This window comes from Benincasa hispida, chromosome 11 (genome assembly GCF_009727055.1).
Source record: "Benincasa hispida cultivar B227 chromosome 11, ASM972705v1, whole genome shotgun sequence".
Classification (NCBI taxonomy): Eukaryota; Viridiplantae; Streptophyta; class Magnoliopsida; order Cucurbitales; family Cucurbitaceae; genus Benincasa; species Benincasa hispida.
This window is the reverse complement of record NC_052359.1, coordinates 55,219,141-55,291,229: the sequence shown is the minus strand read 5'-3', so window position 1 is coordinate 55,291,229 and position 72,089 is coordinate 55,219,141. Positions and strand designations below refer to the sequence as shown.

Sequence of the window (72,089 nt, the reverse complement as noted above, 5' to 3'; positions counted from 1 at the left end):
AGAGAAGCAATTGGGTTAGTCATAATCTCAAAGGGGAAAAAAAGAAAAAACCAAACCAGAGTGAAGAAAGATCTCAAGTCTCCTCCATGGATTGCAACCCTAGGTTTAGCAGCAACAGCAGAAGGAAAGAACTCATGGCCATTGAAAACTTGTTTATTATTACTATAAAAAACACACATCTTCATGCTTTGAGTGAAGGAATCAAGAACATCTCCTATCACTCTCCCAACAACAAGAGGCTCTGATGACATTATTGATCTTGCCATTTCTTAATTTTTCAAACACAACACACAAATTAAAGGAAAAAGAAGAGCTTTTTGATTTAGAAAAAACACTGTTTTTCAGATCCTAATTAGGGTTTTTTTTTCCTTTTTTTTTTTCTCTTTGTGCTTTAGAAAGCTCAAGCTTTGGTGTTGGTATTTATAGTGTTTATGAAAGGCTCATTTAATAGCTATAGATGTTGCTTGGTGTTTCTTGGCAATAAAGTGAATGTTTCTAGAGGCACTACTTAAAAAAAAAAAAAAAAAAAAAAAACTCTCACATATCTGTCACATCAAGATAGTTTGTTTTATTAAATTTGAGAGCACATCTCTCTCAAAAATAAGGTTATAAGCATTGACTGCCCTTTTGGAACTTGTTCTTGATTGGTTGTAATTATTCATTTTAAAGCATAAATTGAGTTATTCTTTATGTAGGAGAAAAAAAATCATGTAGCACTGTTACAATTTCAGCTCACCTATTTATTTATATATTATTATATTTTTTATTTAGTGTCAATACTTTTGAGACTTGTGGCCTGTCACTGAATTTTAGGTTTGTGTTACGTTTATTTGGTCTATGAATTAATATTTTTAGTATCCAAAAAAATTCTGAACTTTAAAAAGTATTTAAAATGGGCTTTCTTCTTTCAATATTGTATATATCTAATACATCTCTTAATTTTTTATTTGTACTTTGAAAGATTTTATATTTTAAAAATCCTCATATATAATAGCTAGATAAAAAAAATTAAAAATTTAAGGTCCTATGTAAATAAAAATTAATTTAATATTAAATAGATTAGTTAATTTTTAAGAACTTTAAATATTTAATATTAAATAGATAAGTCTATTAATATGTCATAGATCTTTCAATACAAGGTTAAAAGTGAATTTGGTAGACAGAAAATTAAAAGTTTAAAAACTCATTAGATTTTTAAGTTAATTTTTTATTTGTACTTGAAGGATTTTATATTTTAAAAATTTAAGGTTTTATTAGACATAAAATTTAATTTAATATTAAATAGATTAGTTAACTTCTAAGAATTTTGAGTATGTCATAGACCTTTTGATACAAGACTGAAAGTAGATCTGTAGACACAAAATTGAAAGTTTAAAAATATGTTATATGTATTTTTTAACTTTAGAAAATTATTAGACACAAATAATAACAAAAGTAATTTGGGGACTAAATTTGTAATTTAATATTTTCTGAAAAAATGCTTCTTAAAGAAAGTAAAAATGAAAATTTCTAAGAACTTGTTTGGATTGACTAGAGCAAAAAAAGTTTTTCAAAAAAGTCATTTTTATTTTATCTCTTTTGATTAAAATGTTTTAAAATACACTTTGAAATTGCTTCAAAATCTATTTTGAGTGATTGTCAAACACTTTAATTTTTTTCAAAATGACTTAAAATTAAACACTCGAAAAGTTTAACCAAATATACCCTAAATTAATGATTTAAAGTGTTTTTAGTATAGATTCTTGAGTGTGTTCTTAGATTAACAAAATTATCATTTTCATTGAAAATCTCAATAAATTAAAAGTACTTTAAAAAGCTGCCTTATAATAAATATTATTATTATTGAATAAAAGTTAGAGTGTTTGGCTCACCAACATGAGTTGATTTGAGTTTAAAAAATATACCAACTGGATTTGTAGTCCACCAGCTTTAAATGTTGGTGGAGTTGAATTGGTTTTACCAACTTATTCCAACTCACTTCAACTCTCCATTCTTTCAATGTTTCTATGGTTCTACCGTCCATCGACTACTATCGACGACTACCACTACCACACTCTTGGAACCAACTTCAAGCTCCAACAACCACCTCCAGTGACAACTCAGGTGACCAACTTCGACGACCAACTTTAAAAACTAATTTCGGGCTTTGGCAACCACCTTTGACAATAAAATCCGATACCAACTCTGACAACCTCCTTCGTGCAACCAACTCTAAGCTCTAACAACCATCTCTGACTACAAAATCCAGCGAAAATTAACTTCAACAATCAACATTGATGACTACCTTCACGCAACTAACTCCAACGACCAACTTGGGCTTCGACAACTACCTCGACGACGAACTTCAACGACCAGCTCCAATACCAACTTCGTACGACAAACTTTGAACTTCAACCAACCATCTCTGACTATAAACTCCTATAAAAATAAATTATCTTCGATAATTAACTTTTATAAACACCTCCGACCATTATAAAACCGATGATTGTTAAAGTATGTTGGTAGGGTGGTTGATTATATAAATAATAATATTTTGTCTACGTTAAGGGCAATGTTTATATGTAGAAAATTGTCAAATATATTTTTGTATTAAATTGAATTCACATATCAAATGAGTATTAAGAATATTTGGAAACGTATACTTGTAGTTAAAAAGTATGTAATAAATGGCAATAGATTTTTTTCCTAGAACATTTTTCGGCAAGGATTAGTGAAAAATGGAAATCTGTTCTTTGACAATTCTCCAAATTTGGAGGAAATGGAAGTGGAATTGTTGAAGAAATATGGTGGCATTCCATTGGCTGTTAAGATGATGAGGGAGATTCAATTAAAAAAGTTCATGTAAAGGAAAAATACAGAGCAACAGTAGGAAGAATATGAAAAAAAAATGATGATATCAAAATCATGGAAAAAATTATGGATTAAAACTTTTGATTTTTCTTCAATTTCCTATTAGGGTTAGCAAAAATCCAGAAATCCTTGATTTGATCGGGGATGGGGGTCAAATTGGGGATTAAAACCGGGTCCTCGATCGGGGACGTGGAGGGTATCCCCGCCCCGTCCCTGACCCCATCCCAAATTAACTTTTTTTTATTATTCTATATATTATATATATATAATATATATATATATATATATATGAGGATGGGTTTTCGTGGGGACGGGGGTGGGGAGTCCCTTCGCCCCGTCCTGTACCACGTTGCAACCTTATTTTCCATTTTAATTTAATCATATTACTAAATAAGAATTGTACCTGAGTTAGTTTTCTTCATTACAAAAATAAAATAAATAATAAAAGAAAAGAAGAAATAAATAAAGAAATAAAGACTTTAAAAATGGAAGGAAAAAATTGCCATGCATATTTTATTCAAATAAAAGATGGGTAGAATTACATAAAAAATTTTCAAAAAAAAAAAAAAAAAAATAGTAATCGTAAAAATTTTTTGGGTATCAAAAAGCTGAACTTGATACCTGTACATATAAATTCAACTTTACACCGAAAACATAGACATATGAACTCAGACAAAATAACTCTGTTCACAGATATATGAACTCTAGACATCATATCTCAACTCAACGTCCCAAACATCCTTTAAGGTCAATATGAATATAATTCAACTGACATGAACATGTACTATCAATCTCGAGTAGCCGAAAATATTCTAAGAAAAAAATTTCATATATGTTATTAATAGAATCATTTTCAAGAAAATACCTAAACTAGAAAGGAATTTTGAACACACCTCTTTAAGATGTACTTTAATCATTCTTGGATTTGTAATTTTTTTAAAACTTAGATCCAACTTTTTTATTCCCTTTTTGGTTACTTTTATGTATGGGTCATCTTATGACCCGTATGGATTGACTTGACAAAAAATATTTTTCAAAAAATCTATTTTTATTTAAACATTTTTTTTTTATAAAAACGGATTAAAATACACTTGAAAAATTGTTTTGAATGATTGCTAAATACTCCAATTTCTTCTAGAATGACTTGTTTTTTAAATTAAACACTTGAAAATATATTCCAAACACACCCTTAACTACCTTGAAAAAACACTTTTGAAATCTTGATCAATTTTTTCTAAAAACAACCATAGGTTATTTTTTAAATAATATATTAGGATGGGTGATCGAACTTCTAATCTCGACTCACCTCGAGTATAAGTTAAGCTATGCTCATTTATAACCATAGATAATTATTTTCTACTTTCACAAAATCTCCCACAATATATTTTTGAATTAATATACTTTTTAGGTCATAACATGCACTCTTAAGATTATTTTCCCCCTTAAAAAAGTTCATGAAAATGAGAAGGTACAAAGAAAAAAGTCAAAAGAAAAGTTCCATTTTTGGTTACTTTACCTTCCAAAATAGCTAAATGTGAGAGAGGGAAGTATTTTATGTGGGGAATTTTTTTGAGCATTAATTAACATAATCAGGTTTTTAAATTATTATTATTATTATTATTATTATTATTTTAAAGATGGCAACTTTTGCAATTAAGGTAGCAAATTGGAGAAGATAGTTGAATGGGGAATTTCATCGGAACCTTCCGAATTCATAATTTCCATAAGACACACACAAAGGAACTTGCCATATTAAGAGATGCTTTGAGGGCTCAAAGCATAAAGGAACTCCACCAAAGGCCTTAAGTGCTTAGTGGTCACTTCATTTGCAAAAAGGAGATTCAAAATTTTCCAAGTTTGGCAAATGCCAATCAATCTCCCTTCTTTTCCCTAACTAGAAAACTATTCTACCCCTCCTTTTCTTTTTAAATATTAAAGGTATCACCACATTATACCCATGTTTTCCCTTGAGCTTTTTGGTCATTTTCCAAACTTTTTAGAAAAATGTTAGGGGTCATTTTCCAAAAGAATTTTGGTTATGAATTGAACATCATTGGTAAAGATTTAGTCATGTTTTTAACGAGAGAATTGAAGTTAAATTTGTATGAAACTTTATAAACGATGCTGAAAGATTTGATTGTCGAGTTTGGATAACTTGTAGAGAGAAAATAAGGGGAGAGTTGCAAATATAGCAATTAGACCAAAATTATTTGTAAATATGTATATAGCACAATCTAACAGAATTTGCAAGTATAACAAAATTTAGATTTAGTTTTCGAGGTCTATCAATAATAGACCATATCGCTAGTAGCAGTCTATCAGTGATAGATCATATTACTGGTAAGAGTCTATTAGTGATAGAGTCTATCACTGATAAATTTTACTATATTTGTAATTATTAAAAAAGTTTGCTATATACTTAATTATTATCCCTAAAAGTTTCATCCAGTATAATTAGTTTATCATTTTAAATTATATCTAATATAAAATTTTTTATTTCAACAAAATATAGGGATAAGGATTCGAACTATTGATCTTTTGGTCGATAAAATATACATTAATTGGTTGAGTTATGCTGAGATTGTCAAATTCTCTATTTAATACGATGTCGTTTCAATGTCATGATTTATTGTACTCGATAGGTGGGTTAAGAATATTCACATACAAACACAAAGTAAGGCTTTTTTAAAAAAATAAGTATAAATAAAATATGAAAGTAGGGGACATCACAACTATCAATTGAAAGGAATGAAAACTTAATAAAATAATGGGAATGCTTTATAATTTTATTTTAGTACAAGACCCACATATAATAATATTCATTATCTATTACTTGATTAAAATTAGCAACAAATAAAAATGAAAAAAACATATGTATTCTCATTCCTTCATTTCCATTTCTCGTCAAGAAAGTACAAATATTACGAACTTGAAGTAAAATATTATAATTTAATAGCAACTAATAAGAATAAATGCATGACAAACTAAGGTTAGTGTACAAATAATTTAATAGATCTATTTTAATTTTTAGATTAGTAATAACCCATTTTATGCTAGTAAAGATAATAAAAATTGAATAGTTAAAATTTTTAATAACAATAAAAGCTTAAATTGAAATAGTGATAAAAATGAGTTTTTTTTTTTTTTTTTAGGAATTAGGAATGAAATTAAAGAATAACACATGACTCAAATAAATGCAAAGTATATGGGTCCATTTATTATGATTTTTCTATTTTCTATTATTATTTATACGTCAAATCAATATTTCTAATAGAGTAAAAATGGACTCGATATTTAAAGTTTCACTTGTCGTTTGTGGCCGAGCATGGTAGGTTATTCCATCTGCTAACTTTAGTATGTAGATCTTCTTGCAAATTTTCCATCTAAAGAATTGCTTAGCACAATTTTGATGAGTTGGTGACATCGACTTGCGAGTCGTCGATGCCACATTTTCACTCTCTAAGTCTACACACTTTTCAATGCAAATACTAATATTTGTCAACATGTAGATACATTCGTCAATATGGAAAATTTTTGGTATTAAAGAAGAAAATATGACTCAAATCATCTCCATACACACTAGTTCAACTATTAAGCTTAAAAAATTATTCAATGAAACTATCATACTATGAGTATCTTTTAATAATGGCTAGATGTGGACTGAAAAATCTATAACTCTGACAAAGTTAGTCTCCTCGAATAATTCCACTTGGCACAATTGTGATGAGTTGTGTCATCGACCTACAAGTCGATGCTATACTTTGACTCTTCAAGTTTACACTTTTTTCAATGAAAAGATTAACATTTGTTAATATGTAGATATATTTATTGATACATATTTGCAAATCGAATGATTCAACATAGATGTTAAATATATTGGATATACCTCCTTGCATAAAACATTAAAAAATCTCTTAAAAATATTTAAACAAATGTCACCTATTGACAATATAAATGCTAACAACAAGATTTTAAATAATTTTGTAACTTTCTTTATGTACAAGAATATCTATCAATATGGATGTATCTATCAATATTTCTATAAAGTTAAATTTTTTATATCGACATTAATATTCTAATCCTTCCCTCAATCGAAAACAAGAAACCTCAATTATCTGAAAAAAAATATCAAGAAAATTTTTGGTATTAAAGTAAAATGGTTAAATTATACAAAACATCCTTAAATTTTGTACTTTGTGTCAAAAATAATCTTGAACTTTTAAAAGTTTTGAAATTACCCTTAAACTTTCAAAAACAGTTTGAAAGTACCATTGCCGTTAGTTTTGGATGGAAACCGTCAGTGTTTGGTTTCAAAAATGCCCTTGAACTCTCAAAAAGTTTTAAAAAATATCCGTATTGTCAGTATATGATCGCAAACCACTAATACTCGTTTCAAATATTCTTGAACTTTTAAGTTGCATTAATACTTTTAGGGCATATATGACAGTGATTTAAAAATAGTTAAAATTACTTTTACGTTTTTAAAATAGCTATAAAACATGTTTCTAATATTGAAAACCAATATTGATGATATGAAAATTGCAATTGAAAGTGTAAAATTAAATAATTTATACTTTTAAGTGACTAAAGGTGTGCTATGGAGTGATTTTGAACTTGACAAAAATGATTTTAACAATTTTAAAATCACTCCCAAATATATACTTTGACTTGCAAAAAAAATAATAAATTAATGTTCATACCGTAAGTATAGTGATCAATTTGTTTAGAGTTTTCTTGAGTTCAAAAAGAACAAAATTTAAAACAAATTATAAATATATCATCTTTTTTCATATAGATGCTCTTATTTTGCTCTCATTTGTCTAATTCTTACACCAATTTTATCATAATAAAATATAAATCATAACTTCAAGTTAAAGCATAAAATCCCACAAAACTTCAAAAATAAAGATCTCCAAAATCTTACCAAAACTATAAATAGCGCCAAACACAAGAAGAACATATTTGATTACTAACACACATTCAACTACTAATATATAATCTAAAAGTAAGAGTAGATCAATGATGGTTGCATTTCTAACTTTTATTTATTTTTATTTATTATTTTTTAAGTAAAGGTGCTAATATAACTTTTGAAAGCCTATAGGTATTTATGCAACGAGGTATTAACGATTTCTGTTCATATATAAACAGTAAGGATAATTTTGAACTTTTCTTTTATTTTAAGGGTATTTTAAAATTTTTTAAAGTTCAAGGGTATTTTTGGAAAAAAAAAATACTAACTGTTTCTATCCAAAACTAACGACAAGGGTATTTTCGAATATTTTTTGAAAGTTTAAGAGTATTTTTGAAACTTCTGAAAATTCAAGGATATTTGTGACACAAAGTATAAAGTTTAAGGACATTTGTATAATTTAGCCAAGAAAAATTGACTGAAAGATCATCTTCCAACACACATGTTCAACTACTCTTGAGCTCAAATTCAATGAGAATGCTAAACTATGGCTATCTTTCAATAATGGTTATTAGATATAACTATATTATCTAATAGAGTAGTCTCCTCGAATAATTTCTCTTAATGGTTTTATTGATGTTTTTTTTTATAGAATATATAGGGAGGAGGATTTGTACATTTGGCTTGAAGGTTGATAGTAGCCAATTCAACTATACTCATTTGGGCGATTACATCGAGATTATTCAATTATGATTTATTATTTATCGACGTGTAAAATTTTACATGAGAATTTGTTAATAATTAGTGCAAACTCTTATTTTGCAAGTTATTAATTAAATCAATTTTTTCTTTAATTGAGGTTAATGACTTTTATTTATAGTACTGCCTCCTAAATTGGAGGATAGTGACGTAATGGTGTAGTGGATTAATTATGGAATCTTTTTTTAGGTTAGTGGTAGAAATTTAAGGATATTGCATTAGTATATTTCTTATTTTTCCTATAAATACTTGTATTGTATCCACTTAAATGAATGTAGAACTTAATTGAAACACTTGATCCTCTGTGCTATATTTTCTCTCTTGTTTCCACATTCCTTTCCCTTCGATTTGTTGTTTTTATGACATGGTACTATTAATAGCTCTTATTTAGGGCAATGCCTCCTAAATTGGAGGATAGTGGCATAATGGTTTAGTAGATTGATTGAAGGAGCTTTTCTAGGTTACCGGTAGATATTTAAGAATGATGCCCTAGTGGGTAGTTTCATATTTTTCCTATAAATATTTGTTTTGTTTCCACTTAAATGAATCTAAAACTTAATTGAAACAATTGATCCCCTATGCAATATTTTCTCTCTTGTTTACGTATTACATTTTCTTCCATTTTTTGTTTTCATTACATAGTATCAGAACGTTCAGGTTCTTTTTTTTTTTGTTTGAATTTAAATACTCGGTGAAGATGAATAGTGGAAACAACATTTGTGCAGACAAGGTTACCGATGATAATTATAGCTATTAGAGGCTATGTATGGATGCTTTTCTTCAAGAAAAAGATTTGTGGAATCTTGTTTTCGATGATGATTCAATTCAAAAAGATACACGGGAGAATGCTGAGGCATGAAGGAAGTGGAAGGTGAAATGTGGCAAAGCCTTACTTGCTTTGTGAACTACTATCAACAAGGAGTATATAGAGCCTTTCGTGATGAAAATTCTCCAAAGAAAGTGTGGAACACTTGAAAGATTATTCACTCAAAAGAACACAATGAGATTGGAGTATTTGGAGAACAAACTTGCTGAAACAACTCAAGGTAATTTTTCAGTTTCAGAATATTTTTTGAAAATTAAGATTTTATGTTATGAAATTTCATAATTGAACAAAGAAGAGCCTATTAGTGATGCTCATTTGCGTTGTTATCTTGTGGACTGTGAAAGAAGCTTATTCCATTGATTTCTTTGATACAAGGTTGGGTAAATCAATCTTCTATCGTTGAGTTAGAAAATTTGTTCTCAAATCAAGAAGCATCGATGAAACAAATGCTTGGCAACAACAAGCAATCTCATCCCGATGTGGAAGCTATTCTTTATCCAAAAGAAAAGGGAAGAGTCAATTATTCATCTAAACATTCTTCAAATGACAACAATGATTCCAAGGTTGAAGGACAGTCTAAAGGCAAATTGAAGGGATGTCTTAGGTGCGGCAAGCTAGGACACATCAAACGTAATTGTCGAGTGAAGGTGGTGTGTCATCGTTGTGGAAAATCAGGTCATATTAGACCAAACTTCGTGTGGGTCTCAAAGAAGCAGAGCAAATGTTGTCTAAGAAAGTAACAAATTTATGCAAATTAAATAGAAACAATGTGTATCAATTGAGCCTATTGATCAACCAATTAATTTACATGCTAATGTTTCTATAGATTACAATACAGATTGGATTGTTGATTCCTGTTGTTCTCATCATGCAACTGGAAATATTTCTCTTCTCTCTGATGTATGTGCTCACCAAGGAGGAAGTGTAATTATGACGACTGACAATTCTTTACATCCTGTTATTAAAGAAGGACATGTTAATTTGAGAACAGTGGCATTTCTCTTGCAGGAATCAAATTTTCGATGTGAAAGTGATTGATCGCCTTTGTCTCAATGAATTCATTTTTAGAACATAACTTAAAACAGAGAAACACAAAATTGAAAGGATAAAGACTACCATATAGCCTAAGTATGCTTCCTAATTAAATTACTAAAAGGAAGAGAAGAGTATACATACCCTTGAAGAAAACGTACTTCACGTGTTCCTCTTTCGGTGCTCACGGACACTAAACTTTTATTCCTCACAATCACAACAATGTCACAGGATCTCTTGAACATCACCATAAATGACTTCCTCGCTATTCTCAATGTGAGAATCAAGAAGGAGTTGTGGGCTCTTTTTGTTAATTTTGGTGAGAGAGAAGAGAGATCTTGAGAGAGTATTTTTCATAAGGAGGAAGAAGATGTAGAGAGTTTTCACGTATATCCATCCAACTGCATCTCCGTTTTCTGTATATGAAAGAGATGAGGGGAATTATTTTCATGGCTTCCTTCATCATGTAAAATAACTCCCAAGAGAGTTATTTTACATTTTAATTATATTAAAATAATATAATTATAATAACCTTATATTATATTCCATATAATATAACCTATAGTTTATATTATATCATATATAATATAAACCAACCTTATATTTTCTTATATAACCTATAGTTTTAATATGAACCATATTCATATAAATTTTAACCTACAGTTTTTATATGAATCTCATTCATATAATTAATATTTGAATTATAATTAAATATTTATCTCTCTCATTAAACTTTATATTATAATGTATCCATATACAATATATATTGATTGTATCTCAAATAACTAATTTTCTTTAATTAATTTGAATAATTCAAGTTAATCCAAAATTAATTTATTCTCATTTAACACCTATTGAGCTAGCTAGAGAACAATTCCTTTATTCCGATTAATAGATTGATTGGCAGTGGTTGGAGCAACAAACTCGGATTCAGCAAGAATCTCATTTTTTGGTAGTGCGAAGGGGGAATTGCCCCAAAAATTGGACCAGACCCAATCAACTGGATCTGTAGAATCCAATCGGATTTGATCATAGCTTCGAGTTCGAGTGTCGTATCGCGGTCGGGCTAAAAAGGAAGCGGGTTGCGAACCTCCTGCGAAGAGGCCAAGGTTGCTTGCTAACTCTTAGCCATTTGTTAGAAGAAAGTGGGCAGGCCTACTTTCCACTCTGTTACTATGGAGCCAGGTGACAAGCAAGTGAATGTGATCCCACCCTCCATCAGCCAGTGTGTGTGAGCTTCGCTCTAACTAGATCTAGAACTCCAATGATACGAGATTAATTAATTAAACTCTTTAATTAAATAAATAAACATTAATTAATTGTCAGTCACCCCACTAAAGACCGACAGCTGCATTTTTCGTATTGTAGATATATTTCTATATCTATTGGATATAACCAATCAACAATAAGTTGACCCTTTACAAATTAATCTTAAATATAGTTGGGTCAAAATTATTGTTTTACCCCTGTAGTTACATATAACCTTTTAAGTACCATTGATCCCTCTAATGAACGATTAATTATAGTCTAACTATAAATTAGACCATTTTTTGGCTAGTGGGAGGGTGATGCACCTCATCTGCAAAGACCCATATCTACTTACCCTAACAACGGGAAGGAGTGGATTCCATCTTGGGAGATGTGTTTCCAGCCCCCCATTTGGACGAATTCCTAAAATAATAGGCATATTGAGTCAGTGAATCTGACCACTATCACCTATACAAATCAAAGGACCGCCCTTACAGGCGGGAGTTCACAACTTACTTAGGATTAAGGTCAAGTCACCTATGGTCATCCTAGTGAAATGTAAGTCTCTTCAAGTAACGGTGTTATAAAGAGAGACCAATCATTTCGTGGTTCGGTCTTATACAAACTCTTTGTATAGGATACCCACGCTCACATGTCTCCATATGAACGATTAGGATCAGATCATTTGTAACAGTTTACAAAAATTGTAACAATTATAAAGTGGGTCGTATCCATAGTGCTATTAGAATAAGGTATCCAACCTTATCCATATACTACAGACTATTTAAGTTATAATAATTGGTATCAGAGAGTTCAGGTTCTTTGTTTTGCGTTTGAGTTTTAATACTTGGTGAAGATGAACAGTGGAAACAACAGTTGTGTAGACACGCTTATCAGTGATAATTATAGCTATAGAAGGCTATGTATGGATGTTTTTCTTCAAGGAAAAGATTTGTGGGATCTTGTTTTCGATGATGATTCAATTCCATAAGATACTATGGAGAATGCTAAGACATAAAGGAAGTGGAAGGTCAAGTGTGGCAAAACCTTATTTGCTCTGCGAACTACTATCAACAAGGATTATATAGAGCATTTTGTGATGAGAATTCTCCAAAGAAAGTGTGGGTCACACTTAAAGGTTTTTTCACTAAAAGAATACAACGAGATTGCAGGTTTTGGAGAATGAACTTGTTGGAACTACTCAAGGTAATTTTTTAGTTTTAGAATATTTTCTTAAAATTAAGACCTTACGTTCTGAAATTTCAGAATTGGACAAAGAGAAGCCTATTAGCGATGCTTGTTTGTGTCGTTATCATATTTTTGGATTGTGAAAGGAGTTTATGCCATTTATTTCTTCGATACAAGGTTGGATAAATCAACTTTCTATCGATGAGTTGGAAAATTTGCTCTCAAATCAAGAAACATTGATGAAACAAATACTTTGCAACAACAAGCAATCTCATCCCGAGGTGGAAGCTATTCTTTATACAAAATACAAGTGAAGAGTCAATTATTCTTCCATGCGCTCTTCAAATAACAATAATATTTCCATGTTTGAAGGGTAGTCCAAGGGAAAATTGAAGGGATGTTTTAGGTGTGGCAAGCCAGGACACATCAAATGTGATTTTCGGGTGAAGGTGGTGTGTCATCATTGTAGAAAATTAGGTCATACTAGACCAAATTGTCGTATGGATCTCAAAGAAGTAGAAACAAATTTTGTACAAAAAGGTAACATATCTGAGCAAATTAAATGGGAACAGTGCTTATTGATTAAGGCTATTGATCAACCCCTTAATTTTCTTGCTAATGTTCTAGATAACAATACATATCAGGTTGTTGATTTCGGTTGTTGTCATCATGCAACTGGAAATGTTTCTCTTCTCTTTGATGTGTGTGCTCACCAAGAAGGAAGAGTAATTATGACGACTGATAATTCTTTACATCCTATTATTGAAGAAAGACATGTTAATGTTGAGAACGGTGGTATTTCTTTTACAAATGTTTATCATATTCCTGGTTTTAAAAAGAATTTGGTTTTGGTATATTCTTTTTGGACCAAATGATGTGAAAATTATTTCTGATGTTAAGAAATTTGAAAGTGATGTCTTATTCCCTAGAAAGAGGAAAGATTCCCTCTATGTTTTGTCTGCGAGTGATGTGTATGTTGAAAAGACAGGTCAGAATGATGGTGCAGTACTTTGGCATGCTTGGCTGGGCCATGTTGGTTATTTGTTGTTGGAAATAATTTATATAAAGAAACTTCTTGATGGTGTTCCTCTCTTTAAAAAAAATATACCATGATGTGGTTTTCCCTAGCTGTCAATTTGGTAAGCCACATCGTCTTCCTTTCCCAAATTCAAATAACAGAACTATTGGTGCATTATAGTTAGTTCATTCAGATTTGATGGTATCAACCAAAACACCCAACTATTCTGGTTGTCGTTATGTTATGGTTATCCTAGACAATTTTTCTTGGTGACTTGGGTGTAATTTTGGAAGCTAAAAGTGAGACTTTTTCCAAGTTTATCTAGTTTAAGGAGCAAGTGGAGAAGGAATTTATGTTGCCAATAAAGTTTTCACACAGGTAATGGGAGAGAATATATATCTAATCAATTTTAGTATTACTGCAAAGAGCATAGGATTCATTGCCAAATGACGTGTCTTGACACTCCACAACAGAATGGAGTTGTTGGACGTAAATTAGCACATCTTACCTCCATGTGCTTGTCTTGGTTGCATACAAGAATTTTCTTTTTTCTCGAGATGTGGTTTAACGAAGTTTCGTCATACAAAATGGATGCAAATTCAAAGAAAGAAGACATTGTTGATGTGTCGTCTTTCTTTATCGATGATGTATCGAATGGAATGGTATGAATGTTAATTCTGGAAAAAAAATATTGAGGTAGAAGAATATACTGAAATTATTGTTCAAAGGTCTTCTAGACCGAGAACACGACCTAGTTATTTATATGATTATGAGGTATAGTTAAATAATTGTTCAGTTGTATCTTGTTTTTTAATGGGCGATATTTGTGAAGATGTACCCCAGTCTTATAATGAAGCTGAAGAAATTCTTGAATGGGAAGAAGCAATGAAGGAGGAAATCTTGGCTCTCAGCAAGAATAATATGTGGGAACTTGTTCCAAAGCCAAAGAATGTCGAGTTGTTACTTGTTAATGAGTTTATAAGTCAAAGGAAAAGCTTGATGGTACTATTGACTAGTATACAGATCGTCTTGTAGCTTGTGGTTCTTTTATAGCAATATGGACTAGATTATGAAGAGGGATTCAATCCTGTTGCTAAAATAGTGACCATCCAGACAATTACTTAATTAGCTACTTGTGAAGATTGGAAATTGTGGTAGTTAGATGTGAAGAATGCTTATGGCAATGTGGTATTTTGTTAAAGTCAAAACATAAATTTGAATGAATCTTAATTATCATTTAGAGGCAGTTGGAAGTATAGTAATCTAACCCAACGTATTTGTAGATATAGCACAATGCAAAGGAATTTGTAGATATAGAAAAATTTAGATTTTACTTTTGAAGTCTATCAAGATATTGCTAGTAGGGGTCTATTAGTGATAGACTATATCATTTGTAGGAGTCTAATAACGAGGAGTCTATCAACGATAAAGTCTATCTTTGATAGATTTTTCTATATTTGCAATTCCTTAAAAATGTTGCTAAACACTTAATTATTATCTCCAAAAATACTATCAAATGCAATTATTCTATCATTTTAAGTTCTATCTAAGATAATTTTTTTTAGTTCAACAAAACATAAAGGTAGAAATTCAAACTATTGATCTTTTAGTGGATGATATGCACATTGACTAGTCGAGTTGTGCTTAGATTGTCAAATTCTTTATTTAATATGTTGTTTCGATGTGATGAGTAATTGTACTCGATAAGTGGGTTAAGAATATTCACATAAAAAACCACATAATAAGGCTTTTTTTGTTTACTTTTTAAAAAAATTATACATAAATAAGCTATGAAAGTGGGGGACTTCACACCTACCAAATGAAAGGAATGAAAACTTAATAAAAAATGGGAATGATTTCTAATTTTATTTTAGTACGAGACCCACATATATTAAATATGCATAAAACATTTAAAAATGTCTTAAAAAATATTTTAAACAATTTCACCAATCTCACAATATAAATACTAACAACAAGATTTTAAATAATTTTTATAACTTTCTTTATTTACAAGAATATACATTAATATATCTAAAAAAATTTAAAAATTTGATATCGACATTAATATTCTAATCCTTGCTTCTACCGGACACAAGAAACTTCAATTATCTAAAAAAATATCAAGAAAATTTTGGGTATTCAAGAATAATGTCTAAATTATACAAAATATCCCTATTTTATACTTTGTGTCAAAAATATCCTTCAACTCTAAAAAGGTTTTAAAATTACCCTTAAACTTTAAATAATTGTTCAAAAATACCATTGTCCTTAGTTTTGGATGGAAACTATTAGTATTTGGTTTAAAAAATGCTCTTGCACTTTAAAAAGAAGTTTAAAAGTACACGTATTGTCAGTATATGAACACAAACCATTAATACTCGTTTAAAATATTTTTAAACTTTTAAAAGTTACATTAATGCGCTTACGGTATGAGAGTGATTTAAGTTAAAATTACTTTTATGTTTTTAGAATAGCTATAAAGCATATTTCTAATAATTCAAAACCAATATTGATGAAATGAAAATTACAATTAAAAGTGCAAAATAAAATAATTGATATTTTTTGAGTGACTAAAAATGTGTTATGGAGTGATTTTGAACTCGACCAAAATGATTTTAACAATTTAAAATCACTCCCAAGCATATACTTAGACTTGCGGAAAAAAAGTTTAAAAATGCTTCTACCGTTAATATAGTGATCAATTATTTAGAGTTTGCTTGAGTTTGAAAGAACAAAGTTTTAAAAAAATTATATAGATATCATCTTTTTATATATAGATACTCTTATTTTGCTTTCATTTGTCTAATTCTTACACCAATTTTGTCACAACAAAATATAAAGAAAATTATTTCAAATGGTAAAACTGTTGAAAATATTTACAATATTCAGTAAAATTTTATAACTATCAATGATAGATGTTGATAGACACGGACAGAAGTCTATTGGTTTCTATCAATGTCACTGATAGACACGAATAGAAACATCTATTATTGATAGTTCTAAAAATTTTGCTATATTTTGTAAATATTTTGGTTCATTTTTCTATATTTAAAAACAGCCCAAATATAAATCATAACTTCAAATTTAAAGCATAAAATCCCACGAAACTCCAAAAATAAAGTAAGACCAACAGATCTAAATTTGATTTTACTTTAAGAAATTAACTTCTTTCAATTTTATTAAAATTTACTTCTCAATTTGGAATGAGAATCTCTCCTAATTTTATATCATCCCTCAATAATCTAAAAAATAGATAATCAAAATATAATATTAATAAAAAAAATGGTTTTCCATAACATACTATTCATTCATCAAGAATAAGGCAAGCCAATAAACCAATATTCATGATTATATATCTCGAAAAGAAATTACCTTCTTTTGTATCACTTCATTCATTCAATCCGAGCTGATCCGTAATTTCAGATTTGAAGTTCCTCATCGACATCCAAAGTGACAGCTTCCCCTTCCAAAGAGTCCACATCCTTGAGCTTAATTATTAGCAAAAGCATGAAGATTAGCATCTTTAGCACGTATCTAATTTGCAATCTTCTGGTTAGTGTCTTGAATATTAAGAATTTCTTGAATCTCAGCAACAACTTTAAACAACTGGGTCTCAATCCTTGACATATTCGAGCCTCAATGAAATATACCCACTGCGAATCTCAATGAAAAACAATTACCCACGTTGATTTTGTCACTGAACCGCAGCCACACCATGGGTGCAATTCACTGACGAATACCCAAAATAATCTCTGCCACCGCTGTACAGAGACCCACAAAAATCAACTGCTCTAGCCTATGAAGTCGAGACCTACTGCCTGCATTCAAGCCTCCTATATCCAACCCACGACTACGATTTTCTTCGGTGGACATTTGGAAGAAAAAAAATAACCTCCTGCTTTCAAATTGTTGGAACCAAATGTTGATCATTTTTGTGGTATGGATAAACCCACTGTAACGACCCGACCCCCTAGAACTTAGGTAAGACCATTACTAAAATAAATGTTGCACAAAATTTAAAACGACGCTTAGTTATTTGAAATAAATACTAATTAAATAAGAGAAGTTCAAAAGACGTTTATTAAATACAATTGTTAAAACAATTAATAGGGTACCCAAAATTCTTAAAGACTAACAAAGGCATATAAGGGAAATAATCCTTAGTAATAAGTTTTAAACAGTAAAACTAAATATCAAATTTCAAGATTGCGGAAGCAAAAAGGTCTAGTCCCAGTGACAAGATCACGAATTCCGCTGCGCCATCGCCGGTATATCTTTATCTTTTCCTGAAAAATCAACATAAGAAAGGATGAGTATGAAATACTCAATAAGTAGCCCCACCACTGGGGTCAGGCTAGGCATCTATGTCCTCTAGATACCCGCATATGGCACATAAACACATGAAACAGACAAGAGACTGAGTCCTATCCTATTGTAGTTAAATATGCCCACAAAAACAGTGAATCCCAGAGGAAACACAAAACTTGGTGAATCCCGGAGGAAACAAAAAACTGGTGAATCCCGGAGGAAACACAAAGTGAATCCCGGGGAAACACAAACTGGTGAATCCCGAAGGAAACGCAAAACTGGTGAATCCCAAAGGAAACACAAAACTGGTGAATTCCGAAGGAAACACAAAACTGGTGAGTATCTAACTAATCAATGGGAATATTTCACACAGTCTCAACGTTCAAAGAATCAACACCGTATAATTCAAAAACATACATGAAATCCTTGGTACCATGGCTCCATCACATATACATAATTCCTCAACAACATATTATACAACATTCATGTAAACCTTACATCATAATTCTAACAACATATAAGTATGTCTCAGCACCAGCAGATTCAAACGTCACATATTGAAAACACATACCATCACATACTAACGATCAAGTGCTTAGGTGTGTATTTAAACAATTCAGAACTCGTGCCAGAACATACTTTTGATTCAGGTCATACTATCAATCAACAAGCTAACAATTTACCATAACATACAGTCACCATACTAGCATACAACTAAAGCTTGGCCCGTGGGCAGTTCCAGTGGAGATTACTTACCTCAAATTTGGTCCCAAATTAACCCAAGTAATTAACCTTCTTACAACTCTTAGAAGACTTTGAATCCACCCTATAACATACATTACAAATATTAATTTAGCACCCCTAGTCCAAAAAATAATAAATCCAAAGTTTTAAACCATCTTTGGGGTCTAAATCCAATTAACCAAATTAAATCAAATGACACAAATTTAACTTACCGAAGTCGCGCTTGGTTCGAGGCCAGTTCCAAAGTTCTATTTATTTGTCCAAACCTAAATCAAACCAAGTATAAATAACTAAATTTGCAACGATTTACCCTTAATCAAAAAGGGAACCAAAACCAACTACTCACCCAAACTTACCAAAATTGACGGAACTCATAATCTTGTCCGTAGTACCCAAAAAACTTTAAAAATGCCTTCAAACTTTGTATCTAAAATCCAAAATCACTTAGGCCCATAATTGGTTGGTTATTCAAAGCCTGAACCACAAATCCTCAAATTCCCAACAAAACTCACCCAAACTAGTAGATCCAGCGAGGTGGCGACGACATCCTGCTTGATGGTGGGTGTCAGAGTAGAGTTGCACAACCTAGGCAGTAGCGACTTCGTAACCAGAGCGGCAAGCTACAGATTCGTGGGTCCAAGAGAGAGAGAGGGGCGTTTGAAGCTCGCCTTTGAGCGACGCATCGCTGGTGGGAGTCACATCCAGCCGACTGAGAGAGGGGCGATCGGGGTCGCGAATGGCGAGGCGGCGCTTTAGATCTGGATTTTCCGGCAGAGTCGACACGAAGGTAGAAGGCAAGTGGCTAGATCTGGGACTGAGACAGCTAGGACGTGCATCTCAGATCTATGACTCGGTGTCAACTTCAGCGACTGGGAGGAAGCGCCGGCACGACGAGCAGTGCAAAGGAGGGCGAGCGGCGCGAGAGGCAAACAATGCGAAAGGCTGGGTCGACGGTGGACAGCGTGGAAAAGAAAAGTTGGGTGGGTCACCTTTGCGTGAGAAGAAGGGGAAGGGAAAAGAAAGGAAAATAATAAATAAAGAAATAAAATAAAATATTTTATTTTATTTCATTATATCTTATTTTACCTTATTTTATTCTCTCCCTTCCACTTTTAAATCTCTTGTTCCTTTAAAATTTTCAATTGAAAAAAAGAATTTAAACAACCTCCTCCCAAAATAAAATTAATTCCTGACATCAATTTTAAATTAAATTTGTGTGACATAAAAAGATCAATTTCCACAATTTCTCTCTGATTAAACAATTAAGACGAATCACCTCTTTCTTTGTGATCAAATCACAATAATTACACTTAAATTTTTAAAATTCCAAAAATTTCCTTTAATACTAGAAAATACTGAAATTACATTAATAACAAAATTCGAGGTGTTACACCCACTGCCTTGAAAGCAAGAATGGCACAACCTCGGTGCTATATCGCAAGAAGCCGGTTGCTCCCCAAGGTTCACAGAACACCTTGACTCTGACGTGCACTCATCGGAGAAAGGATTGGAATCAATAAAAAAATTAGCTTAGAAATGTCAATGGCAACCGAAAACAGAAAAGATCAAAAGATCTGAAAAACTAGGTTTTTCTGTGTGTCCCCAAGATGCTCATTTTTGTATGAAGAAGAAGAAAAAAATGTTTGGAATTAATTCTAATAATTAATTTAGATTTAACACATTTATTTTCGTAAATAAAAATGTTTAATGGTAATAAAACGGTAATCTTTTTTATTAAAATTAAAAAGGATAGGTGGTAGTAAAAGATTATTTCTTTTTCACATAGTTATCCAAACCCACCAAGCCTTTCCGAAAAAATGGTGGCAAAAATTAGTCTCCTCGAATGAAACCAACATACTATGACTATCTTTTAATAATTGTTAGATGTAGATTGAAAAATCTATATGCTCTAGAAAAGTTAGTCTCCTCGAATAATTCCACTTAGCTCAGTTGTGACGAGTTGTGTCATGGACCTACAAGTCGATGCTATACTTTGACTTTTCAAGTTTACAGTTTTTTCAATGAAAAGATTAGCATTTGTCAATATGTAGATATATTTGTTGATACATATTTGCAAATCGAATGATTCAACATAGATGTTAAATATATTGGATATACCTCCTTTTATAAATATGCATCAAACATTAAAAAATCTCTTTCAAAAATATTTAAAAAATTTCACCTATATTAATTATACAATATAAACACTAACAACAAGATTTATAACTTAATTTGAGAGTAAAATCTATCAATATATCCATGAATTGAAATAATTTTTAAATAAATACTAACAATATAAATACTGACAACAAGATTTTAAATAATTTTTACAACTTTCTTTATTTACAAGAATATCCATCAATATAGATATATCTAAAAAAATTTTGATATCGATATTAATATTTTAATCCTTGCTTCGACCAGACACAAGAAACTTCATAAATTTTTTGGTATTAAAGAAAAATAGTTAAACTATACAAAATATCCCTAAACTTTGTACATTGTGTAAAAAATAACCTAGTACTTTCAAAGTTTCATAATTACCCTTAAACTTTAAGAAATGGTTCAAAAGTTCCTTTGTCGTTTGTTTTAGATGGAAACCGTTAGTGTTTGGTTTCATAAATGCCCTTGAACTTTAAGTTTGAAAAGATATCCGTATAGTCAATATATGAACACAAACCATTAATACTCATTTCAAATATTCTAAAGTTTTTAAAGTTGCATTAATACTCTTAGAGCATATATGAAGAGAATTAAAAATAGCTAAAATTAATTTTATTTTTTTATAATAGCTATGAACATGTTTCCAATCATTCAAACTAATATTGATGAAATAGAAATTGCAATTGAAAGTGCAAAATTAAATAATTTATATTTTTGAGTGACTAAAAGTGTACTATAGAGTGATTTTGAACTTGACAAAAATAGTTTTAACAATTTTAAAATCATTCCCAAACATATACTTAGACGTGCAAAAAAAAAATTTTAAAATTTTGTCAGTATAGTAACCAATTTGTTTAAAGTTTTCTTGAGTTTGAAAAGAACAAAATTTAAAATAAATTATATAGATATCATTTTTAATTTTTTTTTTATATATAAATACTCTTATTTTGCTCTTATTTGTCTAATTCTTACACCAGTTTTGTCACGATAAAATATAAACCATAACTTCACAAGCCTCATTCCAAACAAATGCTGCTCTCTTCCGGGTCAACTAAGTCAATGGGGCGGCTATGTGAGAGAAGTCCTTTACAAATCGTCTATAGTAGCTTGCTAACCCCAAGAAACTGTGTACCTCACTAACTGTGGTTGGACGAGCCCAACTCGTAACTGCCTCAACCTTTGCAGGATCTACAGAGACATCTTCCTTCGATATTACATGCCCTAGGAAGGACACCTGCTTCAACCAAAATTCACATTTAGAAAACTTAGCATACAGCTTATTGGCCCTCAATGTCTCCAAAACTTTCCGCAAATGCTCCTCATGCTCGGCCTCGTCCTTGGAATAAACCAAGATGTCATCAATAAAAACAATAAAAAAGGTGTCGAGGAATTCCTTGAATACCCTATTCATCAAATCCATGAACACTGCTGGTGCATTCATTAGACCGAACAACATCACTATGAACTCGTCCATACCTCGAACGAAAAGCTGTCTTAGGTATGTCACTATCCTTTATTCTCAGTTGGTGGTATCCTGACTGGAGATCAATCTTAGAGAATATTGTAGCTTTCTGCAACTGGTCAAACAAATCATCAATCCTGGGAAAGGGATACTTGTTCTTGACGGTCACCTTGTTCAGCTCTCTGTAATCAATGCACAGATGTAACGATCCGTCCTTCGTTTTCATAAACAAAATAGGTGCACCCCATGGTGACACGCTAGGGCGTATGAAACCATTGTCCCACAACTCCTGCAATTGGACCTTTGGTTCCTTCAACTCTGCTGAGGCCATCCTGTATGGAGCCTTCGAAATAGGGGTTGTGCCTAGCTCCAACTCAATAGGAAAATCTACCTCCCGCTACGGGGGCAATCTGGGAAGATCTTCTGGAAAAATGTCTAGAAAATCCCTCACTACTGGCTCCGAAGTCAAGGTGACTTTAGTCTCTTTAGTGTCCACCACACTGGCCATAAAGCCCCAGGCTCCTTGGTCGACTAGTCTACCGGCTTTCAATGTGGAAATCACTTTGGGTAGGACTACGGTCCTAACCCCTCTAAACTTAAAACTGGCTCCTATAGGAGGGTTAAAGATGACCTCCTTATGGGAGCAATCTATGCTGGCATGATTAGCAGCTAACCAATCCATGCCCAATATCACATCAAAATCGCGCATATCTAAAATTATCAAGGTTACATCTAATGCGCAATTGGTTACCTCTACCTGACATGCTTTTATCTTTTTTGTAGCTAACATGATCTCTTATGATGGAATGGAAATGGACAATATAAATGGCAAAGGTTCTGAGTCTAACATGGCATGCCTCATAAATACAGCAGATATAAACGAATGCGAAGAGCCAGAGTCAAATAAAACTAAAGCATGATGTCCCAAAATGGGAATGTACCTATCACCACGGTGCCTGACTTCTCGGCCTCACGCCGAGTGGTAGAAAACACCCTACCCTGCTGTTGCTAATGACTCGGGCCTCCCTGAAACGAACTTACGAGCTGGCCCCTGTGTTCAGGCGTGTTCCTCCCCGGGCATCTATCATATATATGCCCCTTCTGGCCACATCGAAAACAGATCCCAGAGCCGGCTAGACAACGTCCCCAGCGTTGCTTACCACAAGTGGTATATATCGACCTATCCTCTCTGTCCTTGCTGCCTGGGTGGCTACTAGTACAAGAGAAAAGCGAAATTGCTTATCGAATTCTTGCTCCTATTCTTCCACTGACATAACTCCCTGCCTTAAGTTCAAGAATTTTTCCTGTTTGTTGTATCGGGTGTTGGTCGAAAAGTACTTCTCATAAAAGCACTCCTTAAACTGCTCCTAGGTTGCAAGTTCACTACCAGTATCAATCATCTTTTCTACTGAATGCCACCAGATTTTCATGTTACTAGTTAACATGAAAACTACGCATTGAAGCTTATGCTCTTCTGGGCACCTCATAAACGGAATATTGTCTCAATAGATGACAACCACATTTCTGCTTTGGTGGGGTTCCCCAACGATCCATCAAATGGGCGAGGGTCATACTTCTGGAAATCCCTCAGATGTTTAGCCTCAAGAGACAGGCTTTGCATGTCTTTATCTTGCGGTGGGTCTGTTGTAATGGCTCGGGTGGCACCGGTTCCTTCTGAGCCTGGGTCTGGGCAGTCTATCCTACCATCGTGCTACGAATCAGTTCCTGCAGCTTTCCCATTAGAGAGGATGCAATAGCTTCACTAATTCTAGCTTCCATCGCCTTTTCATCAATTTGGGTCACAGGTGGATTTGGAGCTGCCGGAACAGTTTGGCTACTCTCAGCTCTCTCTGCTTGCATTTCTTCTCTAACTGTCTTTCTTGTTCTAGGTTTAGGTGCCATGTCCTGTCATAAATTCGTACGTTAACTAGTTATTTTTGGGTCTTTCTCAGACATCATGCATTTAAAACACTACATCACTGTTCTCATATATGCATTGAAACTTTCATTAGTAGAACGTACTTGGCGATGACGAGGGATCCGTTACTGAGCCATAGGTACTATTTAGACTTACATAGTAAGTCAGTCTATAGAACCTAAAACATGGGCTCTGATACCAACTGTAACGACCCGACCCCCTAGGACTTAAGTTAGACTGTTACTAAATACATGCATGCATGGGACTCAAAACAACACTCGGTTATGGCAAAATAAATGCTAATTAAATAAGGTAAGTTCAAAAGACTTTCATTAAATTCAAATACTAAATCAATAGTAGGGTACCCATAAATCATAAAGGATATAAATAAGTCTGAAAAAACGATTTTTAAAAGTAAGTTTTAAACATCAAAACTAAAAATTAAGAGAAACATGAAAAGAACTCTAAATCTCATGATGCAGAAGCGTAAAAACTAGCCCCAGTGGCTCGAACACGAATTCCACTTGCCCATCACCGGTACATCTCTATCCTTACCTGAAACAACAACATGAGAAAGAATGAGTATAATATACTCAGTAAGTAACACCACTACTGGGGTCAGGCTGGGCATCTATGTCCTCTAGATACCCACCTCTGGTGAAACATATAAACTGCTCTAGTTCTCATGGGACACATATACACATGAAACAAGAAGAAGACTGAGTCCTATCCTACTGTAGTTAAGTATGTCCACTACCTCTGGTGAATCCCGAAGGAGACACAAACTAGTGAATCCCGAAAGAAACATAAACTGGTGAATCCCGAAGGAAACACAAAATCTAATGGGCATCTAACTAATCAGTAAGGACAATGGCACAGTCTCAACATCATAATCATCATTGTACGAATATATGACATATATATAAACCTCAACAACATGGCTCTACAACATACACATATACCTTAACAACATGGTTCTACAATATACATGTATACCTCAACATCATCAGATCAAATACAACCATGGAAGCACATACCATCTCATACTAGCATTCAAGTGTCTATGTGCATAAATAAATAATTCGGATCTCGTAACAGAACATACTTTGATCATGTTATACTATCAATCTATCATGTTGTCATTCTGCCATAACATACATTTATCATGCTAGTATACATCTAATGCCTAGCCCGTGGGCAGTTCCAGTAGTAAGATTACTTACCTTAATTGAAAATTCACAGATAAAATCAGACAACCAAACGATGACAGCGGTTTGAAGTAACGGCCCTAACATACAAATACAACCATTAAATTTTAGTCCAACAATAACTGTGAAACCTCAGACCCAAATCCAAAATACCCAAAAGCTTACCCAAAGAAACTTGATCAACAACTACTCCCAAGATTTCGACTCCAAAATCTCCTCCTAACAGATTTTAAATCCCAATGGACGACGACTTGGAACCTTAAAGATACAAGAGTTAAGTCAACATTTAATTAAGTAATCAATGCGTGCCCACAAACCAACAACAAGGACCAGTACTCTTACCAAAACTCTTGTCGAACAATCTCGAATCCACTGGACAGCCGCTTCTATAATTTCCCAAGCTCAAATCTAAAATCAAAATAATGCGACTAATTTAACTTTCATTCCAACGTAATGGGCATAAAAAAAAAATCCTTCAAGAAACCTGACCCAATAGAGAAAATAGATCTTACCCAAATCTCAGAGTTCGACGAAGACCCACGCAACAAAGGATAGGCAGCACGGCGATGGACGGTGGAATAGATCGGCTAGAGGCGACGGCAGCACCCCTGACGCGAACACATTCGTTGAACAGGTACGGCGTGGCTGGATCTCGGGGTGGTGGCTCAAGCTGTTGGGAGACGGGCGCGACACGCGGCGGTTAAGTGGCTGGGGCGACGGCGGTGCGGACGCGTCTCTGACGAACTGGGCAAGATCAGCCCGTGGAAGGGCGAGCGGCACTAGACGATCGCTGCTTGCTGACGATCAAACCAACCTGCGCGAACGGCGACCCACGAATGAACGATTGGCGACTGGTGGTAGCTTGGTCGGACCCGTGTGGTACCGGCTAGAGAGTTTCGCGTGGAGAGGAAAAAAACGGGGAGGGGGTTTCGGGTAGAGAGGCGTGAGGAAGAAGAAGAAAAAGATTTTGTTTTATAAAAATAAAAATAAAAATAATAAGTATAATAAAACAAAAAAAGGAAATAAGTATAATTATATTTAATTCCTTTCCTTATGCCACTTTATACTATTAAATTCTTTTCTGTTTCAAAAGGAAATTAATTCCTGCCATTAATTTTCAATTCGAATAATTTTACGCCAACAATTAAATTCCTGCATTTACACTTGAAGTCCAAAATTCCAAAAATGCCCTCCACTAATAACAATTACTGAAATTCCACATAATAAAGTTACTGAAATTACATTATTACTAAAAAAATGTGCTGGGTGTTACATAATGTATTTTAAAATATAGTTTTGACAATTAATTGTGAAATTTAAAAACAATAAAAATTAAAATGTCTAAAGTTTAATAATAACAATTACAAAGAGTCATTATTTGGTATTACTAGTCTAGATTACTAATAACACTACTAGTTCAACAACAAACTTAAAAATTATTCCAAAGTCCAACAATATAAATACTACAAACATATAAGTTTTTGTTCTACAAACAATAACATAAAAGTTCCAAAGTACACCTCACTAAACATAAATACAAATCCTTTTACAAATAATAAACTTCCAAACATAGATACAAGTCTTACAAATATAAAATTTCCAAAGTCCACCACAATAAATATAAGTCCTACAAATATAAAAGTTTCAAAGTCCACCAAACATAAATACAAGTCCTACAAAGATAAAAGTTTCAAAGTCCACCAAACATAATACAAGTCCTACAAATATAAAAGTTCCAAAGTCTACCAAACATAAATACAAGTACTACATTACAAACATAAAAGTTCCAAAGTCCACCAAACACAAAAGTTACAAACTTGTTCAAGCTACCTTCTCCTTCACATTCTCCTCCTTCTCGTTCTCCTCGTTCTCGTTCCTCTCCTTGATTTTCGATTCTAAACCTGCTTTGAAGTAAACGAAAATGATTCTTGTTCACATACTAATTATATAAATAATATATTTGAAGTATAGAAAAATGTTTTAAAGATACGAACCTTCTTTAATAATTACAATATCCTCTAAATATCTTTGAAGATCAATGCTAACTACTTTTGAATGTAACCAATATTGTGCACTTACAAGTGCCTCAACTATGGTTGGAGCTAATGTGGAATGCAAAGGATCAATTACTCTCCCACTAGTATTGGATGTAGACTTAGAAGCAACTGTGGATACTAGAATTGCTAAAAGATCTCATGCAATTTGGCTAAGAATCTTTTATCTAGAAGAATTTCCTTTCCACCAATCTAAGATATCAAATTTCTCCTCGTATTTAACACGAGGCTCCAATAAGTAAATATCAACTTTTGTATCCACACTTAGTGTATCCTCTTCTTCCATATCTTCAAAATCAAAATGAAAAACGTCTGAAGCAATACTAACAGTAGAAGTAGTAGCTCTAGATGAAAATGTAGTACTCAAAGAGCTACTGCTACTACTATCACTACAGATCGAAGAGTGACTCATACTTGCACAATCCTTAAACACTTGAGATGATGAAATTGAATATGAAGATGAACCATGGTTAAGAAATGATAAAAGTATATTCAGTAAACAATTTTCTCAAAACAGACTCTACTTTATTTCCCACTTTTTTTGTTGTATCCATATCAAATAATTGATTCAGACAATACATAAGAGACTTCATCTTGTAACGTGGGTCCAAAACAAAAGCAACATACAAAAAGAAATTTTTTTCTCGCTTTTTTCCTAATACTGATCATACTTCTCTTGCATTTTCAAAGCCATGTCATGCAAAAGAAAATTATCAGAACCAACTAAACTTGAATATTTGTTTATGCAATTATAAATAATACTAATAGCATGGAAGACCGTGTTAGAAGTAACATAAAGAGACCCTAAAATTCTAACAATTACTTCATAGAATACCTACAAGAATTTAGAAAAAATTCTAGCAATTTTCCAATCTTTGGTGGTTGTTTACTTTCTTCATTCATGTAGATTGTGTCGTAGTCTTCTAACCTCTCAAATGCTTTTTCAAACTTTTTAGCTGCATCATGCATTAAATATGTAAAATTCCATCTAGTTTGAACATCAAGACACAACATACTCTTACTAGATATGTTCTCCTCTTCGATGCACTTCTTGTTGGGTTATATGTCCTAAAACTCGTAGTTTATAAACATTAAACATATTATATTTTGCGATAAATATGTTATTGAGGTATATTCATTAAAGTTGTTATTGAATATGTAAATTACACTTGCTAAAGCCTAAATTCAATAAACTAACGAATCTCTGACTATAGCATGAATACTTGAACTTTCTCCTCACGTTTAACATGAGGCTTCAATAAGTAAATACTCCCATTTTGATGGCGAACAATAGCATACGGTTGATGCGTGAATTTGATTCACCCATTCTATATGACTTTTCGCATGGGATCATATTTCCATCTTCTGATGGGACTAGATTTGAAATGAAATCTTTAATGTTACAGATGTTGCAAACGACAGAGCAATTTAGTGGGACTCTCGGAGAGGACCTCCATGCACACATAAAACGCTTCTTGGAGCATGCAACTCATTTGTGATTCCTGGAATCACACATAAAGAAATAAGCAATAGGTGAGCTCTTTTGAATCCGATGAGGTGACTACCTGGGAGAAGTTAGTAGAAAAATTTATATAAAAGTATTTTCCTCCAATTATCCGCGCAAGGCGACGAATTAAAATCTTGAACTTTGAAAAGAGTGATTCTGAAACTTTAAGTGGTGCGTGGGAAAGGTTTAAATGGTTAGCCAAAAATTATCCAGACCAGCTACCTCTCACGATTCAAATGGAGACATCATACACTGGCCTGAATAAACCTTCCAAAATGGCAGCAGATTCAACCGTCGCAGGATGCATCATGATTAAGTTTTATGATGAAGCCAAGGAAATTCTAAATCGCATAGCCAAACACAACATAGAACGGGAAATAAGTCGTAATCGAGAGATAGACATTGAAAGCCAAGAATGATAGACAATGACGCAGTGACCAACCTAGCAAGGCAAGCTGCCGCCATGAAAAACATATGAATAATTTAATCATGAACAATGCAGCTCAAATGTAGAATGTTCATCAGATTGATGCATTAGGGCAACCCATGATTAGTTGTGTGGGTTGCGGTGAACCACATTCCTTTAATATTTGTCCACAAAATCCACAAATCATTTACTTTATGAAAAATAACCCATTCTCTAACACATACAACCCAGCATAGAGAAACCATCCAAATTTTCCTTGGGGAGGTTAGCAACAAAACCAAGATCAGTCTGGTATGTTGCAGTAGCACAAGCAAGGTCATTCGTCTAGATTCCAGCACGTACAACAACAACCACTTCAACAATCTCACAAAAAAGGTACCAATGAGTCAAGTTTCTTATCTCTGCTTGAAGCTTTGTTGAAAGAATACATCGTTCAGAATGACGTATTTTTGAAAGGTCAGACATCGTCAATTAGAAACTTGGAGATACAAGTAGGGAAGATTGCTAATGAGGTGAAGAACCGGCCGTATGACACCCTGCTAAGCAATAATGAGGCCCCAAGACACAACAATAATGGCAAGGAGCAGTATCAAGTTGTGGCACTACGAAGCGGAAAACCTCTAGCTGATGAGAGGAGAAAACCCAGAGAAGACCGTCGTCAGTCAATGCAACCTTCAAAATCACCTGAACAACCATCTCCGATGAAAATGTATTTGAATAGCCTAGAGAAGAGAGAACACTTGGCTCTAAAAATCATTCTCCAGTGAGTACCTCCAACGCAAGGGGAACACCTGACATGCGTCCAACTGCACCATTCCCTCGACGCTTGCAGAAGAAAAATGATGAAAAGCAATTCAAGCATTTCCTGAACATTCTCAAACAGTTACACATCAATATTCAACTGGTTAAGACGTTGGAACAGATGTCGAGTTATGTCAAGTTTATGAAAGATATTTTATTAAAGAAAATGAGGATTGGTGAGTTTGAAACCACGCCTTAACCTAGAAATGCAATGCGTTGTTTAAGAAAAACCTTCCAGAAAAGTTAACAGATCCTAGTAGCTTTACCATCCCTTAGGCAATTGGGGGAATTGATGTAGGGCATGCACTTTGTCACTTAGATGCTAGCATTAATCGAATGACCTTGTGAATCTTTAAGAAATTAAGGATCGGGGAAGCTAAATGGACCACGGTGACCTTGAAACTAGCAGATAGATCTATCACTTATCTTGAAGGAAAGATAGAAGATGTACTAGTGAAGGTTGACAAGTTCATCTTCCCTACAGACTTAATAATCTTAGATTATAAAGCAGATAGGGACATCCCCATCATCCTTGGGAGACCCTTCTTGGCCACAAGAAAGGTTCTTATAGACGTACATCAAGGGGAATTAAAAATGACCAAGAAGTTAAATTTATTGTTTTCAATGTATTAAAGTTCCCTGACGAATCAGAGACATGCTAGATAGTTGAAACTGTTGAAATGATTGAAGAAGAAAGACAAGATGAGCAAGATCTAGAATATAAGGCCCATGCATTAGGTGACGTCACAAAGAAGTTTGAACTACTCAACTTGAATGAACGAGAGTCAAAACAAATGTAACCCTCCCTTGAGGAGCCTCTAACACTTGAGCTAAAACCACTCCCTGACCACTTAAAATATGTTTTTTTTTTTTTTGGAAATACTAGTACTATACCTGTAATTATTTCATCAAGACTTTCTAATACTAATGAAAAACTTTTATTGCAGGTACTAAAAAGGCATAAACGAGATATAGGATGGACACTAAATAATATTCAAGGAATCAACCCGTCTTTTTGTATGCATAAAATAAGACTTGAAGAAGGAAAGACCGGTACATTGAGCCCCAACATAGCCTTAACCCCTCGATGAAAGAAGTAGTAAAGAAGGAAATCATAAAATGGCTCGATGCAGGGGTCATTTACCCCATCTTAGATAGCAGTTGGGTTAGCCCAGTTCAATGCGTGCCTAAGAAAGAGGGTACCCCTGTAGTCGTTAACAACAACAACGAGTTGATTCCTTCTAGAATAGTCACTGGATGACACATTTGTACGGACTATAGAAAGTTGAATGCAGTGACTAAGAAGGATCATTTCCCACTATCTTTCATCGACCAGATGTTAGACCGACTTGTAAGAAAAGAATTATATTGCTTCTTAAATGGTTACCCCAGCTACAACCAAATCTTAATTGCACCTGAAGACCAAGATAAGACAAATTTCACATGCCCCTATGGCACCTTCGCATTCAAGCGCATGCCCTTTGGGTTGTGCAATGTGCCAGACACTTTCCAAAGGTGCATAATGGCCATATTTTATGAATTCCTTGAATAATCTATTGAAGTCTTCATGGATGACTTTTCTATTTTTGGAGATTCGTACTTAGCCTGCCTTAACAATTTAAAAGTTGTCCTTGCCTGGTACGAGGAGACCAACTTAGTCCTTAATTGGAAAAAATGTAACTTTATGGTGACTGAGGGAATAATGCTTGGTCATCAAGTTTCAAGGGCAGGCCTTGAAGTTGACAATGCAAAGATTGACGTAACTACAAAGGTACCAGCCCCTGCAAATGTAAAAGCACTTAGAAGTTTCTTAGGGCATGTAGGCTTTTACAAAAGATTTGTGAAAGGATTCTCCCAAATTGCGCGACCTCTGAGTGCATTACTTGAACTAAATAGACCCTATGACTTTGATGAAAATTGCAAATTGGCATTTGAAACACTAAGGTCTGCCTTGACAACAACGCCAATTTTGGTGGCCCCTCATTGGATGTAACCCTTCATTTTAATGTGCGATGCCAGTGATGTTGCCATAGGTGTAATGTTAGGGGAGAAAAAGGGAACTATCATCCATTCAATCTTCTATATGTCGAAGGCCTTGAATGAATCTCAAGAACACTATACTACCACAGAGAAAGAGATGTTGGCAGTGATATTTTCTATTGATTAATTTCGAGCCTACCTTGAGGATCATCTGCCATCATTAACATAGACCACTCTACCATCAAATACTTAATGGAGAAAAAGGATGCAAAACCTAGGTTGATCCATTGGGTACTACTATCGCAGGAGTTTGATTTGGAAGTTAAGGATCGGAAGGTACTGAAAACCAGGTGGTTTACCACCTTTCTCACTTGGACAACAAAGAATTCCAGTTTGGCCTAGTAGAAATTGAAGAGAAATTTCCCGATGAATACCTCCTAAAAATTGAAGACCAGGAACCTTGGTATGTTGATATAGTGAACTACCTAACCACCAAGGAATTTCTAGAGGACTTTAATTCACAACAATGCAAAAGACTCATTGATAACTGGCAGAAATGCCAGTTATTATAAGCCTTTTATTTAGAATTATGAGGGCTAACAAGTAGAAAATGCGGTGATAATACTTAGAATTTGTGAAAAACTGAGTTTTGCGACGATTAGCACCTAAATCCTCACTGACCCCAATATTATGCGTTACTCCATGCCAAAGTGTCTATTTTTGTAGCTGTCGCAGGAATAAAACACATGTGTTGGAAATAAGCAATCGCAATCAAACGCATGCGCTGAAGCCAGCGACCGCAAAGACAACGCATGTGTTAAACGTTGAGCTATCGCATAAACGAATGCATGCAATGATCGCATGCGTCCATCGCATGGAAGTTACGGTAGTCGAATGAGTCTATCGCATGGAAGTTTCGGTGATCAAATGTGTCCATCGCATGGAAGTTGCGGTGATCGAATGCGTCCATCGCATGGAAGTTGTGATGATCAAGGGAATGCGGTAATCACTTGGAGATTGTGGCCACAGAGTGATAACCTTAAATAGAAGGGTGGTCGCAAGATGGGTAGAATGCATTGATACTTTAGTTGAATCAAGCTTCCACGCATACTTTGGGAGTATCAACAAGATAAGATGATGTGACATTGCCCGTACCGCGACAAATGCAGCAGTGAGATATAACGCAGTCATGAGAGTTGTCAGCGTTTAAATTCTATAAATAGCCCATTGGACCTTCATTTCAAGACATCCTAACTTCTGCCTCAAGGCAGAAGTTTGTGATCAGAGATGAGAGCATGAGCGAGATTTTTTGTGAGGATTCTTCATCTCCACAAACTAAACTGAATGATGACCAGAGCTTTCGCCAGAGATAGAGCTCGAGAGAGACATCCCACCATTCATCCATGGCACCACCAACAGCCTTGACGCAGAGTCTTTCATTTCTCCTCTAATCTCTGTATTGTATTACATTTTAGTTTAGATATTAAGACATTTTGTAATCAATGCATAACTTGATTCCTTCAACGCCATCTTCTTCATCTTCTTTATTATTATCATCGTTTACCTTCATCGTTTATTTATCAAACGCTATCGCATACTCAATCGTGTAGCCTAGAGATAGGATGCATGTAGCAACCCATCGAGAGGTGTGCATTGTGCCAGTATAGTGAGTTAATCCTCTTTGCTTGGTGAAAGGCTGTAACAACGCTTGTCGATGGGTTGTTGCAATGCTTGTCTATGAGTTAATCAGCCGCATCTAACTGTCTGAGAAGGTAAGAGATGGAACACGTTAAGCAAAATATGCATTGTTCCTAGAAGTAGGCACGGTCGTATGCTCGACGCACCCATGCACTATAGAGATATAGTCATGCGGCTGACCACCGAGAGGTGTGCGATGCTTTAGTGTGACGAGTTGGTATTACTCGAGCGATTTAAGATAATAAACATTACTATGCATTAACAGTTGTTGTGTATCTACCAATTCACATCGAAAGTCTTCCATTGCTCAATCTGTTTAGTTAGGAGTAGAAGTAGTGTGTAATCCATTAAACTTCTTCTTTTTACTTTTATTCATCGCCTCAAACGTATTGCTTCACAAGCATTATTGAGTGACAAGTCCCTGTGTTCGACTTTGGATTACCCGAGAAACTTGCATTTTCGTTATACTTGGCGACAAAGCAAGAAAACTTTTGATAGGAACACATGGTCATTGCATACTAGATTAACAAAAATAATGTTAGGGACATGGTGGCTACCGCATACCATCGACAAACAAATAGATAGTCAGAAGTTTCAAATAGAGAAATTAAGTCGATCCTGGAGAAGGTTGTCAATATGTCTAGAAAGAACTAGGCACAAAAGTTAGATGAAGCTTTATGGGCATATTGTACTTCTTACAAAACATCAATTGGGATGTCATGGTATGCCCTTTTGTTTGGAAAAACATGTCATCTACCTCTAGAATTAGAGCAGAAAGCATTTTAGGTAGTTAAAAAGTTGAATATGGATATGGAAATTGCTAGTGAAGTTGGAAAGCTGTAGTTGAATGAATTAGATGAGTGGAGATATAATGCATACGAAAGTGAAAAGATGTATAAAGAGAAGACCAAGAACTGGCATGACCAACGACTCAGTAAGAAAGAACTATTTGCTGGGAAAAAGGTTGTACTTTTTAAATCTCGTTTTCGTTTATTTCCAGGGAAATTGAAATCTCGATGATCTGGACCTTTTGTTGTGAAAGAAGTATTTCCTCATGGTGTGGTGGAAATGACTCATGAAAATGGATTTAATGATTTTAAAGTCTATGGGCAGAGAGTGAAGCCCTAAGTTGAAGGAGAGGATGACAACAAAACAACTATTGGCTTATGCGAACTAGCCTGATGCTCACGTTAAAGTTGTCCCTGCGTTGAAAACTTGAAGCCATATTCCAAGGACACTTCTTGTACTCTACTTATTTTTGCGTTCCTTCTTTTCCTTCCTTATTCGTCGATTGTGTTGTGTTTGACCTATTTTTGACTTCGAAAATGATTTTGCTTGTGCTGTTTGCTGATAACATAGTCTAATTGTGGCCAACTCTTAAATGCTCTAAATCAATGCATACCATGTTTAGGAGCATTAGTTGTTCAGACTTGGGAGCACGTGCAGACGTGGGATATGACACATTTCTCTTTCTTCCTTGTTGTCACGCGTCTGCCTATTTACGCAGCCTTGTTTCCTTCCTTTCCACTCCACCGTCCACTTTGAAAAACTTTTTTTGTTCGGTTGACTATACTTAAGCTCCATCTGTGTGATTTCTAGCTCTGATGACCATTTCATTAAGCGATTCTTTACTTAACCTCACCGAAAAAACCATGTCAAATGATTTTGATTCTCAGAACGCTTCACTGAGCTTCGCTGAGGACAACCCGGTAGGCTCCTTCTCCTCCATTCCTTCTTCTACTTTTTCTTCATCTCCTCCACTAGCTCTGGCCACCAAGTCCACCACTTCAAGCAAACCAAAAGGCCAAGCCACCACCAAAAAAACTTATTCGAAACCCAAACCAAAAGTGCCTGCTCGTATTCCCTCCAAAACTACACCCTTGAAACCATCTTCAAATCCTTCCAAAATTCCTTCCGAGTCCCAACTATCTAAACCTTTAACTATTTGTGAGCCAATGCAGTACCCTGCGTTGAAAGCACAACCTAAAAAGACTGCCGCAAAACCCTACAAGAAACCAGCCCCTCCACCCATCATTCCCACTATCATCCCATCCATACCGACGTACGAGTCCATTCCTGAAAACTTGAGAACTACTCCATTTCTAGCCGTGCATTCAATCACCCCTATTTCCAACGAACCATTAGCCATCTTCTTCCCCATCGCTGCAACATCTGCATCCACATCCTCTTCCACTACACCTCATACCCTTTCTGACCCACCCCCACCAACTCCACCTCTACCTTTTGATTCTGGTTCCAGCAGACCTACGTTGGAGCCTACTACGTGTTCATTGCCTCATAACGAAAATCCAAGTGAAATAGCTGGAGGGATGAGCAAGTAGTATTTTGTGACATCCTAGCGAGCATTGACGAGAGGCAAGGATGGCAAGATGCAGATACACCTATATGTTTTTATGTGGAGGAAGCATTGGCCAGAAGTGAGAAACTGCTCGCACAAACACAAGAGGTACTAGATGAGGCTGACCGTTGAGCCTTGATTTTGGAGAAAGAAATGGCTGAAGAAGAGAATGAAATGATGTTACAAGGGTCTGTCCCTGCGGCAGATGGCCTTGACACATCCACAACACACCCATTTGACTCAAATGAGGGGCTCATAATCCAACCATTGAAGAAGAGAGGATTATTTCGAGAAGATGAATTGCGCGTCGAGAAGTGCCAAGAAAATGACAGTGTTGAGATGTCATAGACGCCGGTGTACGAAATTTCGAGCAAGAATTGGAAGAAGTAGAGGAAGTTGCAACTAGTCTTGAGTTTGTAACGCATGACAATATTTAGCATATGCTTGAAGAGTGTGCGCCTGCTAAAAAGGGATAAAAGAAAGAGCCTTTTCAAAAAGAATTGGAAGAAGAAATACGGCAACTAATCGAGGAGGCCACCGCCTATGAAGATGAGTTGGCCGGAAGGGGAGGTGTGAAAAATAAAGGGAGGAAGCGTTAGTTCGTTGACATACTAGTAGAAAAAGGATTCTTCCTCGAACATAGTCCACCACCAACATACATCACTAAGATAGTCGACGCAATCGGTTGACAAAACTTCTGTGTCAGCCTATCGAAATTTCTGCTTTATGACCACGATGATGACACCAATGATTGCTAAATTGAGTATTAAAGATAAGCAACAGAATTGTAAGCTTAGGAACTTCTTTACTAAAACACTTCAGTCTTAAAGATAAGCAACAGAATTGTAAGCTTAGGAACTTCTTTACTAAAACATGTTTAATTTTCTATTCATGCAAATCTCACCTCAAACATCTTTTTGACATTTTTCTAAGACATTCTTATAGTTCTTTTTCAATAATGCGGACCTTGCCGACCTCTAAAATTTGGGGGGGAGGAGGAGAGGGGGCGAGGTTCGAGTTGATGCATTCACTTCTATAAAAATCCTTTCATAATTTCATAAAAAAGAGTTTTGAATAAAAAGAAAAACTCCCCTATCAGCGCTAGGAAAATCCAACTTGATAAGAGTTTAGTTGGGAATGACACTTGCTTGTCGTTCGATGTCTGCATGACACATGTGGTGGCAAGCCAAAACTGAAAGAAATCAGACATGAGGATTTCCATGAGCAGCGGAATGATCGTTCCAAATTTCAATCATATATGAATAACAACAATTACAGTTTATAAATGGAAACATACGGTCATGCACAAAATGAAATTACAGCATGCTTTTCTAAAGATCAAGGGATAGAACAAACATACCTTTGAAGACTCATCTTCAACACCCTTGATCACGAACGCTCGAACAACCCGTAATACTGCAACACTCGAACGCTCGTACACCACGACTGCTACACTGCACGATCACAGTGAACTTCGAACACAACAATCTCCAAGACCACGAACACAGTGAACAACCTCCAGAACCTTGACTATGTCAAGTTGAATATGACACGACCACAATAACTACCTTGGTATTCTCGGTATGAGAATCCAGAAGTGTGGGCTCTGTGTGGACTTGGTTAAAGGACGAGACAGGAGGAAGAATAATCGTGTAAACGATTAAGCAAGTGGGAGATGACAAGTCTATCGTATAGAGGATGGCCAATCATTTAACAAAAACTATACGATCATTTAGCAAAAGTAGCACGATCGTTTAGCTAATCGGCCAACTGAGTGACTATTGTATAGAAGCACTCCATGATCGTCTAGTCTCTCCAAGCTTTCGTTTAGTAGATCTAATTTACTTGACAGCCACTGCGAGAATTTTTCGAAAATAGAAACTCTCATTCATCAACCACTAAAATTAGGAAAAAAAAATTTCTTTTATCTCACGGTTACCATGAAACCACCAATAACCTCCCACTTAATTGGTTATTAGAGAAAAAGAGATAATTATCCAATAATTAATATTATTTTAAATTTACATGATAACCAACTTACTATAGTATACTTATAACCTATAGTTTTAATATTTCATCTCATGAAACATATAAGCATAGCTTTTTTTCTATTCCATGGTCCTTAATGTAAATCTCATTTATATTAATCCTCAACTTGATGTATCACATACACCATACCGATCATATCATATATAATCGAATTACCTCTTGTCAATTTGAACATTTCAAATCAACACCAAGAACTGATCCTCAACTTGAATCCATGGACTTGTAGCTCGAAGCTTCAAGATACGTGAATAACTGACTAAACTCTTTAGTCACGGGATCCACCATTTGTTAATTACCAGGCATTCCACTAAAGACCGACAGCTAAACTCTTCTTACTACAGATATATCATGTGTCCATCTTAACCAATCAACGACACGATAACCCTTCATAGATCGCTCGTAAGTACAGTTGGGCCAATAACCGTTATGCCCCTGTAGTTAAATCTAACTCCTTAAGTACCACTGATCTCTTTAATGAACATAAGTCATAATCCTACTATGACTGAGTCCTCTCTTCCAAAGAGAAGCTATGGCCACTATGTTCAAGCCCTGGAATCAGCCCTTAAGGGAGCAATCTATCTACTTACCCCTGCTTCGGGGAATGAGTGAATTCTATCTTGTGTAATTGAGTTCCTAGCTCCCAAGTCAGACAAGTCCCTGAAAAGGTAGACATGTTGAGTTTGGAATCTGGTCACTCTCACCTATACTAATCAAAGGACCGCCCTCAAAGGTAGAAGTTCCCAAAACATTCAAGATTGAGGTCATGTCACCTATGGTCATTTAGGTGGGATGTAAGTCTCCAGTATCAACGATGTTATATACAAAGACGAATCATCTCGTGGTCCGGTCTTATACAAGCTCTTTGTATAGGACACCCCCGCTCGCATGTCTCTACATGAATGGTTAGGATCTACCATCTGTAGTAGTTCGCAACACTTGCAAACCTCTACAAAGTGGGTCGTATCCGTAGTGTCACCAGGATCAGGTATCCCACCTTAATCCTTATACTACAGATCTATTTAGGTTATTACTTAAGGCATGATCCACTTATATATCTCATATACATGCTTAAATTTACATACTGTTGGGCCTGCTTCTGTATATTTGATGAATTCAGCCTAGATGATGAAATATTTGTGAGGCCTTTCTTTGCTGATCCAAACGTGAGCCTAGTTCTTTTGCCCCAAAAATTAGTTTGGTTGATAGAAAACTTGGCTGTTAAGTGCCCACAATTTTCTAGCTGATGCCTTACACGTGGTTTGAAACACTGCTCTTTGTCTGATGGAGAAATGAAAGAAACACTTTGTTTCTGATGAGTGATTAATGCAGAATTGATTTTCTTTCTCTCTTTTTTCCTCTCTGATTCTCTTGTTCTCTGCCTTCTGAGTTCTTTACACTTTCTTCTAACCTTAATGTCTTCTTGTTTGATCTGTGCGACTGCTTTGAGTATACGATGGAAGAATCATGCAATCATGTAGACGATGGTAGAAGGAAATGGTTAACGAACATGCAATTGTGTAAACGATGGAAGAAGAAAATGGTAAACGATCATTCAATCTTGTAGACGATGAAAAGAAAGGGAAGGAAATGCACAACAATATACGTGATTCGGCTATTGAAGCCTATGTCCATGGGAAGGAGAGAGTTTTATTAAGAGCTAAGTCATAGATTCTTTCTTTTACAGATTTTTCAAGTTCTTCTTGAAGCTATGTATGTTTTATCTACAAAATTTGTAAATGATGAGTATTTATTCTAATTTCTTATACAAGTAGTTACAATAACTAACTGTAAAAGTTAAAGAAATGTGAAATAGTTCTTGAATGTTGAATGTATGAGCTTATAATCTTCAAATCACCACCTTAAGCTCAACATGCGAGCTCTTCTCCTTCTGGATTTAACATGTCTTCGTCATTTTTCAAGAAGCAGAAACCCGATCTGACCAAGACAATTAGCAAGCTTGAGTTTACTCACAGGTTTGGTAAGTATGTCGGCTGTGTTTTCAGTGGTATGAACTTTTAGCACCTCGACTTCTCCTTTCTCTATTCTATCTCTTACGAAGTGATACTTGACATCTATATGTTTGGTCCTTGAATGATACTGAGGGTTTTTTGAAAGGTGAATGACATTTTGGTTATCACAGTAGATTTTTACTACTGTTTGATTAATACCAAAGTTCTTCATCTATCCTTTTAACCACAGTACTTCCTTTATTACATCTGATAAAGCTATGTACTCTGCTTTTGTGGTTGATAATGTTGTGATTGACTGTAAATTTTCTTTCCAACACAACAAATTAGGGCCAAATAAGAATAGATAACTTGTTAGAGATCTTCTTTTGTCTTGGTCACCTGCAAATCTGAATCAACATATCCATATAGCTCTAAATTTGATTCATTATACTTTGATATGTTAATTTCGACATTTAGACCAAATTAGATATCTTAAAATACATCGTGTTGCTTCCCAATGTCTTTTTCCAAGGTTAGATATGTATCTACTGACTAAACTAGTGTTGTATGATAGGTTTGGTCTAGTAGATATCATTAAGTACACTAGACTCCCTACTGCTTGATTATAAGGAATTGATTGCATTTGAGTCAAATGTTCTATGTCTGTTTCTTTTGGTTAGTTTTCTGAGGAAAGTTTAAAATGAGTAGCAATAGGTATGGTGACTAGTTTTGCATTTGTCATATTAAATCTGTTGATTACTTTTTCACAGTAGCTTAGTTGGCTAATGGTTAGAGTTGAGGAAGTTCTGTCCCTTTGAATTTCAATTTAAGGATCTTTCTAGACTGGCCTAAGTCTTTCATGTCAAATTCTCTCTTTAAGAGATTTTTTACATGAGTTAAATCCTCCTTAGATTTTCCTGTTAGTAACATATCATCAACATAGAGTAATAAATAGACTTTGTTCTTATAGGTAGTAGAATTAATATAAGAACAAATATCATAGGAACTTCTCTGAAATCCAATACTCTCTATGTAGTCATTAAACCTTTTGTACCAGAATCTAGGGGATTGTTTTAGACCATATATTGACTTATTTAGGAGATAGTATAAGTCTTCCTTTCCTTTTTCCTCAAACTCTTTAGGTTGAACCATATATAAACCTCATCTAAATTTCCATGTAAGAAGGCAGTTTTAACATCTAGTTGATCTAGTTCTAGATTGTATTGAGCAACTAGAGATAAAAGTAGCTAATAGAGGTTTGTTTCACTATTGGTGAAAAATTTTCAATATAGTATATTCCTTCCCTCTAAGTAAACCCTTTAGCCACTAACCTTGCCTTGTACCTAGGGTTTTCTTCTTTGGTAGAACCCTCCTTCAGTTTATATATCCATTTAGAGGCTATAGGTTTACAACCTTTAGGAAGAGGAGCTAGGGTCCAGGTATTATTGACAATGAGTAACTCCATCTCTTCACACATTGCTTGAATCCAAGACCTAGCATTAGGGCAGTGAACTGCCTCTTCAAAAGTGGCTGGTTCTTGGTCATTAGAAGCTATTGTAGCATTTAAAACTAGGTTCATATAGTTAGTTTCAGTATACCTAGCTGGAGGAACTATCACTCTTCTTTGTCTATCCCTAGCCAAAGAATACTGACTTAAATCAGGGACACTTTATTATTCCCAGTATTCTCATTTGAGGCATCCTCTTCTTCTTCTTCTAATTCTATAGGAGGGTTTTGGTTAGTGGAAGAAATTTTAGGTGACTCCACCTCAATCTTAGTAGTATTAGGGCTAGTAGGAACTTCATAAGATGTCTTTTCTTTTTGCATAAATATTTCTTTTTCTCTGAATGTGAATCTCTACTTATAACAAACCTTTTATCAATAGGATTCCACATCTTAAATTCTTTTACTCCCTAAGAAAACCCTACAAACATACACTTTACTGCCCTCGATTTTAAATTCCCTTGATTTTGATGAATATAACCAACACATCCAAATACCCTTAGGTTTTCTAGGTTAGGTGGATGTGTGGTTCATTTTTCTTCAGGAGTCAAAAAATTTAGGGAGGAATGTGGACACCTATTTAAGGTGTACACTATGTAGCTTGCAGCCTCAGCCCAGTATTTTTCACTCAGAATTGCATCTGATAGGAGACATCTAACCCTTTCCGTGACTGTTCTATTTAGTCTTTCAACTACTCCATTTTGTCGAGGAGTGAATCTAACTGTCCTATGCCTAGTAATTCATGTTTCTTTAAAGAATTTGTTAAACTATTCACTACAAAATTCCAGTCCATTGTCAGTTCTTAGGTATTTAATTTCTTTAGAAGTTTGTTTCTCTATCATGAGTTTCCATTCCTTAAGCCTATCAAACACTTGGCCTTTAGTTTTAAGGAAGTAAACCTAACTTTTTCTAGAGAAGTCATCAGTAAAAGAAAGTAAATACTTTGAGCCATTTAGGCTAGGTGTAGGAGCTGGACCCCATAGGTCAGAGTGTATATCGTCTAGGATAGATTTTGTGGTATGTTGTGCTTTAGTGAAATTTTTCCTTGTGGATTTCCCTAAAACACAGTGTTCACAAAAGGTTAGATTTTTTTAGAGACCTTTAGGGAGAATCGCTTGATTAGATAGGACTTCTAGGCCTTTAACACTAATGTGAGATAACCTTTTGTGCCATATATCATTTGTGGTGGCAACATCCCTATCATCATTTCAACTCCTTTGACCACAAATAAGTCATTTATCTTTTTCCCAACTAATATTACTTTAGAGTCCTTTAGCACCTCAAGGGTTGCTCGGGTATTCACACCCAATAGCATCTAACATACCTAAGGAGATTAGATTTCTCTTAAGTAATGGAACATATCTCACATTCCTAAGAAGTTTGATGGTTCCATCCTTAAGTTTCATGGAAACAGAGCCAATGCCCTCTATTTTACAGCCTCGGTTGTTTCCCATATATACCATTTCTCCTTCTATTTCTTTAAAGGTGTTAAACCAAGGTTTCATTGAGGTCATATGATAGGTGCATCTGGAATCTAGAACCCAATCATGTTTTCCTAGAGGGTTTACATGATTAGATTTGCCTAAAGTTGAGGCTAAAGCATCTGAGTAGATGAAGGAACCTTCTACAACAGATGCTTCGGGCTGTTTTCCTTTTGAATCATTTTCTTTCTCTTGGTTCTTTCTCTTTAAGATAAATCAGTCCTTAATTAGATGTCCCTTTTTTCTTATAGTACTTGCATTTTATTTTCTGCTTTGATTTATTTTCTTCTGAGTTATGAGGTTTTCTGTCTTTTGAATAGTTTTGTTTGAAGTTTCCTTTTACGAATAGACCTTCACCACTAGGTTTATCTTTTCTATCAACCTGTAGCTCAAGCTCTCTAGTTCTTAGGGTTGAGATTATAGTGTATGTGCTTATACTATCCCTTCCATACTTTAGAGCATTCTTTTTTTTATTTATTACTTTATACGGTTTAGGCAAGGAGTTTAGAAGCACATAGGCCTTATTTTCATCATCAAGTTTTTCTCCTAGAGTTTTAAATTCGGCAACTATTTTCTTGAACTCATCTAAGTTATCAATTAATGTTTTAGATGAATCCATTTTAAATGTGAAGAATTTCTCCCTAAGATACATTTTGCTAGGAAGATTTTTTGTAGCATATAACTCTTCTAGCTTAGTCCATATCTTATATGCAGTTTCTTGATCTAAAACTTGTCTAAGAATATTGTCACTAAGATTAAGAACCAACGTGCCAGAGGCTGCCAGCTCCTCGTCTTCCTTTTCTTGAGCTATCACAGTGGCAGTGAGTGTTGATGGATCAAAGAGGGCTCTATGGGCTTTATACTTGCCGAGAATTGCCTTGATCTTGGCCTTCCATAGTTCAAAGTCTCCTTTGCCATCATACTTCTCCACGTCGAACCTTGTTACTGACATTTTGGATAAAAAAACTCGTGTCTTGATTCTCCAAGAATTGAGATCTTGTAAGTCTTTTGCTCTGATACCACTTTGTTAGGCCTGCTTCTGTATATTTGATGAATTCAACCAAGATGATGAAATTATTTGTGAGGCCTTTCTTTGCTGATCCAAACATGAGCCCAGTTCTTTTGCCCCCAAAATTACTTTGGTTGGTAGAAAACTTGGCTATTAAGTGCCCACGATTTTCCAGCTTATGCCTTACACGTGGTTTGAACCACTGCTCTTTGTCTGATGGAAAAATGAAAGAAACACTTTCTTTCTGATGGGTGATTAATGTAGAATTAATTTCTTTCTCTCTCTTTTGCTCTCTGATTCTCTCGTTCTCTACCTTCTAAGTTCTTTACACTTTCTTCTAACCCCAATGTCTTCTTGTTTGACCTGTGCGACTGCTTTGAGTATACGATGGAAGAATCATACAATTTTGTAGACGATGGTAGAAGGAAATGGTGAACGAACATTCAATCGTGTAGATGATGGAAGAAGGAAATGGTAAACGATCATTCAATCTTGTAGACGATGAGAAGAAAGGGAAGGAAATGCACAACGATATATGTGGTTTGGCTATTAAAGCATACGTCCACGGGAAGGAGAGAATTTTATTAAGAGCTAAGTCACAGATTCTTTCTTTTATAAATTTTTCAAGTTCTTCTTGAAGCTATGTATGTTGTATCTACAAAATTTGTAAATGATGAATATTTATACTAATTTCTGATACAAGTAGTTACAATAACTGACTGTAAAAGTTAAAGAAATGTGAAATAGTTCTTGAATGTTGAATGTATGAGCTTATAATCTTCACATACAATAACCATGGAGCTTTGTTTATTGGATATGAGTAAATGTCAGAATGAAATAACTCTTATTTTATTCATAACAATGTGTATAAATTAAAAACTACGAGACTCCGGGAGAATTAGGACACCAATCTCAACAAAAATGAAGACAAGTAACTAGAACAAACACAAACATAATAAAACATCCTAACTTCAAGGTTTAAACCAAAAACAAGGGGGGGGGGGATAACATCCGGCTTGACAAGAATTAGTCGTGAAGGGCATTTTCTCGTAGTTGGATGTCTGCATGACACCCTTCGGGACAAGCGAAAACAAAGCTAAGTCACCTAAATTTGATGGATGGGCTTAAAACCTTAATAAAAACAAAGGATTGGAAAAGACTTTTATAAAAATGAACCTTCTAACACATTTCTAATTTTGAAAGATAAGTATGTTTAGAAAAGCAAAGAGATTTTTTAGGAATGTGCTTGCTGCATGTAGATTTAGAATAACTTTTTAAGGAAGTGAACAAACTTACACTACTATATGCTGATATGAGAATCACAAGTTAAAGTTAGAAGGAAAAATGAGAGGATAATTTGAGCACATTGAGATTGAATGAGTTATGCTAAGGTATTATTTTAGGAATGCTTGAGGACAAGCATTATTATAAATTTGGGGGTGTGATAACTTTGTAGAAATACTACTTATTATCCTCTTAAGTTGGAATAATTAGGGTTAAATGATGAGAAATATAGTCATTATTGTAGAAAAGTGTGTGAAATTTCATATATACAATCAACGGATACAAAAGTATCCCTTTGAATGAAATTCCACCACTAACATCTTGAAACACAGGAGTTAAAGGAAAATTCACCAAGTGTTGCAGAAAAGCAAACACTCCAACGTGTGATAATACATTTCACTCGTGCATTAGCTGTCAAATCACAAGTTGTAAGTATGGCGGATGTGACGAGTGGCGTCTGAACCAATTAGAGATGAGATGGCTAAAGCAGAGTATGGAATTTAATGTTGTCATGTCACAAGTTACTAACCAAGTGCCTATATAAGGAGAAGCTGTTGATCAGTAAAGGGGTTAGACACCTTCATTTTGTACACAATTAGAGATTTTGTACATACTCAGTCCCTCAGCCGTCTGCAAGAAAGAAGGAGACTTAAGATCACTATTGCCACCATTGATAAAGGAGGTGCCACCAGAGATAGCTCGAGAAATACGACCTCTAGTACATCTCCATCTCAATCACCAACAGAAAGCACCAAAACAATCCAAAAGAAGCAAGATATTGAGCCCTACGACTTAACTTTCTTCATTTCCCACATTTTATCTTTTTCCATTGTTAACTTGATTGAACTGAGATTATGTAAAGACAACTTCTTCATCTATCAATTCAATCATGATTTCGTTCATCTTTTCATCATTTTTCATGATTTCATCAATCATGCGTAACTAATTATCGTGAGTTGGGATGAATTAAAGGTTAATCTGTTAAGTGCATGTGTATAATGTTCAAGTTGCTTAATGTGTGTTTAACATTTATTGATTGAATTCGACTGATCACCTGATTTAAGTAGAAATAGTTAACTGCTTGAAAAAGTTTGTGACTATGGAAATCATTAAGGAAGGGCAACGGGTAGCTCTAGATAAAGAGTTAACCATGTTGTGATGTTAGAAATATTACTAGTATGTATGCATCTTAGAGATATGACGTATGTGACTACATGAGAGATGCTGAAAATAAACTAAGTTATAAAAGAACCTGGACGCATTACACATTTATAGGGGTTAACTGATATTCATTCCAACCCTGTTCTAGTCCACTGATTCACAAAGGCTTCCTAGTTGAAGTTGAGGAATTAACACTCATCATTACAATGCATGCATCATTCCATCAACGTATTCACCCCCTCCAGTCTCTTATTTCTTGCACGTATGTCTGAGTTAGTGTAGTTACACCTCATCTTCTTTTAATTAGAAAACTACTGTGAGAATTTCATTTGGCCATCTCATATTAGTTATTACTAAATCCCTTGCATTTGACCATGGACTTACTAGGAAACTTGTGTTGGATTTATACTTGGGTCCATCTCAAGAAAACTTGTACTCAACCAAGATAAATTGGTGCATGAACATTGAACTTTGTTTTATTCACAATATAATTTAAGCATCGGAATTAAGAAGAAACTGATTTCCTTAACAATGGTGTTCAAATATGTTCTGCAACTTTGTGTGCTAAGGTCCTTCTTGATGCTAAAATGTTCAGAATTATAATAACTCAGAATAAAAGACAAAAGGTTTTTCCCAAAGAAAATGCCCAACTTTGGCACCTAAGATTAGGTCACATAAATCTCAATAGAATTGAGAGGTTGGTTAAGAATGGATGTCTAAGTGAGTTAGAAGAAAATCTTTACCGGCATGTGAGTTATGCTTTGAAGGCAAAATGACTAAAAGACCTTTTACTTTAAATGGTCATAGAGCCAAAGAACCCTTGGAACTTATACATTCAGACCTCTATGGTCCTATGAATGTTAAGGCAAAAAGAGGGTTTGAATATTTCATCTCTTTTATAGATGAGTATTCTATGTATGGGTATGTTTATCTAATGCAGCATAAGTCTGAAGCACTTGAAAAGTTCAAGGAGTATAAGTTTGTGATTGAGAATACATTAGGTAAAAAAGTTAAGATACTTCGAACCGATTGATGTGGACAGTTATGGATTTAAGATTCTAGGACTATTTGATAGAACATGGAATCATGTCTTGACTCTTCCGTTATTCCTCAGTAGAATGGTGTATCAGAAAGGAGAAATAGAACCTTGTTGAACATGGTTCGGTCTATGATGAGTTATGCTCAACTACTTTATTCATTTTGGGGTTATGTAGTATAGACTGCAGCTCATATTTTGAGTTGTATTTCATCCAAGAGTGTCTCTGAAACACCTTTGAAATTATAGAATGACCGTAAAGGTAATTTATGTCATTTCAGGATTTAAGGTTGCTCAGCATACGTGCTTGAGGCCAATCCTAAGAAATTGGAACCTTTTTCAAAATTATGCCTATTTGTAGGCTATCCTAAGGGAATGAGAGGTGGTTACTTCTACAATTCTAAAGATAATAAAGTATTAGTGTCGAAAAATGCTACATTTTTAGAAGAGGACAACATCAGGGCGCATAAGCCACACAGTAAGATTGTGTTAAGTGAGCTTTCCAACGAAACTATTAAAACTTCAACAACGATTGTTGAAGAAGCTGGTACATCAACAAGAGTTGTTAATTTCGATTCATCTAGTTCTACACATCCACCTCAACTGTTAAGGGAACCTTGACATAGTAGGAGAGTTGGGAACCCATCTGTTCATTATATGGGTTTAACAAAAACCCTTATTGTTATATCTGATGACAACGTTGAGGGTTCATTGTCCTATAAACAAGCAATGGAAGATGTGGACAAAGATGAATGGATCAAGGTTATGGATCTCAAGATGGAGTCTCTATACTTCAATTCAGTCTGGGGTCTTGTAGATAAACCTGATTGGGTCAAACCTATAGGTTGCAAGTGGATCTATAAGAGGAAAAAAGGTGCTGATGATAAGGTACAAACCTTTAAAGCTAAACTAGTGGCAAAGGGTCATGCCTAGGTTAAGGGAGTTGACTATGAGGAAACTTTCTCATGTAACTTGATACTCCTCTATGTTGCCACATATTATGACTATGAGATTTGACAAATGGACGTCAAGATTACCTTTATGAATGGTAATCTTGAGGATATAGGGATAAAACCCCTATCGCAACAAAATTAATTAGAACCTTTTCTCGAAATTAATTTAGAAATTGAAATACACAGTAAATTGGAAAAATCCAGAAAGTCACAAAGACCAAAATAAACTCAGATTACTGTAAAATTAATCTATTTTAAGCATGCTTTTTCGTTTCTTTCTTTTTTTTTTTTGAAAAATCCTACAGAAAAAGGGAAAGAACTTTACTATCGTTTGAAGACTCGAATGTCAATCCTCCTTTAGGATTAAAATCTCGAAAACCACCAATCACTACAAGAATTTTGGTTTTTCCTAATGGAACTTTTTCCTCTGTAGAAAAAAGCATCAGAAGAGCTTATTTTTCCCGACGCTTTTTATGGCATCAGGAAAAATTAATCTCTCGATGAAAATTTGAATAACATCAGAAAAAGATGACACTCTCGACGTCATTCTCTTGGACAATCCGCATAAACCACATTAGAAAAAAGATATGTTGGCCTCTCTCGACACTAAAATTTCAGCATTGGAAGATAGTGCCTATCCCAACGGTATAGACGAGGCTTCGGGTTTTAAAAGAAGGTTGTAAAAATTTTATTAGATTTATCTCGATGGTGGGTGAAACTACTGTCGAGAGAACATACTTAGCCCTATGGTTTTAAGAGTGTCGAGAGAGAGTCAATTTAAAAAAAGATCGAGAAACTTTTATTAGATTTATTGATGACGGGCATAAATGCACGTCATCTAAGGCCTTTTATTTAGAATTATGAGGGTTGTTAAGTAGAATATGCGGCGAATATGTTAGGAATTCATGAGAAAATTAGTTTGCATCATTCAACATCAAGAATCTCGGCTAACCCACTATTATATTATGCGTTCAATTGTCTATCTTTGTAGCTAACGCAGGAAGCAGACGCATACGCGGAAGTCGGGCTATCGCATAGATGACCGCATGTGGAGAATTTCTCCATCGCAAAGGCGAACGCATACGTTCAATGCATGGGTATTGCAGTAATCAACCACATGCGTCCATCGCATAAATAGTTGTGATCGTCAAATGATTGCGGTCATCGCGTAGAAATTGCGGTAATCATGCAAATGCGGTCATCTCAAGATTGCAGCTACACGATGATAACCATAATAGAGGGATGAACGCAAAGTTGGTGGAATGGAAACATTAACGCATATCTCGAGAAAATCAAAAGATGATATTGACATTTCACCTACCACGCCGCGAGCAGCAGAGACTCAGAAAAGGACCATCGTGCCACGAATGTTAGAATCAGAGCAGGTCCATTAATGTTGTCGGCGATCAAGCTCTATAAAAAGAAGCCAATGAGCAGAATTTTATTTCATCCAAGGTTTTCACCCAAGGTTTCCTACCTTCGGGTGGATCCTTGTGATCAAGACTAAAGCGTTAGAAGAAAGGTTGAGAGTTCTTCATCTCCTTCATCCATTTTGAGTGACGACCGGAGCCTTCGCCGGAGTTAGATCTCAAGAGAGTCAGCTCCACCGCCCTTCCATGGCACCACCAGCAGCCTTGAAACACATCCCCTAGAAGCAAGACATTGCTTCAAGCTGGTCCTTTCATTTTCTCTTCTTTCCTTATATTGTATTGTATTATATTTTGGTTAAGGAATTAATACATTTTGTGAGCAATGCATTTCTATCTCCATCTTCATTTACTTAGCATCTAACTTTCATTGCATCACTTAGTGAGACTGTTAGAGTATCACATACTTAATCATGCGGCATAGGAATATGAAGCATGTAGCAAACCACCGGGAGGTGTGCGTTGCGTGAGTGTTATGAGAAAACCTTATTTTCTTAGTGTGAAGCTGTAGCAATGCCTATCTATAGGCGGACGCAACGCTTGTCTATGAGTAAAGTCAGCAACAACTAACTGCCCGGGAGGGTAAATGGTTGGTCGCATTAAGCAATATAAGCAAGTATTCACTAGAGATAGGAATAATCTTACGTCAGCCAAGTTTATGCAGTTACCTTGTCTTATGAGCGCATCATTCATCATTTAGGCATACTTGAGAGAGTAGTCTAAAAACCAAATCTAAGACTCAAGAGAGCGGATTGGAATGCATAATCAAGAATGGGGAATTTAGGAATAAGCTCTGTTTGCTATTACACAGCGTATGCACCCTACAGAGAGAATATTTCATGCGTCCAAGAAATAGGATACGGTGGTATGCAATCATCATGTTTATGTATGGGAGCACATGAGCAAGAATAGACTTAGGAATAAGGCCTCTCGACACTTCGTATATACATCCCATGCGTCCTAGAAATAGGCTCAAGTGTGTGTAGCATGATCGCATAGCTTGCGTTGGTTGAGGTTGCCCTTGCGGTCAAGCTTAGGGTTAGATGAAGAAATCCTCAGATTTTATCTATTTTCCATACATTTGCTATGCGTCAACAGTTGTCGTGTCTCTACCTCTCATCTATACTTTCATTGCTTTGTCTATTAGTTAGGAGTAGGAGTAGTTATTAGCTTATACCCTCCATCATTCTTTTATTAATCCGCTACATACACATTACAGCATAGCATTTAGCTACAAGTCCTTAAGTTTGACCTCGAATCACCCGAGAAACTTGCGTTCGCGTTATACTTGGCGTGAGCGCAAGAAAACTTGTGACAGGAACGTATGGTCATCGCATATAAGAGTAACGCATATTTTCATTCCAACGCATGACCACCAACGCATGAGAACCAATGTATACCTTAAGACATGCATCGCATATTGCATCCCATTAATTTTAGAGGAATCAATGGTACTTAAGAAGTTAGACATAACTATAGGGGCAAAAATGGTAAATTGTTCCAACTGTACTTATGAGCAATTTGTGAATGGTCATTGTAATGTTGATTGGTTATATCTAGTGGACACAAAAATATATCTATAGTATGAGTGCAGTTGTCGGTCTTTAGTGAAGTGCCCGACAGTTAACGGATGGTGGATAATGTGATTAAAGAGTTTAGTCATTTATTCACATACCGTTGGAGCTTCAAGCTATAGATCCATAAGGTCCCCTTGGTAGCTCAATGAATTCAAGTTGAGAATCGGTTTTTGGGTTCATTTGAAATGTTTAAATTAATAAGATGGAATTTGATTATATATGATATAATTCAATTAATTCAATTAAATATGATATAATTGATATAATGTATTTGATACATTATTATTTCATTGGAGGAACTAATATTTGAATATGATTCAAATATATTTTCTATGAATAAGATTCATAGTTATTAAATTTAATATAAATATGATTTATATTAAATGCCATAAAATAAATAAAAAAGAACTATGGTTTATATATTGTATATGATGCAATATTAAAACTATAAGTTATAAATATAATATGCTAAGTTAGTTATCATATTTATTTATATTTATTAATTATTTGATAATTAAATTTCTTTTTCTCCATAACCACTTTTAGTGGGTAGTTATACGTTTTTAATGGCAAATTTAGGATAAAATGAAATTTGATTTCAAAATCTCACACGACTGACATTATTAGTAATCGAGTAAGAGTGTCTTACTACACGATCACTTGAGAGCCTAAACGATCGAGTAGCTAGTCTATGTGATAGACTTAGTTCGTCTACACTACTTCGTTATTCACTACACGATCGTCTTCCTCCTAAATTCAAAACTTTCTCTCTAACCAAAATAAGCCAGAGCCCACCACTCCTGGATTCTCACACCAAAAATACTAAGGTAATCTAGTGATAGTGTCCAGTTTGTTCGAGGGACCGAGTTTCTACTTGCTGATCAAGGGAGATAGAGTTGTTCGTTGCATTCGTGAACAATTTAGGGATTATCTTGAAGAAGGGTTCTTCAAAGGTATAATCTTTTAATCCTTTGTTATTATTTCAAAGCATGCTGTAATTTAAGTTTTGTGTATAATCTGTTATGTATGACTGTAAATGTATGAGTTCATTCACAATGGGATTCGGACGATCTGCTTCTGCTCAAAAGTCCTCTGTAATTAGAGTTCCTTTAGGTTGAAACTAGGGTGGGGAGAATATACTTAGCCCGACAATTTTGCAATAGTCGGGAGAAGTGAATTTAAATAAAAGGGTTGCTGAAATTTTATTTAAGTTATTCCGATGGTGGTTCAAATGATCGTTGGGAGAACCTACTTAGCTTGACGGTTTTTCGAGCATCGGGAGGAATATGAAATAAATGTTGGGGAATTTTTATTAGAGTTCTCCCAACGGTTGTCCAAATGACCGTCGGGAGAACTTATTTATCCCGACGATTTTTTAGAGCGTCAGGACAAGGCCAATTAAAACCTTCATTTTTCCCCTCTTCTTTTTCCAGAAATCGCTGCCCCTGTTGCTTCTCTTTCTCTCTAACCTTTAGTTTCTCTTTCCTCCCTCACACCCGTTTTTCCTTTCCGTCATAGATCAGGCTGCCACTACCGTTAACTACTACTGTTCGTTGCTAGTTGTCATTGTTTGCCGACAGTTGCCGTCGTTGCCTCCAGTTGCAACTTGTCTTTGCCTTTTGTACAGTGGATAAGTGTTTTGTCCATTTATTTTGGGATTTTCTTGGTTGCTTTCGAATACCCACAATCTTTTTGGCTTAAGTTCTCCATAATATTTTGTTCTTATATTCAATTTTTGGAGAATTTTATCATGTTGTCCAACAAGGGTTAAATTACTTTAGATTTTTTTTTTTTTTTGAGTTTTTATTGGTTTTTAGATTCAAGAATTATTTTTGGAGTTTTTGTGCAGTGGGTAAGAATTATTTTCGTGGTACCTTAAGTACCTCAGATTATATCCATGTAGAGGCTCTAGTTTAGTTAACTGAATAATGAGGAAACTTTTGGAGTTTGAATACAATGGCAAGCAGTAAAAAAAAGGAAAAAAATCGTACAAGAGAAGGAATATCAAATTTGAAATGCAAGATTGATGGAAGAGTTAAATAGGGGCACACATTCCATATTGAGGATATGTCTCACATGGGAAGAAGAAAAAACTATAAGTTTAGTGGCTTTAATAAAGGGAATTAGTTTGGATTTTAGTAAGCTCTTAGGGAATATGATCTTATGGTTTATGGTTAGTTTACATGGCTGTTGTTGAAAACTTTATTTTGAAGGATGATTGGGGAAATCCACCCAAAAAAGAAACACAAACAAGAAAAAAAATGAAATGAAACTAAAAGTCTTAATGTATATTTTAACATGGGTTTATTATTTGTGGTCGAATATTGTTCCTAAAAAAAACAACTCATCTAACATGGGTTTATTATTTGTGGTCGAATATTATTCCTAAAAAAAACAACTCATCTAACAAAAAATTAATACTTAGAAATTGAAACTATGTGTTCTAATATAACTAATTGTCTAAATTATACAAGTTCAACTTATCCTATATATTATTAAGAATGGATAAAGAGTGAATTAAGATTAGGAACAAATTATCAATTGAGTATGTAAAAGGAATAGCCCAATTCCTTGAAGTTGCAAAACTTCATGTTAATAACTCGGGAAAAACAAGATGTCTATGCAAAAAAAGTATGAATGCAATGTAGGAGCCAATAGGTGGAGTTGAACGACATTTTTTCATTAATGTAATTCTCTATTGTATCATCAATGGGTTTATCATGGAGACACAATCGATTGTCTAGGGGATACGAGAGTCACACATCTCAATCGACACATGATGATGGATTAAGTACGGAAGAGATGAATGTTATAGATGAAGAAAATGAAGTTTTGAATATTATAAATGATCTGTAGTATCTATTTGCTGATGTAAATGAAGAAGATAATGAGAATTAGATGCACACCAATGCCCAAGAAAGAGATAACAATTCAAGCTTATTTGAAAACTTAATAAATGAAAGATGTAACCAGTTGTACCCTAGTTGTACAAAATTCTATTCATTGTGTTCTTGGTGAAGTTGATGTATATTAAGGTTCTTAACAGTTGGATTAACAAGTTGTTTGATTTGTTACTTGAATTGTTAAAAGAAGGGAGACAGTGAAATTTGTCTATTTTGTATAGTATGTGGCCAGTGGTGCCCATTCCTTATAATTTGCCACCTTAAAAATGCATGAAAGAGACAAATTTTATTGTCTCATTTCTTATACCTGGGCTGAAATCTCGTGGAAAAGAAATTGATATTTACTTAAAACCATTGATTGAAGAGTTAAAGGAGTTATGGAATGATGATGTATACATTTATGATTGTGTTAGCAGTGAATACTTTCAACTACGTGCGAGCTTATTGTGGACTATTAATGACTTTCCTGCGTATGAAGACCCTATCTGGATGGAGTACCAAAGGTTACCAAGTATGCCCTATTTGTAAAGAGGATAAATCATCATTAAGGCTAAAAGGAAGGCAATGTTTTATGGGGCATTGACATTATCTTCCAGATAATCACAGTTGGCGCAAGAGCAAACAATATGATGGAATTGAGATGAGGTTCAATAGAGATGAAAGAAATGATGATAGAATTCCAGAGAATGAGATATGTGGTGAATTTTCAACGTTCAGACAAAATGCACGCCCATTAGGAGCATCAAGAGTAAGGACATTATCAAGAGAAGAGAAATGTAGTGCACATTGGTACATCTTGAACAATTGCATGGAAATAAAATCTTATCAAAAGTATGTTTTGACATTCTATTGTAATTGATGATTTTGATACAATGTTTGAGATAAAAATTTGAGACATGTCTCTTTCTTATAGGCAATATTTGAAGCTCAAAGTCAAGATGCTTTATACGGAAGGCATCAACGAGGCTTTCCTAATTGGTTCAAATCTCATGTAATTATGATATTAAAGGACAAGTAACAATTCCATTGAATTAATGTGAGCGACATTAGTTATAAGATCTAGTGTGTTATATTGAATTAATAGGTTCTTTCATTGCGTGAAAATGGAGATGTGTTTGATGATATATATTCACTAGCATGAGGCCAGAAGTATGCTCATACAGTGGATGTATTGTTAATGGAGTACGCTATCATAGTATTGAGCGTGATAATTGTCGGAATACATAAAATAGTGGGATCATGGTGTCTTTAGAAAGGTGAAGGTAGAGGTGATCTTCATAATTTCTATGGTGTTATCAATGAAGTCTTTGTTGGGATTGGTGTCCTAATTCTCCCGGAGTCTCGTTGTTTTGTAAACATACACATTGTTTAATGAATAAAATAAGTGTTATTTAATTCTGACATTTACTCATATCCAATAAACAAAGCTCCTTGGTTATCTTATGTGAACATAAGCATGTATATGTGATATATAAGTGGATCATGCCTTAAGTGATAACCTAAATAGATCTGTAGTATAAGGATTAAGGTGAGATACTTAATCTTGGTGACACTATGGATACAACCCATTTTATAGAGGTTTGCAATTGTTGTAAACTACTACAGTTGGTAGATCTTGACCATTCATATGGAGACGTGCGAGCGAGGGTGTCCTATACAAAGAGTTTGTATAAGACCTGGACCACGAGATGACTAGACTCTGTATATAACGTCGTTGATACTAGAGACTTGCATCTCACCTAAACGACCATAGGTGACACAACTTCAATCCTGAGTGTTTTGGGAACTTCTACCTTTGAGGGCGGTTCTTTGATTAGTATGGGTGAGAGTGGGCAAATTGCCAACTCAAAATGCCTACTTTTTTGAGGACTTGTCTGATTTGGGAGCTGGGAACTCAATCCACAAGATGGAATTCACTCATTTCCCGAAGTAGGGATAAGTAGATAGATTTCTCCCTTAAGTGCTGATTCCGGGGCTTGAACATAGTGGCCACAGCTTCTCTTTGGAAGAGAATACTCAATCATAGTAGGACTATGACTTATGTTCATTAGAAGGATCAGTAGTACTTAAGGAGACAGATGTAACTACAAGGGCATAACGGTTATTGGTTCAGCTATACTTACGAGCGATTTGTGAATGGTTGTCGCACTGCTAATTGATTAAGATGGACACATAATATATCTGTGGTAAGGAGAGTTCAGCTGTCGATCTTTAGTGGAGTGCCTGGTAGTTAATAGATGGTGAATCCCGTGACTAAAGAGTTTAGTCAGTTATTCACGTATCGTTAGAGCTTCAAGCTACAGGTCTCTGAGGTTCCCTTGGTAGCTCAATGGATTCAGTTGAGGATCAGTTCTTGGTGTTGATTTGAAATGTTCAAATTGAGAAGAGGTATTTTGATTATATATGATATAATTGGTATTATGTATGAGATACATCTAGTGGAGGATTGATGTAAATGAGATTTACATTAAGTACCATGGAATAGAAAAAAAAAACTATGGTTTATATGTTTCATAAGATGAAATATTAAAACTATAGGTTATAAATATAGTATGATAAGTTGGTTATCATTTATATTTATAATAATATTAATTATTGGATAATTAATTCTTTTTTCTTTAAATAACCATTTGAGTGGGTGGTTATTGTTTACATAGTAACCGTGAGGTAAAAGGAAAATGGATTTCCTAATTTTAGTAAGATTTACAAACTGTCGAAAAATTTTTATAAAAAGTTTTAGAGATTTCTCTCTCGGCAAAAAGGATCTCACGGTAGTCGTCAAGTAAATACGGATTTAGTAAACGACAGCTAGGGCCAACTAAACCATTGTGTAGTGGTGAGCTAAACGATCGTATAGTATTTACCAAATGATCACATAGTTTTGCTAGACGATCGCTGCCCAAAGTAAACGATCGTGTAGTGTCTGTAAATGACAGACCGAGCTAATGATGAGCTAAACGATCGCATAGGTTTTGCTAGACAATCGCATAGCTTTAGCTAAACAATTGGGCATCGACCTATACGATAGGTCTCCGCCATCTCCCACTTGCCTAGTCTTGTACACGATCGGTGTTTTCTCCTTCATCTGCCTCATACCAAGTTCGAACAGAGCCCACCCTCTGGATTCTCATATCGAGAATACCAAGGTAGCCTTATTGGTGGCATCATACTCAACTCGACACCGTCGAGGTTCTGTGGAGGTCGTTCGTGCTGTTGCTGAGTAGTTCATGGCTGAGGCGATCGTTGAGGACGAGCGCAAAGAGTTCGTGCGGTGTTGCGGTCGTGTAGATCAAGCTTCGAGGTTGCTTTTTTTTGACCGGTCATGCGCAAAGGAGCGTGGAGACGCATCTTCAAATGTTCGTAGAGTTTTCTCTTTGTTCATTTGAATTTTCATGCTGTAATTTCTATATCAATTGTATAACCGTTTGTTTGAAGTCGACTGTAAATGTAATGTTCATTCATGATTGTGATTTGGAATAATCTTATTTCCGCTGCTCATGGAAATCTCAAATCCGATTTCCTTCAGTCTTAGACTTCCAGTATGCCAAGAGAAGACGTGTAATTATGTTTAAGCATACATGGTTCGACACAAACCCTAAAAAGACTGAGTACACATGGATTTGGGGTATATATCAATTAATACAGCTCATCATTGGTTTGTTAATGAGCCTTTTGTATTTGCCACTCAAGAAAAATAAGTGTTTTACCTCAACAATTTCAAATATGGTAATAATTAGAAAGTGGTGCAAGTAGTCCAAAACAAGCGTGTGTGGGACATGCCAGAAGTAGAAGAACATGAGAATGGCCAACCTGAGTTATTAGAAGTCGTGAATAATATTCCTTGTAAAATCGATGAATTAATGAACGATATCAGTTTATGTAGAGTTGATGTTGATCATATAGTCATAGAAGAACAACTAATTCAGTGAGTTGATGATGACTTCATAAATGACGAGGAAGAGGATGTACAATCATCTTCTGATAGGAGTTTGAGTCGCGATGAACATCTCAATGATACAAAATAATCATGAAAATATTATCTTCTTTTTCATTTCACAACTTACGTAGTGTTGTATAATATATATATTTTGTTTCCATAGGAACAATGGTAGGTCACACCAATAAGGAGGCATCAATGGAGTATTTAGACTCCGAGCATACGAGGCATTATCCTCCGTGGGAGATAATTCAGATTGTTTTAGATACACATTTCTTTTTATAAAAAGATGTATATTTTTTATTTAAACTAATGTTTAAACTAACATATAATTTGTATAATTTGTATTCAATTTGTATTTAAATCAACGTATAGTTTCTTTAGAGGCCAATTGTACGACTAGTAGGATGACATACAGATACTCTCGAAATATTGATTTGGATAAACATGTCCAAGCATTTGGAAAAATTCCTATCGAGATCGACCCCTGTATGGGCGAAACCAATTTGTGATAATGCAAAAAAGTTTAGCAATGTCATTGTTACCAATGCATGAGAATCCTTTTCTGTTCTTCATGGAACATGGAGAGAGGTACCAATAGAAACTAGAGAGCTTGTTAAAAGTCAATTAACGGTAAGTTGGTTATTTGATATTTTTCAAATTATATATATGTGTGTACAGGGATACTAATTAATTCTTTTTTTTTAATTCAGAACTATTTTTTGTTTGACTTGTTCAACCAACTGGTCAATTATTTCATCGATGAACAGATGAAAAATTCCTTTAAAGAGTATAGGTTGGAACTACACTAAAATTACAAAAATTATGCAAGTCCTGAAGAAGCACGAGCACACCCACCTGATCGATTTAAAGATGTCGTTGAAGATTGACACTTTTTATGCACTAAGTTTGAATCCATCGAATGGAAAGTAAGAACTTTTTTGTTTATTTCGGTTTACTTACATTTCAATTACTCATTTCCTCTTAATTTCTCATTTTTATTAGAAAGTGCCAGAGACTAATCAAAAGAATTGGTCAGCTCTAAAGTACACTCATACAACTAGTTCTAAGACATTCATACACATAGGAGAATTCACGGTAGAAATAAAAGTACTTGTATATTTGATTTGTAAGAAAGTACTATTAATATTTTCTATGTGAATTGTTTTACAGAAAGGACTCGGCGGTCAAACAATGAACCTATTAGACTTCTTTAAGCGTATGCACTCTAAGAGTGACAACTCGTTTGTTAATCAAGCAATTAATCATGCATACGTACATTTTTGGCACCAAAGTCCAAGAAAAAATAAATTATTTTCGAATGAATCCTCCTTCGAAGTTATAGAAGAGCAACAACAAGAAATACAATCCTTAAAGGCTAGATTGGCTAGATTGGACAAACTGGAAAAAAGAAGACAAACTGAGATGGATAATATGAAAGCTATGATCTTACAACTCATGAAATCACAAGGAGATAAATTGAACTAGGTATGAGCTCTTCAACTTTCGTAATAAACTAATTAGAAGGCCATGTATGTTGTTATCCTACAGTTATGATGATAACATATACGTATAGTTATGTAAAGTATAGTTAATATTCTGAAGTTGAGTTTTAAGTTTTATATTGAGTTTGAGATTAATTTTGAGACGAGAATATGCTATATTAAGTTTGAGGCTAAAGTGGGTGGGGGGATGTGGGATAAAGTTCATTTATATTGTCAATGTTCTTATGCTGGGTTTAAAAGTTATATAGGAGTAAATATATAGTTATGTTTAATTATGTTTAAGTTTAATTTGAGTTTGAGATTAATTTTGAGATGTGGGCAATGATGGTGGGAGGGGAGAGGAGAGATTGAATAAAGTTCATTTTATATTGTTAATGTTCATATGTTGGTTTAAATTGTTATAAGGGTAAATGTATAATTATGTTAACATAAGTTATATATTGAGTTTGAGATTGAAATATATAAATATGAGTTGTTTGTTTCAATTCATTAATGTTTTCAATTGAGTTTTAAGTTTTTTTATTGAGATTGAGAATAATTTTGAGACGTGTATATGCTATATTGAGTTTGTGGTTAAAATAAGTTGGGGGGGGGGGGGGGCGGGGTTTAAAATTGGTATAGGGGTAAATGTACAGTTATGTTTAAGTTTAAGTTGGGTTTTAAGTTCTATATTGAGTTTGAGATTAAATTGTGTAAATATGAGTTGGTTTATTTCAATTTCTCGATGTTCTTAAGTTGAGTTCTAAGTTATATACTTTTGTTGAGATTATATTTGTACATTGAGTTTGAGTTTAAAATGTGTAAATACGGGTTAGTTTGATGCTAAAGTATTATAGGGGGAGGGAAGATTGCATAAAGTTCATTTATATCTGTTAATGTTCTTATGTTGGGTTTAAAGTTAGTATACCGGTAAATGTATAATTGTATTTAATTTTAAGTTGGGTTTTAAGTTCTATATTGAGTTTAATATTGAAATATGTAAATTTGAGTTGGCTTATTTTAATTTGTTAATATTCTATATTCATTTTGAAATTGGTATATGATATATAGAGCATTAAATTTATTTAAATTTGTATTTTGTAGGTATCTCGAGATTTATGTTGAAGATGCATCTCCTGACAAGCTAAGTTAGGTTGTAGAATTATGTTTTATAGGTACTTTGTGGATATTATATAATGTTATTCCGGAGTTAAGAATTTGTAGATGTTATGTTATATTTAAGTCGAATAGTATTAGTAGTTGTTTATTTGATAATTTTATAAGATTCAAACATGTTATCTAGATATTATTTAATATTGTAGACATCTAATTAATTTTATCGATTTTTTATTTATTTTATTTGATATTTGTAAGATTCAAACATGTATGACATTTGTAAAAAAAAATAGATATAAAATTTAGTAAATAAAGAAAAAAGATATTTCGATGCCTAAATATGTAATCTCGATGGTATAGGGGTCAGGAAAAAGTGTAATTTCATACTTATTTTTACCTCTTTCCCGACGCTAAAATAGGCCACTATCGACATAAGTAACCATCTCCCGATGATACAAGGGTTGGGAAAAAAGTGTAATTTCACGCTAAAATAACTCTCAAGATAATTTTTGCTGACAATCGAATTGTAGCTTGAGCGTCGAAATAAGTAACCATCTCCTGACGCCAAATGGAACAGTTGGCATAAGCCGACTTCTGTCAATGGTGGGAAATTATTCTCACTGTCGAGAGAAATAAATTTTCCTGACGGTATCATTTAGAGTCGACAAAAGCTCCCATCCTTGTTTTGTTGAGATATATTTTTTTTCCTGACGACAATGCTTTTTTGGGTCAGGGAAGTTTTTTCGACAACACATTCCCGACGATGCAACCGACGGTTGGATTTCCATCAGGATAGGTTGTCCCGACGATTTTTGAGTTTTTTCGATGGTTTCTATCGTCAGCAAAAGTCCAAATTCTTATAATGAATGTGCTACCTCCCTATTCTCTGAAAATTGAAGTGATGGTTTGTGAAAATAAATATAGGAAGAAGGAGGAGAATTTTGAGAGAGTAATCTTTCCACAGAACATTGTTTTTGTATCTTGTGTAAAAAAAACTGCATTACTTTTGCAGATCATTTATCAAAGGAGTGAGAGAGATGAAACATGGGAGCTATCCCACGTTTCAGATAACTCCCTTACATGGATGTTATTTGATTTGTATAAAATCGAATAACTTAATTTAATAAATTAAATCTTATTTAAGTAATAATTTCGTTTGAATCATATTTAAATAAAACATCTCTCACATAACCTATAGTTTTAATTAAATTAATTAAATTAAATTAAATTAAATAGTTATTTAATTCTCCAATTAAATAATTATTAAATAAAAACTCAAAAAATTTAATTTAGCGTACATTGGAATCATATTCAATTGTATTTCTCTCATGATCTATAGTTTTAATGTGCATCATATTCAATTGTATTTCTCTCATTAATTTTGACCTATAGTTTTAATATGAATCTATTTCATATTAAATTAATATTTGAAATCCTTCGAATATTTAATTCTACCATAAATTAATTTGAAATTATATCCAAAATTCAATTTATATTATAAAGTTTAATTAAAATATAAACTTTATATTATAATGTATCATTATACATTATATTATTTCCCTAAGTGAATTTGAATATTTCAAACTCTATTCAAAACATAGTTATCTGAATTCTCTTTACGAGCTTAGAAGGGGGCCTCATGGACCTACAGATTAGAAGCTCTAATGATATGAGATTAATTGACTAAATTCATTAACCAAATTAATTAATATTTGTTAACTGTTGATACACTATACTAAAGACCTGTAGTTACACTCTTCTCACTGCATATATATTTTTGTGTCAACGGTGTTGGGGTTAATGTATCATATATATTCAATCTCCAGGTCCTTAAGGTCCCATCTGTAGCTCAACAGGGGTTTATGAGAATCAATTTTGGATCAATTTGAATTGTTCAAGCTAATTGAGGGAATTAATTATATATGATATAATTAACATCATGTATTTGATACATTATATAGAGTTATTTGAGAGGAAATAAATATTTGAATATGATTCAAATATTAATTATGTGAATTGGATTAATATAATTAAATTTAGTATAAATGAGATTTATATTAAATACAATGAGAGAATTAAAACTATAGGTTATATTGTATTTGATACAATATTAAAATATAGGTTATTTGTTATATACGATATAACATATATATATATACAATAAGTTAGTTATTATATATATAAATTAAATATATTTATTTACATTAAAATTAATTAATTTTAATTTTAATTTTAAAATTAAAGGGAGGGAAATAACTTCCCTCCCCTTAATTCTCTCTTAACCTCACGTAGTGAGTGGGGCAGTTGGACTGGTAATAATCTTCTTCACAGAAGACTTGTGATAGAGGATTCTTTAGTTTTGAGATCTCAAGAAAATCCCAGACACTCTCTCTTCTCCTCTCAATTCTCAGACCCACGGAGAATACAGAGATAATTCTTCTGGTGGTGCCCCTTGGTTTTACCATTCGTGGTTGTAATTGTTCGTGATTTTCATTGTTCGTGGTTTATCGTTATTGAATAGGGGATTTCATGAAGGCTATGAGTTCTTCAAGGGTAAGTGATTTCTAAACCCTAATTCCTTTTCTCTTCTCACAGCATGTTGTATATTAGCTGAAATAATGCATATTTTGGTTCTATAAATTTTTGTTCAATGTAAAATTAAAAATTGGGACCGATCCCTGCTTCTGCAGTAGAACTTCACCATTCCTTCACACGGGTATAGACCAATAACAACAAGTTAGTCCTTCACGAGTGTTCGTAATACTAGTTGGGTCAAATTATCGTTTTACTCTGGGTTACCTCTGTATCCTTAAGTACCAGTGTTCCTTTAATGAACAACCTTATTATGGTCCAATTATTAAATAGAAACCTGTCCTGGACTCGTGAGAAGGTAGGGTTATTTGTTTAAGTCCTGAAGACACTACTTAAGGTAACACTCATCTACTTACCCTAAAGTTGGGAAAGAGGGAAATCCATCTTGTATTATTATGATCCCAGCTCTTCACTCGGTCTTGCCTCCAAAATAGTAGGACTATTAAGTCGGCAAACTGACTATTCTCACCCATACAAATGAAAGTACAATCCCTCGTGAACAAGACTTCATAATAGACTCAGAATTAAGACTAAGTTCCCTAGGTCATCCTATTGAAATAGAAATCTAACTAGTCAACGGAATTACATCTAGTGGTTACTATTTCGCGGTCTGGTCTTATGCAAACTCCATCCATAGGATACCTTCACTTGCATTCTCCTACACGAACGTGTTGAATCATTGCATTTGTATCAATCACAAAGTGGGTTGTATCCATAGTATCACCAAGATAAGGTATCCAGCCTTATCCTATAATATAAACCCTTTAGGTTGTATCTTTAATATTGATCCCTATATGTCTCCACATATAGTTTAAGACTCATAAGATGGCCTGGGATGTTAGTTTATTTGATTTAGGGTTATTAAGACAAAACACATATGACAAAATCAATAAAAATTATTGAAATAACATCGATAACTCTTTATTGATAACAGTCAATTACTTACATTTACTATCTACGAGTTTTAGAACATAAACCCAATATAGAAGAACATCTATATGCAATAACTAGAAGGATACATCTCCCGAGGTCAAGAGAAAAAGGTTTGCAAGTTCAATTGGTCCATTTATGGACTGAAACAGGCTTATTGATCTTGGAATATAAAGTTTTATACTACGATCAAATCTTATGGCTTTGATCAGAATGTTGATGAGCCTTGGTGTTTACAAGAAAATCATCAACAGTTCAATAACTTTCTTAGTATTGTACGTAGATGATATCCTACCCATTAGGAATGATGTAGTTCTACTGATTGATGTTAAATAGTGGTTAGTGGCCCAATTCCAAATGAAAAATTTGGGAGAGGCACAGTTTGTTTTAGGGATCCAAATTTTCTGGGATCGTAAAAACAAAATGTTGGTCTTGTCTTAGGCATCTTACATTGGCAAAATTCTTTTCAAATATTCGACGCATAATTCTAAGAGAGGTTTATTACATTTCAGGCATGGAATTATCTTGTCTAAGGAACTATGTCCTGAGACACCTCAAGAGGTTGAAGAGATGAGATAGATCCTCTATGCATCGGCTATTGGTAGCCTAATGTATGAAACATTATGTACTAGACCTGAAATTTGCTATGCAGTAAGGATAGTCAGTAGATATCAGTCTACTCCAAGATTAGATCGTTGGACAACTATTAAAACCACCCTCAAGTATCTTTGGTGAACGAGGAACTATATGCTTTCGTATGGGTCTAAGGATTTGATCCTGACAGGCTACACTGACTTTGATTTTCAGATTGACAGGGATTTTAGAAAATCCACGTCACGATCATTGTTCTCTCTTAATAAAGGAGTTGTAGTCTGAAGAAGCACAAAGTAGGGTTGTATTGCTGACTCCACCATGGAGGTAGAGTATGTAGTGACTTGTGAGGCTACTAAGGGGGCTCTATGGCTTAGGAAATTTTTGACTAATCTGGAAGTTATTCCAAACATGTCAAGGGCCATCACCCTTTATTGTGATAATAGTGGTGCTGTGGCGAATTCCAGGGAGCCTAGAAGCCACAAGCATGGGAAGCACATAGAGCGCAAGTATCGTCTCATACAGAAGATTGTGTATTGAGAGGACGTGATTGTCATGAAGATCACTTCGGAGCACAATGTTGTCGATCAATTTACGAAGGATCTCATGGCTAAAATGTTTAAGAGTCACCTTGAGAGTCTAGGTCTACGAGACATGCCTCATCTAGTCTAGGGCAAGTAGGAGATTTTACTGAGCACATAGTGTATGCTCTAGTTTATTGTTTTTGTGTATTGTATTGGTCTGTACTTTATATTTGTACCGTTCACTAGCTTTAGAAAAGTGAGAGATTTTTGGGGTTGATGCCCTAAATCTCATAGTCTTGTAGTTTGTAAATTGTATTTGTACAAAAAGATTAATTATTTAATAAATAAGTGTTATTTTATTTGGCAATTAGTTGCATTAACCCAAAACTAATAAACTAAGATCAAAGGTTATTTAATGAAGCTTAAACATTTATGTTGACACATACAGGTGGATCATGTTTAAGTAATAACCTGAACGATCTGTAGTAGATGGATAAAGTTTGGTACCTTATCCTGGTGACACTACTGATTCTACCTACTTTATAATTGTTACAATTATTTTAAAGTGTTACAAATGATCTGATCCTAATCATTGATGTGGAGACATTTGAGTAGGGGTATCCTATACAAAGATTTTGTATAAGACCGAACCACAAAATGATAGTTTCTCTCCATAACATCGTTGCTAGAAGAGACTTAAATTTCACTAGGATGACCATAGGTGACTTGACCTTAATCTTGATTGAGTTGTGAACTCAAGCCTATGAAGGTGGTTCTTTGATCTACATGGGTGTGAGCGACCAAATTTGCAACTCAATATGCCTACCATTTTGGGGATTCGTCCGAGAGGAGAGCTGGAAACACAGCTACACAAGAAAGAATTTACTCCTTCCCGATTGTTGGGGTAAGTAGATAAATTGCTCCCTTAAGGGCTAATTCTAGGTCTTGAATAATGTGGCGCCATACCCTTCAAGGAACTCTTATACAAGAATGCCTATGAATGGAAACAGATCTTTCCAATTTCATTATGACAGAATTACCACACATACATTCTAACATACAAATATGCATTGTAAACACTAATTACTGGCATGCTTTAACAAATAAATACAAATGACCGAGAGACTTACCAGTTGAAGACAGTCTTCACAGGAACTCGGTCCAATGCGAACGACTCTTGTTCTTACTCGTCTAGCAAGTAGTCATTTAGCAGCACCACGATCATCTACACGATCAGCAATACACGAACAAACAGCAACTGGGGATGACACCACCACTCGAAGCCCTCAGTATTCTCGGAGTGAGAATCCAAAGAGTGGACTTTGATGGAATGGGTAAAGGGAAGGAGGAAAAACTAATCGTGTACTACGATCAAGCAAGTGGGAGAAAAGGGAAGACTATCACATAATCGGGTGTGCTTGATCATTTAGGTCAGGGTACACGATCATGTAGTTTAGCTAAGCGATCGTCTATCAAACGGTAAGCGATCGTTTAGTTCTGCTCAGCGCGCTAAGCGATTGTCTAGAAAACGTAATCGATTGTTTAGAAATCACGGGCGATCCTTTAATACATAGGTGTGCGATCGTTTAGGAAGACGGGCGCTATCGTATAGGCTCTCAACACTAGGCAATCGTATACTTTTACAACATGAGCAATTTTTTGGATCTATTGCAAAATGAAAAAAAAATCATTTTTATTCTTCAATTACAAGAACTGAATTGAACTTCCTACTTTCGCACGAATTCGGAGAAAAACTCCGCCAATTATCTCATAACCGCCTAATTAATTAAATAATGAATATAATCATATTATATTCTTAACCTATAGTTTAATATCATATATCAACTATAGTGTTTTCTCCTCTACTTGATATAAATAATATTTATATCGAATTTCCTCCAAAATAATATACCTCATACATTTAGTCAATCGTATCATATATAATTAACCAGGTCAATTATATCATGTATAATCGAACTCCCTCTTGTCAATTTGAACATTTCAAACTTACCCAGAAACTAATTCTCAATTTTTATCCAAGCTACCAAGGGGACCTTATAGACCTATGGCTCGAAGCTCTAACAGTACGTGAATAGCTGACTAAACTCTTTAGCCACAAGATCCACCATCCATTAACTGTCAGGCATTCCACTAAAGACCGACAGCTGAACTCTTCTTACCACAGATATATTTTTGTGTCCATTGGATATAATCAATCATGAGTACGATGACCCTTCACAGATGCTCGTAAGTACAACTGGGCCAAATTACCGTTTTACCCCTATATTTATTGAAGGAACTCTTATTCAAGAGTACCTACGAGTGGAAGCGGATCTTTCCAATTCATTGTGACAGAATTACTACATATACATTCAAACATACTTTCATAACGCTAAAGAGATAAAGAAATCATACCAGATGTAGATTTCTTCTTCACAGCGAGTCTGAAGCCCAACCGTCTACCTCGAACAATCACCACTCGAATAGAAAAAAATGAAGAAGACAACACCACTCAGAGCCCTCAGTATTCTTGGAGTGAGAATCCAAAATGTGGGCTTTGTTCGGATTTGGTAGAGGGAAGGAGGAAGAGCGACCGTACACAACGATCAAGCAAGTGGGAGATGCGGTTGCCAATCGCATAGACAATATGCTTGATCGTTTAAGTGAAGTATATGATCATGTAGAAAAAGTAAGTCATCGTCTATACGATCGTGTATGAAAAGGTAAATGATCATCTAAACGATCTTGTAGGAAAAGGGTGAGCGATAGTCTAAACGATCGCGTAGGAAAAACTAAGCGACTGTCTATATGATCGTTTAGTAAATACCGGGAGCTAAACGATCGCTTAGGAAAAAGGTAAATGATCATTTAGATAATAGCACGTGACGGTTTAATCGGTATGCAATTGTTTAGCAATATCGTATATGTAAGCGATCGTGTAGCCACTACCGTATAGCCACTGATTTTCTAAACGATGAAACTAACTTTTTCACAATATCCACACACACCGAGATTAACACACTATCTTCTATTTATAATGCACACATCCATTATTTGGTGTCTTCCCATTTCCTTTGTAACCGTCCAATGAGTGTGATGTTATCACATTCAGAACTTACAAATTAATATCATATATTAATTATAATATTTTTCCTCTACTAAATATAAATCATATTTATATCTAATTGCCTCCAAATTAATGTATCTCATACATAAAGTTAATTATATCATATTTAATTAATCGTTCAATTATATCATATATAATCGAACCCCCTCTTGTCAATTTGAATATTTCAAATTGACCCAAAAACTAACTCTTAACATATATCCAAGCTACCGATGGGACCTTATAGACCTATGGCTCGAAGCTCCAACAGTACGTGAATAGTTGACTAAACTTTTTAGTCACGATATCCACCATCCGTTAACTGTCAGGCATTTCACTAAAGACCGAGTTGATCTCTTCTTGCCATAGATATATTTCTATGTCCATTGGATATAACCAATCATCAGAACGATGACCCTTCACGGATGCTCGTAATTACAACAAGCCAATTTACCATTTTGCACCTGTAATTACATCTTCTTCCTTAAGTACCACTGATCCCTCTAATGAATAATATAACATAGTTCTACTATGTGTGAACACCTCTCGGGCCATGAGAAGCTGTGTGGCACCACATCGTTCAAGCCCTGGATTCAGCCCTTAACGGAGCCTTCTATCTACTTACCCTTGCCTCGGGGAAGGAGTGAATTCCATCTTGTGAAGCTGAGTTCTCAGCTTCCAAATCAGACGAATGCCCAACATGGTAGGTTTGAGTCGGTGTTCTAGCCACTCGCACTCATGCACATAAAAGGATCGCCCTCAATGGCAGGAGTTCCGAGCTCACTCAGGATTGAGGTCATATTACCTATGGTCATCCTAATGAAGTGAAGTCTCAGTATGAACAGTATTATATAACGAGACATTAACACTTCGTGGTCAGGTCTTATACAAACTCTTTGTATAGAACGCCCCCACTCGCATGTCCCCTACACGAATGATTAGGATCAGACCATCTGTGACAAGTCACAACACTTGTGACCATTCCACAAAGCGGGTTGTATCCATAGCGTTACCAAGATAAGGTTTCCCTCTTATATCCATATACTACAGACCATTTTGGTTATCACTCAAGACATGATCCACTTGTATGTTACTACATAAATGCTTAAGCTACATACATATAACCAGGGATATTTGGTTTGTGGTAAAATCTAAATGTGCAAAGCCAAGTAGTGAAGTGAATATTATTTATATTATACATCACAAGTGTTCGTACAAAGTCGTTTACAAACTATTGGACACGAGACTTTACTAAAGTCATTTATAAAGTTTGTTCAAAAACAAACTTTTGTTTCTGAAATAAAAAAAAAAAAAAACAAATCCAAATAGCACATTAAACTTTTTAAAGACCTGCCTTAGTTTTGCATTCATGCATCTAAATTCTATCGTAAATTACTTCCAGGTAGGTTCCTAGAGGGTGTTCTATTGCTGTCATCTTAAATACTCCCAGCCTAAGATTAAACCCGCTTCCGACAAAATTCTACTATAGATAACTGCTAACATATTAAATCTTTTACATAATTTTAGTTCTAATTCATTTTATAACCATATTAAATATAAATAACTAAAACACTCATCCCATCATAACGAAGATTACTTACGCTTATAATATAACGTTAAAAAAAACTAAAATAAACATACATAAAATAAAAACCTTATAGTATCATAATGTATAGCATGCATTCATGTAAATTAACAAACATGCTTCTGCTAAATTATAAAACTTAAATAAAGAGAATAGCATGACCTAAAGATAGCATTTATCTTATAGTACATACCATATGACATAATAAAAACCATAAATCGTCTGAAATAAATAAAGATTAATGGAATCGGATGAGCCTTTACGAAATCCGAATGAAAATAACCTTACTCTTATTATATTTTTCATAATGCAAAACCGGTTCACGGCTAATGGTCGTGAACTTGCCAGAAGGACTCCGTCTGTTTAAATGTCGTTGCTCGAAACTAGACGATAAAAGCAAAATTAAATATTGCAAAATAGACACAATGAGCAACGACCTAATCTCTATGCAAGTCAACGCGGACAGGTAAAACATTTACCTGCTTACTAAGCGTATTGTTTATCAGTACTAAGCGATAAGCTTGCTACCTTAAATTGATCTCCTGTGCGCACGTGCGCTTTAACGATACACGAGCTATCAAAATCTCACTACGACTCCATACAGTGATGCTATAACCCGATCTTCGACACGATGCATCAACCCTTGATACTTGTACCCATCTCTACCAACAATCTGAATCATCAGCATCGGCGTTACCCCAAATCGACTGCAATGCGATCAAACTTGATCGCTAACCCCATCGTTTAATCTGAAGCGATCAAACGATCGCATACTCCATCGATGCACAATCGAATCAAAAACCCTGATTGCTCCTTCCTCGAAGAACAACAAGCTTGCTCGAGTCTTCTTCACGAATGACTCAAAACTCAAACAGACTTTGAATACAGACTCGATAATGATTATTAATGCCCAAAAACGCAGGCCTTTGTAAAACAACTCAAAAGTAAAGCCTATTTAAATCGAACCGAGGCAACTCCACGAAAACATCCATAAATCTGCATCACTCCACAGCAATTTAACGATTAAACAGTGTAGCAAATGCACCCACCAAGAATGTATTTAAATTCTTTTGCAGCAAATGAGTGTAATATCATAAATGAGTGCCTGATACAATTGACGATTCCATGTTCTAATAAATAGTCCTGGAACTCAGAATCCAAAAACTCTCCACCTCGATCTAATGGAAGTGTTTTTATTCGTCTATCCAAAGAATTTTCAACTTCGGCCTTCAACAATTTGAACTTTTCAAAAGATTCAGACTTTCATTGCATCAGATTGACATACCCATATCTCGAGTAATCATCAGTAAAATTGATAAAGTACTCATAGCCTCCTCGAGCTCGCACATTCATAGGACCACAAAGGTCAGACTGTACTAATTCAAGAGTCTCTTTGGCTCGATATCCTTTTCCAGTAAAAGATCATTTAG

The 72,089-nt window shown here is 34.6% G+C and overlaps 2 protein-coding genes and 1 long non-coding RNA gene across 3 annotated transcripts in view; 1 reads left to right on the top strand and 2 right to left on the bottom strand.

Annotated features, from left to right (window-relative positions):
• The window catches only part of LOC120091953 (protein SELF-PRUNING-like), a 1,258-nt gene extending 774 nt beyond the window's left edge, over positions 1 to 484 (bottom strand). The window contains exon 1 of the mRNA XM_039050123.1: positions 57 to 484. Coding sequence (XP_038906051.1) covers positions 57 to 266 — 210 coding nt within the window. The 5' untranslated portion in view covers positions 267 to 484. The remainder of the gene's footprint in view (positions 1 to 56) is intronic.
• Positions 485 to 25,646: 25,162 nt separating this feature from the next.
• LOC120089799 lies at positions 25,647 to 26,560 on the bottom strand. The gene is made up of 4 exons (XR_005485327.1): positions 26,149 to 26,560; positions 25,979 to 26,044; positions 25,802 to 25,894; positions 25,647 to 25,716 (listed from the first exon to the last, which is right to left on the bottom strand). It is a non-coding gene; the product is annotated as an uncharacterized LOC120089799 (long non-coding RNA).
• Positions 26,561 to 35,755: 9,195 nt separating this feature from the next.
• Positions 35,756 to 36,445, top strand: LOC120090763 (extensin-like). Its single transcript, XM_039048472.1, has one exon. The coding sequence runs from the start codon at positions 35,756 to 35,758 to the stop codon at positions 36,443 to 36,445; it is 690 nt and encodes a 229-aa protein (XP_038904400.1).
• The last annotated feature ends 35,644 nt before the right edge of the window (positions 36,446 to 72,089 follow it).

Coding starts and splice junctions, on each gene's coding strand:
- LOC120090763 (XM_039048472.1), top strand. CDS start 35,756: ATGTCAAATGATTTTGATTCTCAGAACGCTTCACTGAGCTTCGCTGAG.